General features: G+C 42.4%; 1 protein-coding gene and 1 long non-coding RNA gene across 2 annotated transcripts; both read right to left on the bottom strand.

The window, feature by feature from the left end:
* Window positions 1–27,426: 27,426 nt before the first annotated feature.
* On the bottom strand, window positions 27,427–31,060 carry VMA21 (vacuolar ATPase assembly factor VMA21). The gene is made up of 3 exons (XM_079319320.1): window positions 30,939–31,060; window positions 29,219–29,328; window positions 27,427–27,718 (listed from the first exon to the last, which is right to left on the bottom strand). The coding sequence occupies exons 1-3, from the start codon at window positions 31,046–31,048 to the stop codon at window positions 27,576–27,578; spliced, it is 363 nt and encodes a 120-aa protein (XP_079175446.1). The 5' UTR covers window positions 31,049–31,060; the 3' UTR covers window positions 27,427–27,575.
* A 1,142-nt stretch (window positions 31,061–32,202) lies between these two features.
* Window positions 32,203–46,408, bottom strand: LOC306808628. Its single transcript, XR_013776082.1, has 4 exons — window positions 46,257–46,408; window positions 40,439–40,751; window positions 33,451–33,496; window positions 32,203–32,479 (listed from the first exon to the last, which is right to left on the bottom strand). It is a non-coding gene; the product is annotated as an uncharacterized lncRNA (long non-coding RNA).
* Window positions 46,409–72,089: the final 25,681 nt, after the last annotated feature.

Consider the following 72,089-nt stretch of genomic DNA (forward strand, 5'->3'; position numbering starts at 1 on the left):
TGTAAAAAAAAATAATTGCCTAATTATGGCAAGGTCCTGATGATAAAGACATCCTCATGAAAACATCTGGACTGCCAGCCCCCCACAATAAATGAAATTTAAATAGGCAGAGCAAAATCGGAGGCAGATGAAAGAAGAGTTTTAAAGAGGTCCAGAGAAAAAAAAACTATCACCAACTGCAATTTCTCTATCAAAGTGCAGGGGATAGCTGCAAAACAAACCCACCAGTAACAACCTAGTCACAGTGCAGAGCAATAAAGCTGTATGGGGTGATGAGGAACAATTAACAAACACTGTGCCTATTATTGCACAACCTTGGAAAATATACTTCTACTCTGGTCTTCTACAATGTCAACCTGGAAAAACAGTCATTGCCTCACGGTTTTACAAACTTCTTTATCAATCTGATGCCTTAGAATAATAGAGTGGACAAATCAATAGTGCTTCTATAGAATTTAACTTGCATCAAACATCATTTAAATTATATTTGAAGAACAAAAAAGGAAGAGGAATAGGAGTGAAGGAAGGGGAAAGGTCAGTTACACACTAATAGAAGTACTGAGAAAAGTAAGAGAAGTTTGATAGTTGCATTCAGTTCACCCAAACAGGGCTGACCATGAACAAGAAATCTGTCCCTTGTTGTCAAGGTTATTGTAAATGTTATGTTAATAGTGAAGTTAGTGCCTATGCATATTTTAGCCTCTTATGAAATGGTGAAAGTTGTCTTGGAAAAGGAAATTATGAAAGTTGCCTTGGAAAAATGGGAGTTCAAAGACATCATTATTCCAGATGTGAGGTGTTCCATCAAAAGGACTGGAAGAAGCATGAGAACATCTCCAGTAGACGGGGGATTGTCTTGACTTGCAAAACAGGATGTAACCAAAAGTATGTATTCTGTCACCATCTGTTAAAACCAGGTGGGGCAGGGTTCTTCATCTTTTCTATAACCCATCCTTCCTCCAGGGGAGATATCTTCTGTTAATGGGCCATGCGTCCTACTGCATGACTGATAAAATTACATCATCCTGTTGTGACATGCCCAACCCAGGGGGTGGAGCCAAGCATTTCCTACCTAGATAAAATCTGAGATGTGGAACATCAGAGCAGCCTTTTTCCACTGGATTCCAGAGGAAAACCAGACCTTTTCACATCATCACTGGACCTTTGGAACATTCTACAGGACCACTGCTTCAACAGAACCACATCTGTCACTTCAGGAGGACTGCAGCCACCATTTAATCAGACTGATACCAACACCCTGACTGATACGGTGTCAAGTTGTATTCTGACTCTATCAGTGTTTTAGGGTTTTTTGGGTTTTTTGGTTTTTTGGGGGGTTTTTTGTTTTGTTTTGTTTTGGGGTTTTTGTTTTGGTTTTTTGTTTTGGGGTTTTTTTGGGTTCTTTTTGTATTACTGTATTTTTATTTTAATTTTTCCTAGTAAAGAACTGTTATTCCTGTTCCCATATCTTTGTCTAAGAGCTCCTTAGTTTCAAAATTATAATAATTTGGAGGGAGGGGGTTTGCACTGTCTATTTTCAAGAGAGGCTCCTGCCTTTCTTAACAAACACCTTTCAAATCAAGACAGGGATGCAGTCTAGTAAGAAGGGATCTTGTCCGTGATTCCAGGATATGATCATGCTTTCCCAGGACAGGACTTTTCTCCTTTCCAGCTGAGTCCAAGTCCTGAAGACATGTACACCTATAACTGGCCCTAAAAATGCAGGCAGTTCCAGGGAGTTTAATGAAGGTTCCTTGGTCAGATAGCTAAAAGTTTGCAGGGCAGCATTCACAGGGCCGACAGTTTCAGGAAGGTGTGATTTCTTACCTCTAAGTCGAGCTCCCATTGGTGGCAGCAAATTTTCACCACTGATCAGCCTGTACTTTGGAATCCCCAATGGAAACCTCACATGTAAATAATCTGCAAGGCCCCAGAACCAGACAATGGATGAGACATTAGAGGATGATGTGTCACTTAGAGGATACAACACAATGCTTATGGGGGCAATTACAAGGCAGGCAGCATCAAAAGCACAGTAACCTTCCCACATGGTTGCCCTCTGTGGTTCTCTGCTAAAGGTTATATCAGGACTCTATAGTAAAATGTTGCTGGCTGGGATTTATAATTCAGTGGACAGCCAAATTCTCAGTCAAAAGTCCTTCCAAATGAAAACAGCTCAGTTATGGGGATGCTGCTCACGTTGGATATTTTTGATCACTAAGATGATAAAATCCACAAAGTAAAATCAGCCAGTGTATCTGATATGTTTTCCATAAACAGTTCTGCATAACAGCCAAATCGATGGAGTTGATCATCTTCTTCAGTCTCAGGCCTCACTGCTTGTTTTCATGGTGTTCACATAGTAGGATAAAACTCATTCCCCGTGCAAAGGCTCACTGTGAGATCTGTACAGCACTTTAGTCTCCCCCAAGCCTGACATACAGGAGATTTAAGAAGTCTGTGCACTGAGGAATGGCCTGCATGGTACCAGTGAACAGAGGTGCATGCACTAGGAAAAGCTTTCATATCTTTCTCTAAAGCATTACTCTTCTGCCAAGTAAATGCACCTGTTATTTACTTTCCAGTACATATTGCAAAGCTCACGTTAATTAAACTTCTAAAACACACAACAGAATAAATCTTTATTGACGTAATGCCAATAAATTGTATACGAACTCTCTCCCCTACTGTTTACTTAGTAAATATGTGTTTGGAAAGAATAACTTGCACTATCCTAGACAAAGGATAAGCTAGTTAGGAAGCTGGAATCAAGAGCATCCTTTCTGGTCTCCTGGACTCCAGAGCTGAAACTCCAGGATCCTCTGAGTCAACTTGCAGAGCTCAAACATCAGGCAGGAAGGAAACACAAAAAACACACCAGGAAGGAGACAGCTGGAATAAAATCCACAAGTCTGATGCCAGGTTCTGTGGCACTAGAGCTCTATGGCACCAAAGAAATTTGGTACAACATCAAAGATCTCATGCTTTTCCCTGTGTTATTTATACGTTGTAGTATAGGGGTATGTCAGCGTTTGAAAGGATGGTCCAAATACAAAACCATCTCCAAAACTCAATGCACACAATCCTCTTTTCTTTGGAGTTGCCACCCTTTAAAAGACTGCAGCTCTCAAAATCTGGGCACTGAAAATTTAGGAATATCAGGTCTGTTATCATTTAGCTTTAGGTCAATTTCGAAAGTATTCCACATATGAATAGATTTCTAAAATCTAATTTCCAAACCCGAGTAACTCATCAATGCACAAGGAACCCCAGTGAAATATTGTTTGACATTTACAGAATGCCTTTACATAATACTAGTCTATAAAGGCAATTGCACTGTTAGACTATGCAGTGACCAAACACACTTGTTAATGGCAGAGCTGCCTCTGACTTCAGGAGACAGAGGTTCAAAGCTAAAATCCCATTAAATGTCAATCTGTTAGTATCCCTCTCATTATTAATATTCATATATTTATCTTTAAAGCAGATGGACTGATTGCACAAGGCTGAAAGTTGTCCAAAAGAGAAGTGTGTTCTATTGAGGAACAGTCTATGAAGCACAAACACTCCCAAAATACATGACTCATGCTGGCAGGCTGTCACAGCACTTTTCTGCATTTGAACCAACACAATCTGAGATCCTTCTCTCACTGGCAAGTTCAGACACATTTCAAGAAAATTGCAACTATACTAGCAAAGCCTCTTAACCTTCACATCATCTCCCTACTGAAGCACATGCAGAAAACACCAGGGAAAAAAAAAAGATCATCTTAAACTGGCAGGTTATTCACACTCTGTCTTTCAAATACAGACTTGCTAGCATTACCATCCTGTTTTAAAGGGTTTGGGACTTCGTTAAAGTTTCCAAGTAACAGTCATGGGGGAGTTGCTTTTAGTTGGTTAATTTTCTTCCATGATCCACAGGGATAATGGACATGTAATGCTAGTTATCTATACCTACATCTGAAAGATGGAGGCATTACCATTGCTTCCTCTATAGGAATAAGATTAATACCATTTATAAGAAGGCATATTTACATAAATTTCGATTACTCATGCAATAGATAAAGAAGACTTAATGCACATTTTTCTTCTCCTACACACTGCTATGTGCTCAGTGCCTTGTCTGGAGCTATTTCACAGAAGAATGTCTTAATAGTCTTTTTTTTTTCTTTCATACAAGAGCTGTTTCCAAACACCAATGGCAGCTTCTGTTCCAAGAGCACTACCACCCAGTGCATTGTTACTGCAAAGCAGATCCATTGCAACCACAAAATTTCAGCTTTGGTGAATGCAAAGTGAAATTTTCCTCTTGGCATTGCAGTGCAACAGGCTTGTGTGTTTGAGAAATATACCTTGTATTTCCTAAATAGATGAAGGCAGTTCTGGCACCAGCTGTTACTTGATGTTATTAACTTAGACCCTTATTCAGCAAGTGCTGTAGTGAAGCTAAACTCATGCTTAGGTTAATCCCTGTTCAACAAAGTGCTGCTGCACAACTGAAAAATTCAATCACAGTTTTTGTGTTCCAGCAGTTATCCCTCATCAGGAGCAAGATTGCAAATGGTACCTGTGTTATTTCTAACAAGGCTCAGTTTCCTTGGTTAGCACCTTTAGGAAGAAGCCTTAACCCCAATGTCTAGCTCAAAAAGATCAAACCTGCTGCAGATCTCCTCCCCAAAACCAACCAAACGAAGCCACTCCAAATAAAATTAACAGCTTTAGCCTGACATGGAGAATGTCAGGTTGTCAGAACTGCAGAAATACCCTCTGGTAGAGCCCAATGAAAAATACAGGTAAGCGAGCAATATGAGGCAGGCTGCAGAATTGTGCCCCATAACGTGCCAGTGGGAGCAATGCCGACCTTTCCACCTTCTAGGAAAAAATCCTGACTTGTGTGAAACAGCCATGCCTGTGAGAGCCAGCAATAACTCATATACAGAGTGAGATCCCTTCTAACAATGATAAAGTCCTAGATGAGGGAAATGTTATTTAAAATTAAATTTCTTAAAAAAAATCTCAACACCCATGGCCAGATGAACTTTAGATAAATACTATTAAACTTCTGACAAGTGGCTCAGGACATCCAAACTGAAATGCTTGAAAAGGGTCCAGTTTCCAAGAAATCACTTGTTTGGGGTGCTCTCCAGCACTTTTCCTAGATTCCCCAGCAATGCCTTCAAGGTGGAGCCCCTCTCTGGTAGGCAAGATACTTTGGGGGTGATTTTTTTTCAGGCATAAATGCCTCATTGGATCTCTCCAGTGGCAGTACAGCATTCTCATCCCCATAGACTTCATACCAAAGCATCATCTAAAGAGTGTTCAAAACCTTAGACTGTCCATCACCTTCTAAGTAATTGTTAAAACAATCTGAAACTCCTCCCCCAATTCTATGATGGTGAAGACTGCAGAGAACACACAAACCAAATGTCTAACCCTACCAGAAAACATTTTTCTATCCTTGAAAAAAGTTACATGTATTCATGGATACCATTTGGTAGAAACATCATCATATTTGGGAACAACTTAATTTTTTTTTTCAACAAATACTTCCTACTGTAGGTAAAATTATATAAACATACTGGGATGGTAAAAGAGCTGTGCTTTTCAACAGCTTCTACATCATTATATATCTGGTTAAGGCTCCAGTGATGTGCTCTCCAAAAAGACACAACAAACTTTTTGCCATTCAGTAGAATGATAATGCAGCTTCAGCTTTGCTATGTTTAGCAGTTGGTAACCAAAACATATCCCCAGGAAAGCACCAGAGGAGCCAGGCATGCCCTTTCCCAGGGCTCTGCTCTGTGACTCTGCTTCCCTGATGCTATCACTCTATCCTCATTATAGCACTTCAAGAGGGAACATAAATATCTTGTACATCAAAATACTCTTGACTTTTACAAGCAACCTAATTCAGAAGCCCTCAGGGTGCAGTTTCATGACCAGCTCAAATAAATCTCACCCTTGAAAAGGCACTTCTGCCACTCCCAACCTCTGCGTGAAAAAACAGGTTCTAAGCTAATGCTTGGAGAGACATTTTATAAAATTCAGCTTTCAACTACTTTGCCACTATTGTGCCAACGCAGCAGAGATTGCAGGGAGCAGAAGACAGAACTGCCTTCTTTAGTCTTGTGAACCAGCTACTTGTGAATTTGTCTCGGTTTGAGACAAGTTAGGAGGAAACGTCCCGAAATGAACGCCTCTAAAAAAGGGCGGGTTTCGGCACTCCCGCCCCTCCCCAAACAAAAGGAATTTATTGGAGGAAAGTGAAAAGACCTGTTTATTTAACACAGAGAGTTCATGGAGGAACGGGGAAACGAATGAATAATGTTAGATATTAAAGCCTTCTCGCCGCGGGGAAAGCTGGTGGATGTTAGAGTCCTGCTCGGCTTCTCTCGGGGTCCGGAGCCCCCGGTGGAGTTCTGCTGTTTCGGACCGGAGCTAAACTGGACAGTTCCAGAAGAAGCCACAGAAATTACCGAAGAAGCTGTATGCAGTCCTAGGAAACTTCTTGCCTCAGCTAACAAACAAGTAGCTAGCTAAAAGCTATACTCCCTCCCCGCAGAGCTGAGTACGGGCAGAGGTGTGTGAAATCGCGCTGAAAGAATTCATTCCTCCGGCTCCCTCCCGCCTTCCGCCGGGGCCGAGCTTAAAGTTATAGGAGTCATGTAGGGGAACACAGTATCATACAGTCACCCCAAGACAATTGTTATCCTTGGTGGCACAATCTACTGCCTATGACGACCATCAGTGAGTCTCACATGCTCCCTGGTATCTGCAGGAAATGGAGGGACCTCAGCTCTGTATCTTAGAATCTTGTGATTGTTGTAAGAATTGGTGGGCTGACAGCCAGGAATTCTACACTGAACAGAGAGCACTGCCACTGAATGATTTTAATAAGCCATTTCGTTTATCTCTCACCTCCTTTTTCTGATAGCATTTAAACCTACTTTTCTGTCTTGTTTTCCTAAGCTGTAATTTCTTAAGCTGTAAATCATGTAGGCATCTCTACCTCTGACTGTTGTGGATGCCCCTGTGGGGAGCCACAAAGTTGGGGATCTTCTGAAGCTCACCGCGAGCATATTTTGTACAGTTTCATCATTGCAAAATGCATATTGTAATTGACAGCCTTCAAATCCTATATATGATACACTGTCCCAGCTTAATACAGTATTCCAATCTAATGTGGAACTTCTCATGCAACCATAGGAAAGACAGTAATACCAGCAAACACCTTCTGCCTGTGGAGCACTGCAAAGGTGAGAGGACAATTTTAGGGGAACTAAATGCCATGGAGGAACAGTTGTTATAAGCGGATATAAAGGCCTGTGAAGAGGAAACGATTTTTAATGTTCAGCATTGAGCTTTATTGCCCCATAAAATTCAGCCTTGTGCCCCATATGCTGCAGTGTTATCTGAAGAAACTGCATCTACAATTTAATGTTTACACGTATAAATACTTTTGTAGCACAAAGGTTGCCAAAGATCAAGGACCTGATTCAGCAACAGACTTAGTTTAATATTAAGCAGCACCTCCATCAACATTATTTATCTACTCAAGTTCAGGGAACTCCTAGCACTTTGGCCAAATGAGGCCAAAATGGGGGATTGTTTCTGAAAACATGTTGTGCATGGGTGAAGTCTCACTTGTAAAAAGAGAGAGAAACCTAGGAGAAATACACTGCTTTCCTACCATTGGAGCATGAAGAGACAGTCATGCCTAATACAGCAAGAGGGAAGAACAACCTAGGGCTGAACATCATCAGGAGGTGGTGCAGGAAGGTGTCAGCAGAAGTGGGCACCCACACCTCCTTCTCACCTTTCCAAACCCATCACAGAGCCATTCAAGAACCTGTGGACTGCATTTACACTGCTGCAGATGAGGTCCCAGTGGGGTGTCTAGGTTAGGAATTGGCATCTGGCTGCACTGGAAACAGAAAGGGATAACCAAGAGCCTCTTAATCTGCTACTTCCACAGCTCCCACCCCTGAAAGCTTTGCAGAGAGTCCAGTAGTGCTGACCAGGTCTCATTCCCCTTTTCTTTATAAGAAAATCCTCAGATTTGCTCCAAATCTGTGCTGTATTTTTAAGCAATGTGCAAGGACATGTTTTCTGACAAATTCCATTACACTTCTGTTCCTCAGAAGTCCTATTTTATCATTGCTCAGGAATGAGGGTCTAGAAGACCTGGAGCAGACACACAGATGGAATTTATTCAGCTAAACTGATGTCCATTCAGGTTCTTAGCTTTCTCTGTGCTTCTGAGACAGTTTCCAATGGATAACTGTGTTCTTGAAAAAAAGCAGACTACAAATTTCACTTTGGGTAGAGCCCTAAGGTGGATTAGCCTGTCTTTTGGCCCACCTTCACTGCATGTTGTAAGCAGATTACACGCAATATGACCGATTTAGCAAAAGTGACAGTTGCTCACTGTCCAATATCATTAGCCTGCCTGCCATGAGAGCTCAGACATGGTGCTCCATTCTCTAACAAAATCAGCTTATTAATAACCAAACAGCCTGGCACAGTATTTTCTGCTCAACTGAAACAGAGCTTTGAGTAGGGGAGTTCCCAATTACCACACCTACAGAGATTCAAAATTGAATTCTAAATGAGGACCAAACAGCAAACAGGTTCAATGGACTGACATGTCAGAGGGACTAGGATAGATAAGCATCTGTTCTTGCCTTTATTACTTGTCCTTCATTACCTTTATTACTCTGGTCCCTGAGTCTATGAAGGGAATGGTAATCTAATAAAAAGGTTATCTGAGTCAATGAAAACAAAACAATTCATTGGTCTGTCTTGGGCTCAGCTCCCCAAGGAATCAGTATCTCCTTTTCCTTGACAGGGCTCAGCACCTTCCCCACAGTGCTCTCTGGCAGCAGGTAAGTGCCAGACTGCTCTTCCAGGTAGAGAGAGAAGGATGCAGACAGAGGAAGACCTCCACTTCCTAAGTACAGGTGTTTGTGTTACAATGTTAAAACAAGTTTGGAAGTATTTCTCTGTTGATTCCTGAAAAAAAATACTTCAGCTAGAAAAAAGAATTGGCAGAGTCCATAAGGCTGTTGCAAACAATCCTATTTGTAGTAAGGCCTCCCTTTTTATGCTAAAAAGTTAAAGAACAGAACCAATTTCATTGCTGAAAAAGAACCCCTACAATTTCCCATTTAAAGCCAGGCAGACACAATCATGTTCTGAATTTCTGCCTCCCCTGCTATACAAAACATGGACCTGCATGGCAGCAGCACTTCCCACATAATGCAGCCCAGGTGAGTGATTTCCCAAAGCTCTTCACAGTAATTCCAAGACCAGGTAATTCTGTAATAACTCCAAGTGAAATGTTTTTGTTTTAACATACACCTGTGGGAAAAGAAAATCCCACTATTTTACAATGAGCTCTTTAAGGACATCCTGGAAAATTTTCCAAGAGCTACACTGAAGTGGAAGAACATTTAGTTATTTACTTTAGGGGCTTATTAGAATGTTTGAAATAATTCTTGTCCTCTCCTCCCCACAGAATAAAAGCCTGTATTTTCTTTGAGAAACATGGCTCTGATTCTGCTGCTGAGGTTTGCATGTGGAGGCTGTCACTGGCTGCAGCTTGGAGCTAGACTCTCAGGGCTCAGCCTGCACCAAAGGCAGCAGGGGGACAGGACTGGGAGAAGGCAGGGATCCATCATCCAATCCCAAGGAACTTAAACTGAAAGCAGTGGCTGCATTGCCAGTCAAACTCAGCTCTGGGCCAGCTCCAAGCTAAAGCAAGAAACACAATAGGGTTTAAGGCCATTTTAATATCCTGAAAGGTTTATAAGTAGCAGTCATTTTATTGCAAAGTGTATTGAATGGCTTTACATTGGTAAGGTGGGATCAACATCCATTCTCAGAATAGGTACCAACATCAGGGAGTCAGTGTAGTCTTACTGACCCTTGTCTACACCAAAATAACTCTCCTTCAAGAAGGAAGTTTTACTCCTTGGGCAAAGTGTGCCTAGCACTGCTCTTGCTGAGGCATCCAACTGGTAGGAGTTTTAACCAGGCTGAATTTCCACCGTAGGAAAAATTTAGGAGAGGTGCTGACAAAAACATATCCTGGCAAGTCAGTGACAAACAAAACAAGACACATCAGCCTGCTCAGAGGGTAGCTGATAGGGGACAACAACTGTCCAGGAGTAGAGTTCACACAAGCATGGAGTGGTTTTGCTATTGGGAGGCTTGCAGTTAAGATTGCAAATCCCAGCTCCATACCACGTTGTAATGACATTTTAGATTTTGTTATTACTATTTCATAATGGTAATTAACCACAGGTGTGTGCACAGAGAAGTCTGCTTGATATATATAGGGCAAGGCTTACCATCTGTAAGCAGCAACGGGGACCTTGCAGGCTCAGGTATGGAGCTGCAAAAGTTACAAAACCACCAGCACCTCAGTGCCCATGTACGAAAAACTACACAGCTATGTGACATTTCTCTACCTATGGTCACTTATGGCAATCTGTCTATCTTCACTGATGTACACAATGCTTGGGAGCTTGCAGCATTGGATGGCCTAACACCATTGCTGTCCTTGCTGTGCTGGGGGAACTATTGATCTTCTCCCAAGTGACAGGGTACTTCTGCAGCACAGAGAAGTCACCTCCCCCAGTACAAAAGATGGTTATATGCCACACCTACCACCAAAATGAGATTTCATCAGCTCATTTTCCCTCCTGGACAATATGGCCAACAGCCCCGGCTGCCCCTGCCACACCCTTCCCAGGTGCCTGGGCGGGGGTACAAAACATCAGGTTGCTCCTCCCTGCAAAACTTTAGCAACACACCAGAAGCCCTAGAAATGGGTAGATGCAAAAGAAGTAGCCCCCACACATCTGACTACCCAAGTCCTCAGAGATCCAGTGTGGCAACCAGTCCTTGTGCAGCTCCTTGAGTCTGGAGGAGAGACTGTCCTCAGGTTAACATCCATCTCCTCACACAAAGGCCACACAACCAGTCAGGGACCAGCCAGATCTATGGAACCACTGAACTCAAGCACAGCAAGAGAAAGAGAAAAAGATGAAATAGGATATAGAATGTGGGCCCTGGCAGGCTGCTATTCCAGCTGAATATCAGAAGAAACAAATGCAAAAACCAAAGTGACAGGAATTGTGACATTTTCTTTTAAGAAAAAAAAAAAAAAAAAAGGTCTAAAAATTGGGTACAAGAGATTCTCAGTCCCAGAGTAATGCAAGCCTGTGTATAATACCAACTGATTTTTCTGTTGCACAGTTCATTTCAGGACAATGCTCACCCTCACAATGCCGGTCCCATGGCCTGAAGCTGCTCTGAATTCAGACACCTGACTGTTCAGAAACAAGCACTTCTGTTTGTGAATAATTCAGATCCCTTGCTTATTTAGGTTCATTTGGGCTCAGTTTCTTGCTGTTGGAATCTTTTGAGCTCACAGCTGCCTGTGCTGTGGATGCACAACCCCTCAGAACCAGTTTCCCCAGTAGCTCTCAGGTACTTGAAGCACGTACAGTACAAACACAGCTTCCGCAATATAACCCTGAAAAGCTCAGATATTCTTGTTGTTCATCTTGTTGCAAACCAAGATTACTTTCTGCTCTGAGGCACACATTTGACAGTAGCTCCCTGAGAGTGCTAAGCATATGAGTAACTCTTCCATGACAGTGGCAAGCACATCCAGACCTACAGTCCCAGTCTCTTTAAACAGACACGGACATCCAGCACTCATGGACACAATCATCCAGCATGCACTTATCAGTCAGCATGTACATTTGCACTTGGACAAGCAAACACAGCAACTGTGCTGCAATCAGGTACAAGTCTGCAAGTGCAAGAAACAAAAGCAAGTGCACAGAACAACAGCAAAGCCTCAGCAAGTTGTATTCTGAATAGTATCAGCATCCTGGATCATTTGATATAAAGCATTTCACTGCCTGAGCACAAAATATTACTACCACTATTAAAGGAAAGCTATTGTGGATAAGCACAGCTTATTTTTAATTGTGTTTGGGACATGGTAGACAAAAACAGACAACACAGACAAATTATGGAGCTGTTTCACAAAGTAGGAAATACCCTAAAATTATCTATTTCAGGTAAGGTGCTGAGTGGCAGTGTTTGCTTGAGGTACCATTGCCTGCACTGACATCTCAGCCATTAATGCTGCAGCCTCATTTCAGCACTGTACACACTGACACCTGCATGTACACCCCAACACACAGCCCCTCCCCCCCGCCCCAAGGAACATGCCCCTGACTTACCCTTCAGCCAGCCAGCAGACCCAAAACCTCTGAAAGCTCCTGCAGAAGAGTTGAGTGTTTCACCTCGTTACCCAGCAAGGGCGTTATATAACCAGCACCATTTCTGCAGGCAGTGAGGATCCACCCCGCGCACATCCCTCTCCTTCCCATTCCACACAGACACATCTCCTAATAACAGCCACGCCATAGAGAGCTGGGGGGGCAAGATGGACCAAGGGGTACTTATGGAAAGAAAAACTAACAGTTTCAAAGAAAGTTCAAAAGGTGCCTGACGTTTATTAAAGAGGCATTGCTACTAGGAAAGGAAACGGTGCAATGGTATAATGTTCCTTAGCCCACTGAAAGCAGCTTGGCCTAGATTTTCCTGTACTGTTTGATGTGACCATTCATGCAAACAGGGTAAAACTTCCTCTTTGCTTTTAATTAAGCAACAACAACAAACAAAATGAATGAAAAAGTGACACATACAAAAGACATTTTTGCTGTCATCTGGGTCTTCTGGGCTACTGTCAGATGGAGAATATGCAGGAATCAGCCCCATTGATTAAACTATTATTAGCAGCAAACAAACAGATGTGTTCAGCCAAAGACAGGGCAAACCCCATGCTCTGTACTTTGGGACTACATACAGAAAAAATTCCATTATTTTACCAAAGGCTTATTTGTTTTTTCTTAGCAAAGAATTCTCCAGCACAATATGCAGAAACAAAGTATTTAGTATTTTAAGATGCAGTAATTAATATTAAAAAAAAAATAACATTATTGCCTCTGCTCTCTTCCCACAGACTAAACCTCATCAGCTTTCATAAGACGGGGACTAAATACTGTATCTATAATAGTCCTAAACAAAATGTGGCTCATAATAATTTAGGACATTCCTGTGTCAATGAATCACTGGCAGACACCCGATGTCGTGTACAAACGCATAGGGGCTGTAGCTTTAGGACAGACATGAAACTCTTATATAAGCCATAATCCTCTCACAGGCTCCTTATTCAGTGATTTTAAGAACGGCACTGTCGAAACCTGCTGGCATTCCAGTGGCTTTTAAGCAATTTGAAAACTGGGAGACTCCCATCCCCACGCAGACCCCTCCCTGACACCAATGCTACTGTTGGTATCCAGACCTACCTTGCAGGGTTTGGGGACACAGAGCATTGCTGCTTACTGACATTTTGGTCCTCCACAGAGCTGCTGCTGTTGCTGTCTGAATCACCAGGATTAATCTCCTGCAGAGTTCACTGAGGCTAATGATAATCAAGTTAAATTTACACTATATGATCAGAGTTTAATTAGGTACTGTTACACAAGTCTTATTAATTACAGCAGTAATACCCTTACAAAATGCAGATGAGAGGGTGGGGCTGTAGTCAGAGGGTGCTTGGCTTCAGATGAATTCAGAAAAAGTCCCATTAAAATGCTCTGTGTGTACCTTCAGTTACCTGCTTGCCTCTGTCAGCGTTCAATATGAAACAAAACGCTTTACCAAATCATAATCCTACAAAATGTAATAAATCTAGATGATTAAAGACTTCCTACATGCTACACTATCACTTCCTATTTACATGAAGAAGCAAGAATTCGATTCTAAATCCCAATGACACTCAGTCAATGTTCTGGGTTGATGCTATGACTAGCACCTCTCCCTGCTCCTGCCACGGAGCTGCCGTGGCAGCCCCTCTCCCCCGGGCTGCTTTAGCTAGGCTGCTTGCTTCTGCTTGCCCCCAGCTGCTTCTGCTTGCCCCTGACTCGCTTCTGCTTGCCCCCCAGCTGCTTCTGCTTGCCCCCAGCTGCTTCTGCTTGCCCCTGACTCGCTTCTGCTTGCCCCCCGGCTGCTTCTGCTTGCCCCCGGTTTGCTACCCTGCTGGATACCCCGGCTGCCCCTCTCCCTCTCTCCCTTCTTCTCCTCATCCTGAAAATTTGCACCGGCTCCAGAGGAGACGGATCTGAACCTCAGAGACTGCCTCTGGAAGTCTGCCAAAGAAGCTCTGCCACCCTTCCCAGCAAAGATCAACCGAATGCGTCCCTCTCACGGTGAAATTTTTTGGTCATCTGAGTCTGTGTTGGGAAGTATTTATCTTGTGTTTTGTTAATAAATAAGTTTTTTCCACTTTCCCCTGAAAAAAATTCTTTCCAAGCCCGGTAAAGGAAGGAATTGTAGGGGGGGCTCCTTTGGAAGTCTTTGCCCAAATTTGTCTTAAACTCGGACAGTCATTATTAGCTTACTCTGCACAAAATCCAACACAGAGAAGTTTCAGGTGATAGAAGTAATCTATTTTGCATGGAGATAAAGATAGGCAGATCTTCCTAATATTAAAATAAGTAAATTTCACTTTTCCTTTCCTAATTTCCTCCTCTAGATTCACCTGTTGGGTCAGGGCAGATGCCAGTTTGTGCTTGGCATTTGCTTTGTACCATCACAGCTTCTCTGGAACACAGATGCAGCACATATGGCCAGGTGCCTCCTCTCCATGCCCCTGCAGCACTTGCAGGGCATCAGAAGGGTGTGAGGAGAGACAGTTGATCTGAAGCCCTCTGTGAGCTACATCACCTGGAAACTGGGATGTCTCTGCCAACAAGGTGCAGCCAAGGAAACTCTGGATCTCAAGTGCAGGTTACAGCAGGCAGTAGTAGCTCCGTTAGGAGACATTGCACAGCATGACATTCCAAGCCTCAGAACAAGTCTTTGCATCTGCTATATCTTCTCTGAGATATTCCACCAAAGAGCAAAACTTGTGTCATGTGGTTTCCATTAGCATTTGATACATATGCTGCTGGATGGCTTTAGTAAAACCTGCCAGAGACCATGTGCTGTTACTGCTACTCATGTGGAAACACCAAATTGTTGCACCCACATGGTCAGAGACACAGGTGAAGGCTGCTTTATTAGTAAATCAGCAACACCAAACGAAACTCTCAAGAACAGATACTGTTCTTGAACACAGACGTGTATGAGCCTCCTGTGCCCAGGTTCCCTCTCTGCAAAGTGCTTGCTCAGTTGCAGGAGAAGCCCTGGAACTTTGCCATTTCTGCCACTGCAGTTTAATTAAAACCCCAAAAGATGGGAAGCACATTTCCTTCTTTCTGCAGGATTTGTCACTCTCTCCCCATCAGACAGCAGCAAACAAGCGTGCCTCAACACTCCCACTTTGCACAAAACACACATAAAAATAGCAGTATGTCACAGTAGGTTGTACTAGACATTAATTACCAAGCCCTGCCAGCTATAATTATCTCGTTAAGTTTTGACTATAGACACTATACTGGCCCTTTATAAAAAAGCCTGGAGGATACAGGCACACAAGATCCAGGAGGAGAGTCCTTTTTCTCAGTGTACTCTAAGTCCCACCCACCCACTTCAGAAGCCAAACTGTACATGAAGTTATTTTGACAAAATGGCAATTTCAAAGCAGCCTGCATGGCCCTGTGTACATATTCAAATCCCCCTCTCTGTCCCTTGATGGACAGCTCTTCTGGGGATATACAGGAACTGAGGTAGGAGATGGAGATGATGAGTTCTTGACAGTTCCTTGCTCTGAAGGCAGACTGAGATTAGGCTTCTGGCCCATACATTTCCCTCAGTCCAGATGCATATCCTTTAGAAGACCCTTGGTCTTTCCCACACCTGGGAGTTTGGCAAAGACTTTGAAAGGACCTCTGGAAGGACAGGGCTGGCAGAACACCTCAGATTCCTTGCTGGGATTTTTGCTTGATTTAGGAACAAAGGATTTACTACCCCTCCTCGTTCCTTGTGCATTCCTGGCCACAAACTATAGCTGGGACCAGGACATCCTCCAAAAGGGATACCTTGAGGACCTCCACATCCTCATTTCAGCATAGCAGTGCTCTGAGGAGATAGGCACTACACTTTGGCCAAAGCCTTCAGCCTTTTTTCTGCAGTTGTGACACTTTTTGTTCCCTCACTGCTGAGAATGGCACTTGTGACACACTAATGGGAGCTCAGCAGTGCTCCTACAGCAAGGCTTTGATTCAGGAAGCAGAGCAACTCAGCCCACTCTGCTCTTGCTGATGTAGTGACCCAGTTTTGTCAAGACTGTTTTTCTCCTTTTGTCTTTGATGTCATTTTGGAAGGCAAGTCATGAGAATTTCACAGAAGCATTGATTCAAAACTTGGACTAAAACAAAGCCAATCACAATACCATTATAAATGAATGAGGTGCAATTTCCCCTTAGAGGATTATTACACTATTTAGGATTCTAACACATTTATTTCCACAGTTTAGTAATCACTTTCATGCTTCTCATCAGAATATAATCTATTTATATTTTAATGTAACGAGTTACAAGGATTATCAACTTGTAATAAATATACTCATCCCCTAAAGCATTTAAACAGCCCCTACACTTTGCAAAGAAGATCTTACTTAATGAGCAGACACCTACAAGTGAACAAGGAAACTGTGTTGCATGGAATACCATCAAACTACAAAATACATGCTGCTTAAATTACTTGTCTGTGAAATTAAATATTTTTCAGCATACAGATTTTTACTTTGAAATTACTTTTATCATGAGGCTTTGTAAGTCTCTGAGACTGCATTTTACATTGGGAATTTGTTTACCTTGCAGTCTTCAATTTACATTCAGCTCATGCATAGGACTATGGCAAATCAACACATTAGTCATGAAAATCAGATTAAGGAAAGCTGTCAATAACAGCCAAGAGAAATCCACCCAAAAGAAAACCCTGCCTGACATGCACATAGGTCAGTCCTAGTGCTGAAGTGCCCATGAAACCATGTCTACCAAAGCCAACTGGAATCCACTGTCAGAGAAATTTAAAAATCTCTCTTGGACTACTGGCCTGCAGTGAATCACAGTATTTTTCTCTTGCAGTTGTCTGGAGGTGGGGTGGGAGAAAGTAAATATTACCTGTCAAAGACATTCCTTGCCTATTCATAGGGCTGCCCAACATATTTCTGGCAGAATCCACATGTAAGTTTTCAGTGCTCACTGCACTTGCAACCATAATTCTGACTGAGTTTTAAGACAGGAGTATGAATTACACTTTGGAGCCTTCAATCTCTGAGCTTCAACACATAGTTCAGCTTCCCAATTCTGCCCCTGGTAGTGTTTTTCTTCTTCCTTCCACATGCTGTATCTGCTCAAAGTGTTTTTCTGCATAAGAACATGTGAAATTAATGTTCTAGGCTACTTTCATCTTTCAGTTTTGCAGATGTATGTTCTCTTAACCCTTTGCTGCACAGATCAGTCACTTGCACTTCTGCAGGTTCACCTTTCAAGAACTCCATTCACAGAAGCACACTTGCTTTGGAGAGTTCCAGGAAAACAGAAGTGCTACAAAATCTCAAAAACCCTTTTATCAGAAATCAATAGATAGTCTGGCCTTAGACTTATACAGAAAGAGGCTTTTGGCTCTGGCTGTCAGAGATAGACCTGTCTATTGTGCAGCCTCTGCAAATACAGACCCTTCCTAGGGAAAGATGAAGGGAGGAGATAAAAATGTGTGAAGTTTTTGTTGTTCCTAGGAAATCAATCTCATGAGTCTTTTCTTAGTTAAGTACCAATTATCCCAACATCTGCAAGGCAGTGTTTTGTGCGCAGTGTCCAAACAGGAACAAGTTGATGTACAAGATACAAATTCCTTTCTGGAAAGCTTCTTTAGTAATCCTCTCATCTTTTTATTTCACCAAAAAGTAAGTACTTGGATGTGCAGAAAACTTTGCTCAGTTAAAAAAGCCCATTGCAAAATCTATTGCTTTTCAGAGAAATTGGCTATTTTTCATGCAGTACTGCTAATGTACTGATAAGGGTCTATTTCCTTCCAGCTAAATCCCATGGTCCATCTACACCATGGAGTTGCAAGCCCATATCTCATTTTAGATTAAACAATCTTCTCTGCATTAACGTGGAGCCAGCTCCAGGTGAGGGTGTCTGCTCACCACACAGGGCTTCAGTAGGTACACTGACTACAAATAGCTGCACCCATCCTTCACACTCCCTTCTTAGCTAGACCAGCACTATAACAACGATGGTGAGTAATGATGGGCGAAGCACTTCAAAGTTTCAGCAGCAAAAACCTTACTTTAATGTTACAGCCTATTTTTATAGCTTTCCAAGTTATCATGTTTAATTCTAATTGGTCAGTAATTTTCTTCATGCTCAAGGAATTGGTTAAAGGTGCTTGTGTGTGTATTTGCTAAGACTCTCTTTTTACACATATGTTTACATATTTTCGTCACAGATTCTCATGGGATAGACTTTATTTCTCACAAATTTTCTCTGGTTTTTTTCACAAGAATAAATTGTTATGCAAACTGATTCTCATTCTTAGAATTCTTTCTCACGGGAACTTACCAGGCTAGCTGTTAATTTAGCTGAACCTGATTTCATAAGGACTTTATTTTATAAGGTTTTACTTGTTTGCAACATAGCACAACCATTTGCAGGACTGTTTCAGAATGAAAATAGAGGGTGTTTTTATCCTAGATCAGTGTAGAATCCTATACATCCTGATGCTCTCCATCTGCAGGACTAACAGGCCCAAAGACAAAACATTACAAGTCTCTGCCTTCTGCAGTTATCTTCATGTATTGGAACCACAAACCTTGAATGAAGTGAAGTGCACACCAGACTAGGATCACTGTAAGTGTGAACAATGAATTAAATCTAATGCTGTTTTCTTCACTTAAGGAACAAACTTTGCAAAGCTTCTTAATGCCCAAAGAAGCAGCTTTACTGTGGAAACTCCATGTTCAGACAATCTCCCTGGTGAGGTATGCACAGCCTGTCTTTTAATACAAATGCAAAACTCACATTTAAGTTATTAGTTGGGGGAGGAATACAGATGAGGGTTGGATGAATCTCATGAGTCATTGTTTATGTAGGATAAAAAGCAAGCTTGTCTCAAAAAAAGAAATTTGTTTCTATTGTGTATTGCAGATAGAAGTGCTTAAATAATAGAAAGATTAATAGAAACACTTCAGCCAATTGTTCTAGAAAAATGAAAAATAGCTTTTGCATGATGAAATAATATTCTTTAAATACAGAGAAATAAAACATTTCAAATGGAGAGGGAGACAAACGCAGATTAGTCATGCTTAAATGTACTTTCCAAACAATGCACTGCTTAGAGCTAAGACTAAGACATGCACATTCCCCAAGGCATACATGATAAAATAGGGACCGTATATTAGCTTAATTCCTTTATCATTTGCTCACTGCTGTATCTTTCCCATCTCATGCCAAGCCTTACCCTGGATAGCATCATATGCATATTCTGCATCCTGCCCACTGAACTCATTCCTAGCTGAACCTTGTGGCCAAATGAAGGAATGTGCTCTTGAAATGTGAAGCAGGACAAAAGCCCAGCACCAACATAATTGAACAGATACTGGCACCGTTCAAGTGCAGCGCCATTCTCCAGTTGTGTGCAAATTTCAACGAGCCTTTATTACTTTAAGTTTTCAGATGTGGAGGAAATGATAAGGCAGACTAAAGGTATACCTGAAAGAAACCCAAAAAAGTCTAAAGCCAGCTGAACAATGGGGGAAAAATGCTGAAATGGGGAGTTAATGGAATTAAATTGCTGCAAGAAGAGCAGGCAGCACATACAAGGCAAATCGTATCTGGATACTGTACAATGCTGCCACATACAGTGTTCTGTGAAATCTACCCCTGTTTCTGGCACAAAAGGAATATGCAGTGTATTCTGGAGAGGAAAATCCATCAACAACACCACCAGTTTCATCCGAAAGCTCTTTTTTTTGGCTTAAGCAGCTTAAATTTTTATCAAGTCTCAAAACCCATTTTTTTCCCCTGGAAATATTAAAGGAAATATTACATCAGATTGTGTTTTTCAAAGACTGTTAAGAGTAAATGATGGCTTTATTTCTCAGTGCTAAGAATGCAAATGAGAAAAAGAAGAGCCAGTTGACATTCTGTTACTGATGGATAAGTCTTCTTACCCATGCAAACCACAGCAGTCCTGGCACAGTTACCTCCAATACCTCATTTACTGCATTACAATTATCATCTGATTCAGGATGACAGCTTGAAGGAGACAACACAAAATAAATTACTCTTGACTGTTTTACTGATCAATCAGTTCACGTATTATATCCACACACAGATATGATCAACTGAACTCATGCTTATGTAATCAGACACATTACTCCATCTGTAACTGAATAGAACTGTAGCAAATTAGTTCTGGTGCTCTGCAGAATTATCTGCTGAGATGAATTACCTGTTCACTTTTTGAAGAAGGTCCATAAAAAGCACATTAAAATAATTTATCCCATCAAATAGCAATTTGGACCATGCAGTTAGAGCACAGCTGACCTCAGGTATAAAGTTCACAAGCCACTCAGCTCTCTTTTCAAATTAATCCCTTGCATAAGCTTGATATAAAGCAAGCACAGCATTTTGGCATGGGTAGGCATCTTAAAAGCTGCATCCATCACATATTCCCGAGGGAGTCTCTAAGATTTCCTTACCAAAAGGCTCCATGTATTTTTCTTTTAGGGCTGGAGAAATGAAAGCAACTTGGATCCCATTGCCAATACTACTCAATGTACTTACATGTTCTTGAGTCTTGCAATATGCTAAAATAAAACTACATTTGACCACAGAGTTTGACTGTCCTAAATCTAGTAAGTATCTGACAACCTAGAAACATGCTGTTATTTTGGTGTTGTTAATTACTCCTCCCAAAGACCCATGACAAACAGATAACTGATACAGGTATTGTCTATAAAACTGGAAAATTTTTCCTCTGAAATCACTCTTTTCATGTCTTAAGGACCAGAGCTGATATACAAACAATTCTGAAAACACATGGGTATGGAAAGCAAAATACCTACCAAGTGTTATAAAAGCCTCATATTGTCCTACAAAGTTCAACATAATCTTAACTAGAGACCACAAGAGATATCACACTACAGGGAATATTTGCTTCTATGGAAAGCACTTAATAAGGGAAAGTAAAGAGTGAGAGGTACTAAAAGGAGTAAGCAACTTGCTGCTGTTTGCAGAACTGTAACAGATTAGAAATAAATGCTAGCTAGGAATAAAAGAACTGGTGTAATGTTAGCTAGGTATAAAATAACTGGCTTAATGATCAGTCAGTCATTATCATATAGAAAGAGGCCATTATAATATAAACCCCAAAGTCTAGTTTTCACTAAGTAAAACTGGGAGCTGGGTTGAAGTCCCTAAGCATTAAGGCCAGCAGAGGAATCTATTAACACAGGATTTAGTGTCTAACCAATCTCAGGTACACTGGGCAAAACTTGCAAATGATGAGCTCCAATCACTCCACATTTAAACAGGTATCTGCACCTAACACAAACAGCTATCAAAACAGTTCCAACACCCAGATCATCAGAATTACCTGTGGTTTGAATTTTTGGTGAGGGCAAACTTTACTCAGAAGAAAAAAAGCCATTGTATTGCAGATATAACACAAGTTTGTAAATGAAACTCTATGCTCTATCATTATGCTTCACACTAAGGATCACCCAACATTTGCTAATTCTGCAGGAATTATTCTAGGAAAGGCCTCAAAGTGTGGCTTGAAAGCAAAGTGGGTTCTTCTGTGTTCTCTGTCAGACACAAAACCATCTGCACATCAAAGACTCGTTCCCTGAAATGCGCAGCATTCCAGCTGTGAAGCCAAACTTCCAGCTGATCTCTGACATTAGCAGAACCACATTAATGACTCAAGCATGCTAAGAAAAAACTGCATCTTGAGGATGAACTGCAAAGGTAAAATGTCTCCTCCATAGTGCCTGCAGTATGGCCCACAACCACAGCAGTGTTTGTTCTTAATCTCTGACTGCTATAAATCATTCTTCAATTATGAACAATTTTAATTAATAACATATCCCGTGCCTATGCCCTGAGCCATTTCCACTAAAACTATTAAACCACAGTGTCTCATGTGCCAACTACAAGCAGCAACACCTTTTTTTGCAGGCCTGTGAGCAGTTTGTACTGTTTTAAAAGCACAGCTGCAGGTAAGCACCTGATGACCCCTCCAAAGAATAGGCCCACAGGGGAATTATCTCAGCCAGAACATCCCATTCAAAGCTGGTAGGACAAAAGAGCTTTGAAGCATGACAGCAAACTAGAACTAAAAAGTCCCAGGAATTCAGCCAGCCAGTCACCAAATTAACTCAACTTTCCTAACTCTTCACCATGGGCATCCCTCCCCACAAAAGCTTTCCAGTCTGTAATCCCTGCCTTTAGAAACAGAACCTCAATTGGCTCTCTGGTTTGAGAACTGGGAGACCAGCACCTAAAAAAGCTGCTTTCTACAGGAATCCATATGCATTTTCTTAATTCCTTTTCTTACTGCCTTAGTTTCAAACAGAGCTCAAGTCCCAAGAGTTTACTTTCATTTCCTCTTGTACAACTACAGCTCAGCATTGTTACACATCACTGTTTCTCTTAACAAACAGAATCAAGCTCTATGCTAACAGCTCAGAAACTCAGACACTGGTGTTATCTCCAGATAAGAAAATGACTGTGGGAGTCCTGAATCACACAGCAATTTCTTCTTGCAAGTCCCATTCAAGCACCCGAGGCTTCCTCTTGCAAGGACACAACAAGCTCTGCTCTCTGTCATCTTCAAACAAGCAGCTTCTGTATTACTCTTAAACTGACAGTTGATTGGAGCTAATGAAACATTAAGAGTGGCAGTTGCTCTTTGGTATTTTTAAAGAAATATTTACACTCCAAGGGCTTAACCATCTTGAGATGACTCAGAGACAGTAACAATGCTGGTTTGTACAAGACAAAGTGAATAAATGTGTCCAAGATCTCACACAGCAAAGCTGTCAACCGATGAACAACTTTAGCTGGAAGGTTAAAATGGAATTAGCTTACTATTTTGTATTATTACATTCAATATTTCAGACCAATGGTTTTGCATAATCCCTTGAGAAACAGTGGAATAAACACTTCCAAACAAAACATATGGTGTTTCTGCCATCATATACCAAGGTATGGTAGCACATTCCAGCCCTCATCCCATCTCCCCAAGTCACTCCTTTGCTTCACAGAACCCTTCTGCTGCTGTCCCATGGGCTGCACCCTGCTTACAATTGTCATAACCAAAATATGGTATTCTGTAATATGAGTGGCTCAGTTGGTTATTTAAGGATCCTTTGCTATCCCATCTCTTATTCACCTGAACTAATGCACCCTGTCTAATGTACTAACCACACCCTGTCCAGCTGTGAGGGCTGTCAGAAACCTAAGTACATTTTGTTCAACTACAGTAGTCACAGCAGGCTAAAACCCACCAAAATTGCAGTAACATCAAACATTTTATTGTTCACCAATCACTAGGTGAGCACATAGTTTCTATGAGCACCACACTTTCCCCTGGCACATCAGAGTGATCATGTAGCACAGCCTGCCCTCTAGTTTATCATGCTGCTCTAGCAGAATAGCAAAACCACAGTCGCCTGGAATCAGCCTGAGAATGATAATAACACAGGAACTTGGGCCTTCTGGAGGGTAGTTTTTTGTGTTTGATTTTTTTTTTTGTGTCTGGTTGTTTCCTTGGGGTTTTGTTTTTTTAATATTGAGTGTTATTACTAGGCCTTTCTTACAATGCAAGAAACAGGGAGGCAATGCTTTGTCTCAAATGTACTATAAAGACTGTTTCAAATTCATATACCTTAATCAATGATAATTCCTCTTAATAGCATGATCACCATTTGCTCTGGAGACAACTTACTCAGTGCTGGCAGTTAATAATGAGCTTAGTCAGGCATCCCTAAGCACAAACCAAAGCTGCTCACTCACCTGCACACTCTCACTGACTGGGTACTCACCACCACAGCGTCCTGCAGGCATTTGAAAAAACAGAGACGTTAAGTATAGAAGACAAAAACTAATGAAAAGTCACTCATTTCCCATTTCCCAGTTCCCCCACTGTCTATTCACTCTTGCAAAATATTCTGGAAAATTTCTGCTACATTCTGTCTCAAGGTATTTGCTTACTCTAAGACACAATTACTTGCTTTAGCTAAACTGTCAACCTATGCAAACACATGACAGACTACTAAGTGAGGGGCAACTGTGAAGTACTGAAGGACTTATGTAGTATTCCCAGTTGTCTTTTTAAGAGTTGTCTCAAATCCATTCCTAGTAGTAAAATTAACAGGTTTACAGTACCACTTTAGAATACCACACACAAATAAAATTTTTACATCACCATTCTATAGAAAGTAAAAAGATCAAACCAACAAGAATTCTGCTCTCTCCCCCACTTTTATCAGTTTAAATGTGTTGTGTTTGACCTTGGCTGGACACCAAATGCCCATCAAAATACTAACACTCCCCTTATTAGCTGGACGGGGAGAGAAAATGTAAAAAAATGCTCCTGGGTTGAGACAAGCACAAGGAGTTCATTCACTAATTACCATCATGGGAAAAATAGACCCAGTTTGGGGAAATTAATTTATTAACCATCAAATCAGAGTAGGTGATGTGAAATAAAACACCTTCCCTGCAGCGGTCCCTTCTTCCCAGGCTGAACTTTACTCCCAAGTTTTCTACCTCCCCTGCAGTGGCACGGGGAGACAGGGAATGGGTGTTGTGTTCAGGTCTTCACACATTGTTCCTGCCCTCCTTCGACCCCAGAGGGGACCCTCACAAACTGCTGCAGTGTGGGTACCTTCCACAGAGTTAAGTTCTTCAGTAAGAGTGCTCCAGTGCAGCTCCCCACTGTTTGCAAGGAGGAGGGAAGAGAATGCTCCCCTTCGACCTCCCTGGGCTACAGGGGGAAAACCCTTCAGAGGCTGTTTTCATTGTACCCTTTACTTGAGTGATCATTCCCACTCAGAAGCACAGGCAATATCAAACAAGCACCTGGCTCTGGCTGTGCAGACTCAAGCAGTGCCTCTTTTCTCACCATGAATGTTATTGTGGATCAAAGCACTACCTTCAAAGATCTTCCAATGGATGGATTCATGCTCAGCTCATCACCCCCAACTGATGAGCCATTACAGCGCCTGCATGTACAGCAGAGGCCAAACTTGACAGACTTTTTAAACTAAACAGTTATAACAAGGAATTATTTTCCTGTTATTCCTAGGAAATTAACTTTGTGTTTAGGGATTCTGCTACATGAAACATAAAATAGACATAGCACAGGACCCAGCTAATAGAACATAGCAGGTGTGCTCTCCTTAAAGTCCATATCTTACACTTCTGTAACATTCATTTTTTCTGCTGCTGTCTTCTAGTACCAAATAAACTTCAAAATAAACTTTATTTTGTAAGTGTAACTCATCCTTTATTCTCCACTGTGAATAAAAAAAAACAACAAAAAAACTATGCTATTGAGCAGGGCTATATAGTTGCTTTAAGCTGTACTCTATGTGTGAAATATTAAAGACATTCAAAAAGTGTTCAGCACATGTTGTTTACTGGAGCTTGTATTGCAGGGTAGGTCTTTATTAAAAGGCAGTATTTGTTCCACTTTATATACTGGAGAACAGGAAGCCAATATGCCCATGTACAAACTAACTTTGCACTTCAAGTACTCTGAGAAGACTCTCCAGTTTGCCAGCAGCAACCTGACAAAAGGGCTCTGGATAAGAAAAGGTAACACGGCAGAGACGAAGGGTAAAAACTGATTTGTGTTAATGTGCCCATGGTGCATATGCTTGTGCACCTGGGACTGGGGTGAACAAGGAGGGAATGAAGCTTGGGGACATAATTCTCAAGCCACCAGGTAGAGATAACCAATTTTTCACTCATTAATATGTAAGTTTTACCACAGACACATGCAGCACCAAAACCGTGCCAAACTCCATATTAAGCAATATACTTCCAAGAAAGGCTAAACTAATATAATAAACTGGAAAATTCAAATTAACAGAATGACCTCAAGCAATGTAATGATGACAGCTTAACAGCTATCATCAGGGTTAAGAAAGTTTGCCTTGCTTGAACTTTTGGAAAAATGTTCTAGACAGAGATTAAAAAGCTTGCTAACAACAGCACAACAGTGGAATGAAATTCATGTTATCTTACACAATAATCACAAAACACAAAAATCTCTCTAAGGTTTGACTACAGGAAGTTCTATGCACAACCAAGGAAAAAAGAAAACGATCAACATATTTTATAATTTCAAAGTATACAAGTAAGTAGTTCTGAAGAGAAGCCAATTTTCTATGTGGTCATTTTTGTGTCCTCTGCTTCATAAAGGACACCATTTGCAGACAACTGCAGCTTGTTTTCTCTTGCTCCTTTCCCTACCACCCACTACAGCAGCTTATGACTGTTACTGACACTGCTTTACCATAGGAATTCCAATTGCACACTTTAGCTAGTATCAAAGAGATACAAACCTGTCTAAGGACATACAAAAAATATGCTATGTCTTTCCTTTGCATTATCAGGATAAACCATAGAAGAGGAGAAAGATGAGCAATGCGTAATACCAGTCCTCCCAAAAAGAAAATAAAGATTGAATTTTACACTGCAATAAAAAATGTATTTGAAAAAAAATTACATTTACATCTTTCACATTAGAAAGATATCACCTGAGTTTCTACACAATTCTGGTTTTGAAATTACTTCTAAACACAGAAATAGATTATTCCACTGTGTTGGTTTGGGCAGGGATAGAGGTAGTTTTCTTCCTAATAGCTACCATGGGGCTATAGTTTGAATTTGTAGAGAAAATCAACACACTTATGCATGCAGCTTTTGCTTTACATATTAAACTGTCTTTATCTTGACCCCTGAGTTCTCATTTTGCTTTCCTGATTTCCCCCACTCATCCCATCGAGGGGTTAAGCAGCTGCATGGTGCTCAATTGCAGGCTGGGGTTAAACCACAACACATATAAATCAGGAAACTATTCACAGTAGTGAAATTCCATATTTTCCACTGTAGCTGGATAGTTAGTAATGTAGCTTTTTAAAACAGCAATTTAATTCCTAGAAAATGCAATGTTTGCTTCATGTCAATATTATTTTCAGAGCAACCCAGAAAAATACTAGGCATGGCAAAAGTACCTACAGGAGTTTTCAAAAGTACATAATTATTCCACTTTAATTGAAGTGAAGGCCTCCTCAGCTCAACATAGTAGAAGCTGGCTAAAGAACAACTTTGACCACCATTACAGAAAACACCAGTACACAGTCAAGATGAGCACAAGTCTTTTTTTAAACCACAACTGAGGCATTAGCCTCCTCTCTGTGCACGTGTATTACACATTTGGAAGAATGCTTTTCCTTCAGCTCACAAAAAATCTGATTTACAGTCAGTGGCCATCAGACAGTGACGATCTTCACTTCAGTCCTGTTTGCCTTCGCGCCACTGCCGCGAGCCCTCATTCCAGGCTACATAAACAAAGAGAGCAAGTACCACGTGGACTGTGACTACAGCAACTATGGCAGCATAAAAATAGCTGTCTCTGTCAGACATTCCCAAGGAACCTGAGGAAACAAAGAAAGTAAAGAGTATTAGTTATGAGCTAGGAACTCTGACATGGTAAGTCACAGTTCTCCCTACAGACCAAAGACCAACGCTACATTTACTCTTCAGGTTAAAAATCTTAGCTCAAAACGATTCACAGTAAAGAATTCACCGTGATAGCTAGAGGCCTTTCAACTATTTCTGGAACAAAGCAATACTGCAGTATTCAATATTTATGATAAAATATCCCAGATTTGCTGTCAACAGCTTAGAGTTCTACAAACATTCACTTTTTCTGTTATTACCTTCCAGCACAAAAAATAAACCTCAACATCTTTTTTTCCTAAATGTAACTCTCTTTGTGGGGCAATAAAATGAGGGAGGAAGGTGGGAGTAAGAAGAGGGAGAGTTCTGTAATAATTTGCCACTAAAACAGGAGAAAACAGTAGAACAACAATTAAATTTAGAAGACTGTTACCTTCTGTATTTAGATTGTGAAATAATAATGCCCCATCGGTTAAGATGCATGAATGCATCTCATATAAAATAAGCCTTCAAATATCAAAACACCAAACACTGAAATATGTTTCCTTTAATTTTAAAAACCCAACAAAGTCTCCCCAAAAGCACACAAAACCTACACATTACAGCACTCCAAAACCACAACCCTGCAAAGACAATCCTTTCAGTGCTGACAGATCTTGCCACTAACTGACACAGAAAAGTTGAAGCTCAGTTTGCTACACCTCAAATTGAAAAAAAAGGTAAAAAGGATCTTGAAAGCTGCTTAATAAGCTTTGAGCCTTCTATGTCCTACATACAGCAGTACACACAAAAGGAGAATCGTCTCAGAAAAACTCAGTTACATACTCATAAACTGCTCTTAAAAGCAGCTGTTTTCTCCCTTCCTCCTCCCTACTTCTGAAGGAGATAACTTCCTAGAACCACAGAAGATAAGTATTAAAGTCTTGCAGAATCAGGACTACAACATGGCTGCTTGTTCAAACAAACAACCATAATCTCTCTTTATTTTTTAATAATTAAATGATTATTTTAAGAATTAATTTTAATAGTTAAAAGAAAGCTCCATAAGCAACCACATTAAATTGCATAAAACACGTTTAAATGCACATATGTTTCAAAAAGCAAAATATAAACCTCATAAACAACATTATTCTGTCTTGAACACATGGTTAGTTTGCAATACCTGCAGGAAACATATCTCTGATGATTCCAGCAAAAGTCTCCTGCAGGGTGGTAAATATTCTTTAGGTAAGGGGAACAATGCACCTCTATACAATATGAACCTGCATAATAAACAGCAAATTTTGGATTGCAGACCACAATGCAGGGAAGGACACATTGACCATTTATATAATTTTCTGTTCTAATTATTACAGGACCTTTTGTCTACATACAGCAACAAACATTCAAAACAGGAAGAACAAAGATATTTTTAGAGGACTGTGCTTTTCCTCTATTTTTTAAATAATAATGCTAATTGGCAGAAACAAAATTACCTTCAAATACATAAGCCTTTGATGAAAAATATAGCCCAACAGGTAATGTAATCATTAGAGCTGAGAAGAACAGAAGTGTTCTTAAAGTTGATGTTAATGAACCCTCATTTCTGAAATAAATAAGAGAGGTTACACACAAAAGAAAGTCACAACATATATGACTGAAACAGGACAAGAACGTGTTCCAAACAGAAGCTGATTCCTTTTCAAAAACTAGATTAGTGTATTGTTGGGAAGCAATAAAGACTTGAAGTATGCATTTTTTGGCTGCAATAAAAATGACAGTATTCAAAACAATGTAATGATTCTGCCAGTTAAAGTTCACAAACAAAATTTAAAACAATCTTTAGATTTTTCCCTGTTACTGCGCTGGAAGCATTATAACTTAGGGGGTTATGTTAATATTTTATCAGTGTATATTACTGCCTGATTATTAATTATCTAATATTACACATACACACATATTATATGACAGTATCCTGCATTAAAACTTACCAATTTCCCTTTTTTTTTAACTAACTACAAGTCCAGAAAAATGACAAATCCTACAGCGATAAAAAGGGAAGTACACAGGTTGAATTTAACAGCTTGCTACTCCAAGTTCCTTTTCATTAGGTCTTCTTCCTCTATTTAAAAATAATTTCTCAGTTTTTAACTAAGAAAGCTGGAATAAGTGTAGTAACAATCAGAACATAGAGCCACTACACCAAAACTTTGCCTTCAGAGACCTAAACCTAGAAGACCTTTAACAAGAGAGGGCATATGAAGGTTTATGCACTTGGTAGGGTCTCCCTGAACTTGGTCTGCCAGAACAGGCGTTGTGTTTACAAAACACCACACACAGCTTGGTTCTGTCTGTGCTTCCACCAGTTCTCCCTCACTCTGCCTGGCTGACTACATTATTTAAGCCAGGCAATACCCTCCTGACTTTCAAAGATTGCCTGATTCAAAGCCATGAGCCCTTAGGGTGTTGAAACACAAATATATGCATTTTTCTTTGCAAAAAAAAAAAAAAAAAAAAAAAGTGGAAATGGGGAGAAAATGATCTCATCCCCTGACAGTTATGTGCAGCCATGCACAGCTTCTACACTGCAGTCAACAGCACTTAGGGCTGCTCATGTACTGCCATATATTTCGGCAGCACATTAGGTGTTTAAAAAAAAAAAAAAAAGCTTAAAAAGAGAAAAAAATCTGAATTTTTTTCCTTTACTAGTGTTTGCCTGAAGGACTATCAGGGTGAAGGACATAACTGCATTCAAAATTTCCTTACGGAAATTAGAAACCATTCTATCAACACTTACCCACAGAAGAGTAAGATGACCTCCAGCTTATTAGCAAAGTTAAAAACTCCTCTGCTGACAAATATTTTTCTTACACTGACATACTTTCATCGCCTCCCTACGCAGTAAAAACAAATATTCGTGTATAAGCTCAGCCTAGCTAGGCACGTTTCCCAGACGGCCGGCAGCCTCCACGCTGGGGATTCGGGATGTCCCAGGGATACGCAGCGTGACCAAGCCAAACAAGGGGCTCCTTCTCCACCCGCTCAGGCTGCTGCTGGCCCGAGCTGCCGCTCCCCTCCCGCTCTTCCTCGGGCATCCCGCGGCTGATGGTGCCAGACACGCTCCCCGCGCGCCGCGGCCCAACGAACAGCCTTCCCCGCTCCCCACCGCCGGGCCCTCTGCCCCCGAGCCCTTCTCCTGCCCGCCCTGCGACTCACGGCCTGAACTCGGCCACAGGCACGGCGCTCACGGACCCCGGCCCCAACCGCTCCATCACGACGCCGCCGCCTCCCCGGGTCCGCCGGAAGCCGCCGCAATGGCCGCGCATGCGCGGGGAGCAGCGCCGCCATCGCCATAGCAACCCTGGGGCCGGCGCGGCCTAGCGGTGGGCGCTGAGCACTGCAGCGGGCGCGCCCCGCCCGGCTGGGGGACGGGGACGGAGGAGGGATGAGGAATGATGAGACAGAGGGATAGGAGGGAAAAAGGGATAAGACGGATGGAGGGATAGAGAGAAGGAGAGATGGAGACACTGAGAAATGGAGGAAATGAGGAATGGAAGGATGCAGGGATGAAGGGACAGAGGGATGGGGGGATGTAGGAATGGAAAGATGGAGGGATGAAGGGACTGAGGGATGGAGGGTACAGAGAGATGGAGCGCTGGATTCCCAGAGAGATGTGGGAATGGAGAGCAGCATGGGACTTAGACCACACCAGCAGCTTTGGCTGGGCTTGAGCAAAGTTATCATCTCTACAGGTAAAACTACCCTGAGCAGGCTCACTGGCAGCTTGGAACAGTGGTGCCATCACTGCTGCTTACAGGTGCTTTCCTTGAGGGATACGGAGAGTGTTTGTGTACAGCAAAACTGCTGTCACATGTCTTGGAGGAAGGTTGAGGCTTTCCAGGAGATTGGCGTGGTCTCAGAGCAAATAAAACTTATGGTATTGAAATGTTTTGAATAACTCATCAGTACAAAACACTACAAATGAAGTAACACAGGGCCAAGGGCATTCTCTAAAGGGAGACTGCAAATTGTCTGTATGTCATCCTGTTGGGAGGGAGGCTTGTTCACTTAAGGGTTTTCTGCTCTCCTGCCACTAAATGGAAATTCCTTCTCCAGCCAAAGAAAAAAATTCTGGTCAAAATCTGAAAGAAACCATCTCTATCATAACTAATAGCTGCTGCAAATGAGAATCCAAAGACTCCTGCAGAGTCCACTCTCCTCCTGCCTCATGAGCACTAAGCATTTCCAAGATTATGCTCTGTTCAAGCTATTCATTTACATTCCTGATGAAGCTACTCTGCTTAAATATTCACCAAAGGATGGAGTTGAACCCAGCTTTTCAACAGAAGCTTAGAGTGTTACAGTCTCTGCTGTGCAGTCTCATTTGCACATTCCTCATTGTTGATACTCAAAGAACAGCTTTTGCTGTTTTGCAGAAAAAAAAGCCTTGCAAGTTTCCAAACAAAAGCTCTGGAAGCTGTTTAATTGATGTTGCCATTTACGTGAATTTCATATACCACAGTAATAACATATTTGGCCTGTTTATGGTAAAATCATGTTGTTATCTTGCCACTCAGCCAAGCCAAACCTTAATTGTGTGAGTCACTCCACACGACCCCTTCCTCATCTTTTGCTGCAGTGTGCAGCCATTCAGCATTCCTGCAACCTCTGCCCTGCTCCTTGCTGCAGTGCCATCCATCACATAGCATGGCACAGTGGCTTCTTTCCCTCCTGAGCCACCATGGCATCCTGCTACCCTGGAAGAGAGGAAACATGAGATGGTTGCTTTCCTTGCAATCAGTTAGATGAAATAAGCACTGGTTTTGGTAGTTACTGCTGTGATCTTGCCTCTCAGAGCTTACTCAGAGTGAGTTTCCCTCACCTGAGTTGGATGCAGTGGACACTAAATGGACACCAGCAGCTGTAGTGTGTAAAGGTGAAAGGCAAGGAGCAGCATTGTCTGCAGCATTGATTTTCTACCCTCTGATTACAAATACTGAGGCATTTTATTTTGTTTTCTCCAATATGGGTGAGAAAGAGAGTGAATTTTGTTAAAAGCACTTTTTTCCCCAGCAATGGACATAGCTCAGCTGGCAGCTCCCTCATGTTTGTTAAGATGCAGCACAGTTCAAGCTGTTCTGCACTTATGGGGTCAAATCTGGCTCTTGGGGTCATGCTTGCACTGTAAACAAACCAATTTTATGCTCTTTTAAAATAGAAGAGCCCACCTTGTCATTGAATTCACTGCTACCTGAGTTATCTTCAGTTATCTGTTCTGTGAACCTCTACACCCAGAAAAGATGTTTCATGAAAGGTAAAATTATGCACTGGCTAACTCTGGAATTCTCCATGATAGTCCAAGCTGAAAGCCCATCAACCACAGAGTATGTTACATAGTTGGCCACCCATCTTCTGACACAGTGACAATAATGCTTGGGTTAGCAAAGAAAGCATTTATGGGCCTTAGAGGGCTATATTTCTGTTATTGCACGTCTCAAGAAAATTTAGAGCAAAGAGCTCAAACACCCCTACTAGCTAATGGAACTTGGAAGTCTCACAGCGTCATTTTTATCTCTCTGTAGTATTGCTGTCATTTTGAAATGAAAACATAGGGCTACTGATGGAAGTGGCTGCCTTCCACAAGCATTGTGTAATACCTGTGGCACCTGCATAAACAGAATGGGAAAGGTTTCATTCCCTCAGCTGATATAAGTCAACCAATACTTACCATTTTCAGGTGAAACTCTAGATACTGAAGGAAATTAACACCTTTTCTGTAGAGGCAAATGTAAACAAATTCTTATGAGTTATAAGCAGTTTAATCAATATGTGACATTCTATACCCTTGCCCAGACAAACAGTGCTGACTACAAAGTGGGTAGTGTCAAATTTTTTTGCAGGTTTGGGGGGTACTTTTCCAAAAATAGTGTGTTTTAGCACAAATGGAAAACATATCCCCTTCCTGCTGCTATTTGGGCTATAGCTGGCTGTATAAAATGCAGAAGTTTTTGTGAAGATGGAGAGTTATAGGGGTGGTGTTTCTGATAGCATCATCCTCAACCAGTCATGGGTTCATCTTATTGGCAGGTGACATTCATTTTGACATTGAAAGGGGAAGCTTCTGGTGTCTTCTCAACCTACAGCCTCCTCCACTTAAACCTTGCCACAAAATCCAACACAGTACAGTGTGGGAGCCTTTGTATTGGGGTGGACAGTCCCCAGGGACAAACTCAGGCACTCTGTATATGCTGGTTTAAAATTGCAGTTTACTGTAAGGGCATGGGTATACAGAGTCCTGCTAAGAGCTGCCAGCCACAGCCCAGAATAGGACAGAGAGAGAATGGGGATAAGAGAAAGAAGTAAGAGAATAAGAGGGTGAGGGGGTAAGAGAGTAAGGTAAGAGAGGGGTGGTAGCAGTAAGAGACAGATTTTCCGTTTTACAATAAATTTTCTATGTTGAATATTCTAATTTCCACTAACCAATCCAACACAAGATACAAATTCTATAGCATTTCCATACAGCCTATAAGAATCATTACCATCATGTGTTATACTTTAAAAACTACTCTTTGGACCCTGGCAGGGTCTTCTCTGACCTTTGGACCTGCTCTCCAGCAGAAGACATTGTTCTATCAAGAGGGGATTACTTTCAGCTGGCCATTATTGTCTTCTAGTTATTTAGTAACTGAGGTTTGGTATCTCAAAGATGGCTTTCCTTCCAATCTGGCTTATGGTTTCTATATTCTCAGAATCGAAACATTCATATTTATAAGGTTTTCCTGATTCATCCTTCCCAGCATCTCCCCCGTTTAGTTCAACAACTAATATATTGGACATTGCCTTGCTCATTACTTGTCGTGCACACTGGAGTATGCAGGGTACAAATGCTATAACTAGTACAAATACTATAACTACAATTATTACTACTAGAAAAAACAAACCTATTTTATAGAGTTCCTTTAGCCAAGGTGCAAAGCTCCAACCTTTGAACAAACTGTCTAGCCATGATGGGTCATCCCTTTTAATTTGGTCGGCTAAATCCCTTAGATTTTGCAGCTGTTTATGAATGGAAACAGAATGGTCAAATAAATTCATGCAGCACAATCCTTGAAAGTCTTCACAGCCATGGTGTTATTGTTTTGTTGAGAATTAAGGTGCAGAGCAGCTAGGATTTCCACGAGTTTCTGGTCTCAGGCTTCTGCCTGTGCTGCCAGTGCAGCAGCTTGTGATGTCTGAGCTGTGAGAACTCTTTCAATTTGTTCTCCCAGGGCTTTTCCAAGTTCATTTGCTTGAATAGAGGCCACTTGCTGTGGACTTCAAATTTTGTTGCAGGCATCTATCATTTCAGGCACTGTGGGCTTCTCCTTTGCCATAGCCTTGATGGCCTTTTTACATTCTGTATTGGCATTATTTTCAACAATGTCTCGTATCATTAAGGGATGAGCTATGTCGTCAGCACACTGTCTTTCAGCTGCCTGGATCACCCTACCCACAAACGTAGTAATGGTTCAGATATGTCCTGGGTAATCCGGTTATAGGCTTTTTCAAAGTTCCCTGCAGGCTGAATCTGCAAGAAGCCATCTTCTTGATGTCATCTAAGGCTGCTCTGGGGAGATTCATTTGATCTTCATTTCTGTCATCGGGATGGTAACCTGTTATTTTAGATATGGTCAGGGCATGCAAATCTACATTTGTACTATGTATGTTGCTAGTGTTTCAGTGAGCATTCGTTTCCACTTCAATTCCCATAGACGATATTGTGAGTCTATAAGCATTACCTAAGATAGATTCTTACAGTCATTGGGTGTAAGTGTATGTCTGTCTGCTTTTTAGCAGCTGTTTGAAATAGGGCGAGGAGATGCCATTATCCCTCAAGTCTTTTCTTAATTCTTTAATTTCATGAGATGGAATGAGAGACCATCTCCTAGGACCACTGGGCTGCTGACTGAATGTAACAGGAGTTGCCATCACGTTGAGGCTTTCATCTTTGCAAATGTCTCTTCTGATCTCCTGCCAATTTGTCAACAGGGAATTATCATAATATTTTGGGGGGTTTAAGTCTGGTGAGTTTTGAGGATACATTGTCCCATTTTGAAGCGGAAATGTCTTTTGCATAATAGGCAAAGCATTTGCAGGTGTAAAATAGTTCCCTGTCTGTTCTGTACTTATTAATGTGGGTGCTATGCCGTCAACTCCCCCTCTATCTTGTATAATGTGTGCGCCAGGTTGCGATAACAGCGCTGAAATGGGTAAGTCCGGTGCAGGTACGGCTGCAGTGCCGCGGGCATTCGCTGTGGCGGCCCAGGGGCCGCGAAGGCGCCGCTCAGTGATCCGGCGGAGGGATATTGGCGGAGGGACACCGCTGCAGGCAGCGCCGGCACGCAGGGAAGGCGGCTGCCGCGGAATGACGCATTGCAGGAAGCGCTGATGTGCACTGTGCCGCTGCAACGCCTGCTTCCGGTGTCACGGGACGGGCATGGCGGCTGCGAGCGTGGCGGGCTGCTGGTGGTCGGTTCCGGCGGGATGCGGGGAGGGTTGAGCGGTGCTGGGATATACGGGCAGCGGAGTTGTGTCCGGAAGGGCTAAAGTGGGAGGTGGATGCGGGGCTGCAGCGCGCGGCAGTTTGGAGGCAGGAGGCTGCGGTGAAAATGGCGCGGCCCGATCCGGGGCCATGGCGGCGACCGGCGGTGCCGCGTCTAACATAGGCGTGCCAGGCGGGGCGGGAGAGGGCGGCTGGGGCGGCGGTGCAGTGTCCAGGGTGGGCATGGCAGGCGGGCCAGTCGCGGGAAGCTGAGGCGGTGGAGCGGGCGCGGTCTGTGGGCACCGGGAGTCTGGAAGCTGAGCCAGGGTGGCGGCCGTAGCACGTTCGTGCGCCGCTGTGCTCACGCGGGGTGGTACAGGCAGCGGGGACACTCCGGACTGCGCCCCCCCGGCTCATGGCCCGGGGCCGGGCGCGCTGCTGCTGGCGGTGCTGGCGCGGGACCGGCAGGCATGCCCTGGCATTTTGGGACTGTGGCCAGCACCGTTGCCGCTTCTGTGGCGACAGGAGGGACCGAGGGGGCTACGGGCAGTGCAGCATGTTGTGTTTGTAACTCACTTGCAATAATGGCCGCCCCTGCCGTGAGGTGTGTAGCCGTGCTGGCGAGCAGCGGGGGGAGGGCAGCAGAGCCAAAGGGAACGAGGGAGGGGGGCAGGGTCGGCGTGACTAGCAGTGGGGGTTGGGTGGTGGCGATGGGGTTAGGTGGGTGTGCAGGGCGGAGCCAAGGGGCAGGCTCGCCATGGAGCCGGTGGCGGGGAAAGCACCGACTGCGAAAGGAGGAGCGGGATCTGCGGTTACCGAGGAAGCATCGGAGACAGGGACGGCTGCGGGCGCGGGGGCGGGAGGGGGCGCGCATGGCAGGATCGGGGGCGGACAGCGCGGGGGCGCGCATGGCAGGATCGGGCGCGGACAGCGCGGGGGCGCGCATGGCAGGATCGGGCGCGGACACCGCGGGGGCGCACATGGCAGGATCGGGCGCGGACGCGGGTTTGAAGGGATGGGATCCGGGGATGCGGGAGCGGGGGAAGGGGCCGCGGAGCGTGGGGGATAGTGGCCGCAAGGCCCGTGACGCTTGCAGGAGCGGGGGCTGGAATGGCTGTTTGCATGCTTGGGTCGCAGCAGGAGCAGGGCCTGGCGTCACGGCAGCCGGGGACGGCTGCTTTTCGGCAAACAGCTCAACTAGCGCCCGACAAGCTGGGACTAGTTCTGCTGCAGCCATATCTCAGCAGGAAATATGATTAAAGAGCTTCACCCCGACTTTATCCCAAAAGTCCTTGGTAAAGACTGCAGAACGGTCTGCGTTTGGGAAGTTAATTAAAGTTCATTCTAAGAGATTCATTAACTCCTGCTTAGGCAGGTTATGCTGACTGGAACTTAATAAATGCTTCAGTTGCTTACACTCTCTCGTGAGTGGAATGAGTCTGTCCCATTATTAGCTATATGTACTAACTTCGGTTTTTGCAGATACAGTGTCCGATTTCCGGGGTCTGGCTAGGCAGTCTTGCTGTGCGGAAGATGCTGTATTCCTGGTCCCCCCCTCTGAGCAGCACTGTATGCGTCCTTGGGCAATGGTTTAGCGTGCTCGGGACCTCCCTCCAAACTGTGAGCTGCAACTCAGGCGATGCAGGAAATTCCACGTGGGGGGAATTCCATGGCGGGGTCCCTGGGAGAGCTGCAGACACCACTGGCCAGCAGCAGTGTCCATGCTCAAGGGCTGTCAGGGAAGTCCGTCCAGAGCTTGGCTCCCCTCACTCGACGGCTCCCTCGACAGTTTGATTTTTAAGAGCTCCAGATCAAAATGCTGCAGAACAACACAAGGCTGTGCTCCTGAAAACTGAGAAAGTAATTAAAAGTAGCTCTAATTACCATCCATGAAGAAATGTCCCACAGCCGAAGAAGGTGAACTGGACCTTAAGACATGTGTGGACGCCAAACTGTGGGAGACTCTGTATTGGGGTGGACAGTCCTCAGGGACAAACTCAGGCACTCTGTATATGCTGGTTTAAAACTGCAGTTTACTGTAAGGGCATGGGTATACAGAGTCCTGCTAAGAGCTGCCAGCCACAGCCCAGAATAGGACAGAGAGAGAATGGGGTAAGAGAAAGAAGTAAGAGAATAAGAGGGTGAGGGGGTAAGAGAGTAAGGTAAGAGAGGGGTGGTAGCAGTAAGAGAGAGATTTTCCCTTTTACAATAAATTGTTGAATATTCTAATTTCCACTAACCAATCCAACACAAGATACAAATTCTATAGCATTTCCATACAGCCTATAAGAATCATTACCATCATGTGTTATACTTTAAAAACTACTCTTTGGACCCTGGCAGGGTCTTCTCTGACCTTTGGACCTGCTCTCCAGCAGAAGACATTGTTCTATCAAGAGGGGATTACTTTCAGCTGGCCATTATTGTCTTCTAGTTATTTAGTAACTGAGGTTGGGTATCTCAAAGATGGATTTCCTTCCAATCTCGCTTATGGTTTCCATATTCTCAGAATCTAAACATTCATATTTGTAAGGTTTTCCTGGTTCATCCTTCCCAAAAGTACAGAATTATTTAAACTCTAATACAGTAGCCATTAAACAACTTTAAAACAGCCATGACAATTAGCTTTGACCTTAACAGGAATATCTGATACATGAAAGGAAACTCACAGCCTAAGGAGACCACAACAAAGCCCTTGAAACAGAAGAAATCTTAGTATTGGTAAAGCATGACAAGAGTTTCAGTGGCGTCTTTAACTAGTGAACTTTTTACATTGTATGGCCACAGTTTCTGTTTTTGACCTCCCTAGACATGACTTCATTTCACTAATTCACAGCCTGTTTACATTGCACCCTTTACCTGAGGGATTGTTCCCACTCTCAAGTGCAGAAACATCAAATAAAAACCTGGCTTTGGCTGTGCAGAGACTCAGGTGGTGCCTCTTTTCTCACTGGGAATGTTGTTGTGGATCAAAGCACTATCTTCAAAGATAATGTCCTTTATCCAAAGATTAGCTCTTCCAATGAATGGATTAATGCTCAGCTCATTCCCTGCAGGTGCTGAGACAATATTATGGCTATATTTATCCTTTTTCCATAAGTGTAACTCTCCTTGTGGGACAGAAGAAGAGGGTAGGTTGACTGTGGATAATTCTCTAGTTTATTTGCCACTATAGAAGGATAAAGAAGTACAATGACAACTAAATTTAGATAAATTCTACCCATTCATTTGCTGAAAATCTGTTCCTTGATTGCAAGTTCATCACATGGGCAAAAAAAATCACAATCTGACTAATTTCAAACTAAATGATTAGGTAAAATTTCACATTGTTTTAGTTGAGGCAGACCACAAACACTTTCCACCTTAGCCAAAAGGGTCACAAAGGGGAGATTATTTTCTAGTTAATAACAGAAATTTCATAAGAAAAAAATATTCAACAAATACAGAACTGTAGGACTGCTCTAAGAGTCCAGGAAAATCATGAAAACCTGTAGATGCTTCTACTTTTATATGCACACAGAGAAGCACTAAACTGTTCATCTAGGGTTATGTTGGTGTCCTCTGCATTTATTCTGTGTGTAGTATTTATCTTCGTTATCTGACTCTCTAAGGAATCTACCTGAACCTATATTAGAAAACCAGTTAGGGGCTGAGGCATAGGCATGAGGTCTAGCTGCCACCATTCCCATCCCCCTTTTCCTGGCTTGCTTCTGGAATGGATTGTCCTGTGGCATCCAGTGCTCTGCACACCAGGAGAGGGGACAGCAGGGCAGCACCAGTCCCAGGAGGTAACAGAGAAAAAAAGCTGTTCTCTTTCTGAGTTCACAGCCCCCTGGAAACAAGAGAATGGCTAGAGCAAATGCAACTAGGCAATAACTTGTATCAGCAGACAGGTTTTGGGGTTGGCACATTAACCTCTAGACCAGGGCTCAGTGCACTGGGAGTAGTAGGGGAAGAGTGATCCCTTAGTCACAACAGCAGGGAATTGTGTGACAAACAATCAATGCATTCCGCAACTCCACCCATACAGAGAAACTGTGAATGCTGTTGTTCTCTGGACAGACCTAAAGACACATTTTACAGAGTACAGAAATATCCATTAATTTTATGGCTTGCATGTTGTCTGCTCATAAAAAGGATGTAGTTTAATGCAATCAGAACTATAATACTTTATGCCTAGTAGCTCTGGGCTGACCTCCCTTTTCCTTCAAGAGATGCCCTCAGCAGCAGAATTGCCCTCAGCTCTTCCATGCTTGCAGTTGAAAAGAAGCAGGAAGAAACTGGGTCTCCAGTAAGTTCATCAGTAGCAGCTGTCATGAAGCATTCCCCTGTTGTTTAGAAGGGGATGGTGTGAAGAATTCCCCTTTGTCTTTCACATCGATATTAGTGGAGAATAAGAGGCAAAGGGTCCTTTGCAGGGCCAGGGTCATAGCCATACCTATGTGGTTTCCCTTTGGTTGTAGAAGACATTCCTGGCAGTCAGGTTGACCAAGTGGTTACATTATCACCTTCCTCAGCAGTTGGGGTCAGATGAAAACAGGGTGATGTTTGCAGACAGAAAGCAGAAAGTTTTGTTTTAGAAAGAAGATTAGTGAACACATACATGCATATATACTTTAAACTAGCAATAAGAAAGACAGTGCTTGGGAGTAAATAATGCTATAGTGCAACAATTAGTGATACTACTGTATGACTGCATTGTGTGGGAGGATTTAAAAACCTGTCATTTCATTGTTGAAACAGTCCTAAAAGTAAAGAATTTCTGATGAGCTTCACAACATCAGTTACATGAATATTGCTTCCCCTTCTCACTGTTCCTGAAAAATCTCTATTTTATTTTCATTGTGGCTGACACAAAAAATAGTCCCTGTTCATCGTGTGTCCTGGAAAGCATTTCAGAGATCCAGCACATTGGGTCATCCACACAACAAGATTTACAAACTTTAGTAAAATTACTAGTTTTTCCACTGTCCTGTTACATATTAAGCCATCTACCAGTATTATAGTGATGTTATTTTCATTCTCCAGTAAAATGACTGCTAATAAGTTTATAGCAATACAGAATACCAGCACCTTAGGATGTAAGCCAGATTTAATTAATAGAATAGCCGAATTTTAACTGACACTGTGGCTTCAGTGTTACTGTGTGCTTCAGTTCTGTCCTTTGCATTCAGCATCTTAACTAACTAATAAAATTCTCCAAGGTCAGCTACAGTGACAGAAATAATTTGTTTGAATCCAGTACATACCCAAAAGACATTTGAATCCAGCCAGAAGCCTTAGTTTTCAGGTGAATGAACATTGCTCAGAGGACACCATGAATATATAGATTTAATTTACTGAGTAGCATGCTTCATGTTTTCTCCACCAAGAAGCTGCAAGTCAGGCATTTCCCTTTGCCCAGCTTTCCTGCTAGGCATAAAGAGGAGAAAGTCCCCAGGAGATTCTGCAGAGTGGATTAACAGGGTATCCTCACTCAGGGAAGGCTCTCAGTGAAGTGCTTTGCTGTATCCAAAGCACCCATTACAGCTTTGCTTGGGAAAAAGGGGAGTGCAGCATGTGCCACTGAGCAGAAGTTGCTGTACAACTGTGTAATCAAGTATCTCTGAGGATGGTTCATTCCTACACCTTAAAAATGCAAATAGAGATCTGTTTTTTCTTTAACCACAGGAAGGATATGGGATACGAAAATGTGGAGCTTTGGAGGAGAAAGTCACTAGTTCCTCAGAACTGGTGGTGCTCTTCTTAGGCATGTGGAAACCCTGCCTGAAGCTCCTCTGAGACCTCACCAGGAACACAAGTTACAGCCTCTAAAATTCACACACAAAAACAGCTGAAGCTTTCGAAGGTTTTCAAGACTTAGGCTTATTTTTTTTCTGGGTTTTTTTTTTTTACATAAACTAACAACAAAGAGACAAAAAACTCAAGCCTGCTACTGAAGACCCCTTGGTGAAACATGGGGGCAGATAGGGCTTCTTAGAGTGGCTGTCTAGCAGGCAGTGAAGGACACTACTTCACTGACCCTGGCTAGATGGGATGCAGTCACAGGCAGACACGAAGGGGGCAAAACACCCTGTGAACTGCAGAGACCAATGTTTCTCAGCCTTTCCTTTTAACAGGATGGCCCCTCCTTTCAGATGAAGACTTATTACCTCTAGTCTTTTCAGCACACAAACACGTCAGTGCTCCTCTAATTGGTCTGCATGTTGGCACTTGTATGTTTTGAGAAGCTGCTGAAGAACAGAGAGCCTTGGAGGATCTGAAGATGCAGAAGTCTAGGCAGGATTCTATTTGCTTTCCACTGTTAGAACTTTCCATTATCTCATATCTCTGCCCCATGAATATCCTCCCCACACATGCACATGTTCCTGTTCTCCGTGTGAAAATGAGAAAATATCACTTTCCCTCAGGCCTTTCATCATTACACCAGAGGATTGCATCTTCTGTCTCATCCAGAACAGAACTGGCTGCTTGAGTAGTAGTGGCAGGTCCACAGTAGTTACCCATTTGGTGCTGTGTGAAAGGTCTCTGCTCTATCATCCCTTCATGGCAAAATTTACAGACAATTACTAAAGTTGCTAATTAGGCATGTTGGACAGTATAAAACACTAAAAGCTCTGCTTCAAGGCTGCAGCACTGATTACATGGAAGACAGGACATAGGCATGGGAGCATTAGTTCCAGGCCAGGTGACAGATGTTCCTGTTTTACTGTCATCCATAATATGGCAATCACTCTGTAAATAAATAATATTCACATTTCATTGAATCTTGCTGCATCTTCCTTGGTAGAAGATGGTTTCTTTGTTGGTCTTTCCTTTGCTTGTTGCTGTTTTTGTTGACATTAGTACAAATTTGGCTTTATGAAACATCATGTTAAGACGTTGACTGCTGCATACAGAGCAGGAAAGGTCTCTTTTTGTGGCCAATTCTTCTTCGGCTTAGAAGGACCCCCTCAAAATTATGCTGGTATATTGGAAAATGGCTAAGTAGGATGTAACTGTGATTACCTGTAAACAGTTAATGATGGGGGTGTTCTTTTCACTGCTATGACAAAACTGTGACCTTTCCCCTGGGATCATTAACTAGCAAATACTTAGGAGTCTTGACTTTATGTGCTGACTGCTGCTGATGTGCTTCTGCATATGCATCAGACAGAGCCAGCAGGTTCTCTGTCAGCTAGCCTGAAGCTGGTTTTCCTCTTATTTGAAGGCAATTAGTCTTTGATTGTATATTACCACTCATCAGCTCTCCAGCAAGCCTGGAGCAGGGAACCTTCACTCACATTTTGAGTTCTCCAGCCCTTTCCCTATGTTAGGCATTCAGAATCTGCATGCTTTTAGGTTTACCTCTCCTATAAAGGATAATGCACAATGCCACTGGGCCTGCCTTTTTTTACCCCCCTTCATGCCACATGTGAAGGCTGCAATGCCCCACTCCATCCCAGAGCACAACATTGTTCATGTGTTTTCCTCCCACCTGAGAGGCTTCGTGGGACACGTGCAATGCAAAGCCTCCTTGAGGAGCTGGAAAACAATGTCCTCCTCAGAGAACCTCACTAAAGTCCTTTTGATGTAGTTCAACAAAGAAAACCATACAGGAACTTGCCCTGTCAGCATCCCAAGCCTTACTGTGATTAACTGTAGGTCACTACTGCCTGCAAAAGAAGTGCTCCTGAAGACAGGAAAGCTTCAGCTCAGCGGGAGCTCAGAGGGGCACGGTGGTGCCAGGCTGTTCCGTTCCTGCAATGTCTCCACTGAGGGGGAGCTGCAAGTGCCCTCGGGTCTGCTTCCCAGCCCAGGATTTCACAGCGCCTTCACCAGAATGAATCGCACCAAGGGAAGCTTCACTCGAGGTAAGCCTGAGTTAATTTAGAATTCCAGAATGGTTGAGGTTGAATAACCCTCTAAGATCATCAGGTCCAACCATTAACCCAACAGGGCCAGGTCCTTGAGTAAACCATGTCCCCAAGAACCACATTTTTGAAACAAACACTACCAGGCATGGTGATTCCATCACTTTCCTGGGCATCCTCTTCCAATGCTTGACCACTCTTTTACTGAATAAATTTAATCAGGTTAAGCTCAAGAAGACACCTGATGAAAAGCGGATGCTTCTAAGAGCGTTGTGTCCAGTGCCATTGCAAAGAGTCATCTCTGCCTGCCAAAAACAGCGAATCCTTTTTGTGCTTCCCAAGCTCAATCCCCGCTGGTGCCAGGACTGCCGCACACCAGATGACAAAGTCCTTCTCTCCCCGCCACTCCCGAGCAGGGCGAGGGGGAGCTCCGGAGCTCTCCCTGCTAGGAGCAGCCAATTTTTCGGAATCTTGCCTTGGAAGTGCTGTGTCCCGGCTGCTCCGGGCGGGCAGCAGCCCCTAGATGGAGCTGCGCAGCAGGGAATGAGCCTCCGCTGCCGGGAGCCCGCTCATCACCATCCCACACACCCACACCTGTTTGCGTCTTAGGTCTGTGTGTTCTCGTGTTCAGCATTACTGTGCTGAGCCCCCAGATCTGATATGGGGTGCTGGGAAAGCTCAGCCGACCCAACAGCCCTGAAGGATGGCCAGGTCTGGAGGTTTATTTAAGTCTGTTTCATAAAGTCCCTTTTCTAGAAGCTGGCTGCACTTCTCTGAACTTATTTAAGTATAAAAGGAATCATTGATGAGCCCCCATCAAAGAAATTTATTTCTAGTTGTTAAAGGAAGCTGTTAGTTTAATTGCGTAATATTTTATAACCTAGTATCTATTTCTACCTTCCAGACTGCAGCTTTGTAGTCCTTACTTGCTCTGCTCATCAGTGAGCTACCTGAACAGAGGCCCATACTACAGCAGCACCTGTGAGGACCCTGCATGAGCAGAGTCCCCAGCACATGGCTGTCCTTGCATTGGGACTGTCCTTTTGCTGGGACCACTGGTGCACATCACAACTCTTTCCACAGCAGACCTGGGGCAGGCCCAGAGGTGTAATGAAAGGCTGGACATGAGTTCAGAAAGAGCAGGAGCTGGTGATGCTCACACCAACTCAGAGTTCACTACAGGTGATACCCTGTATCTTAATTATGACTTTTATTATGTGTTTTTCTGGAACACAAATACTGTTTTTATTAAGTTAATGCTGTATAACAGAAATCAGACTGAGCTCTGAAGAATCTACATCAGTACTTTTTGTCAGGCCAGAGAGTGACTTAAAGGCTATGAAAACAGAGAAAACTGCTATTGCCTTGGGTGAACACTGGCAGGTTGCTACAAGTACACTGCAGGGGAAAATTGTGCTCTTCATTAGCTGTGTGGGAGCAGCCAGCCTGAAGGTGACAATTTCCCAAGACAGAATATCTCATCTACCCAGAGACTATGTCAGGTGTAAACACCCTTCTCCTTTGATACACAGAAGAGTAATTACAGTTCCTGGAACTGCTCTGGAAAGAACACTGACAACTGTCCCCTGCTAAGAAAATGAAACTCACAGGACTGCCTCTTTCTTCTTCCTTTTGTCCATAAAATGATGGCCAGGAACTCTCTCAGATATGTATTATTTCACTTAGCACATCACACTTCTGATCAGTTGGGCTAGATCCACCCACAAAAGATGCTGAACAATTGGTGTTTAGCCCACACAAAATCCCATCCACATCCACTAAACAAGTTTTCCTTTACTTTTCTCAGCTACAGGACTTGATTCAGCTGTTATTTTCAGAGCATACTGAAGCCAGAGAAGCAACTATTGTTTTCAGCTCATTTACCCAGTTTCAGTGGTTGTGTGGTTATCCCAGACTGAGGAGAAATGGGCTTTACTTTACTGGGATACACCATTAGAGTTTAATTCAGGTGTTCCTCCCAGGGGGCTGACCCCAACTATCCAGCAAGAAATTAGTCTGGGATGGCTACTTTCTTAGTCTGTTGACTTTACATAATGAAAAGTCCTTATTGCTTTCAAACTTTTAGCATTTCATACAACCCCCAAACGAATCTCCAACACAATCAAAGATTGTTTTTCAGAGAAATAAGATTCATCTTACTAGTGTGAATGTCTAAACATCACTCAGAATGCAGTAAAGTCTTCTCAGCTCTCTTGGGTGTCACAAGCACTCCAGCCCACTGTAGCTAGCTCCAAAATGAGAGCAAGGAGATGTAGGGAATGATTGCACATCTGGATGGAAAACAGTGGAAACCACTCCTGAAAATACAAAAAGCAGGATATGTAATCTAGGCAGAGCAGTGAGGGAAATGAAACCTTACTTCTGTCCCCCAATATAAGGTAGTTGCAAAATTTTCCATAATCACAAGTAAACATGACGTTGTCATGCCTCACTCAACACACCAACATACCCAATATGCCCCAAAATGCCTCAGCTTGCTCTTCTCACAACAGGCAAAAAAACACCATGTTCTGCAACTTGCATTTTAATTTTGCAGCCTCATATCCCTGTACAAGCCTGGGCTGGTTTTATGAATTCTGATGATGTGTTGCAGCCTAATGTGGCAGACTGATAGATGCAGAATGAAGAAAGGGGGATTTAATACCCCTGGCCTTGCCACTGAGCTGGTAATGAAGAAGGGTTGTTATTAGTCATTTGCATAATGTGAAAGGAGATCCAGATCTAGGCTTAATAAATTCTTCCTCAGATAGAATAACACAGTTATAGCCATTTCTATAAAAATGTCAAAGCCTTTATGTGAAGTAAGTGTTCCTTCAGAGCATAAAATACAGTCCTACAATGCAATAAAAAATCACTTGTATCACTACACTGATTTCTTTGAAGTGCCACTAAAAAGGACAGGGTTATGAACTGAAGCATATGTACTCTTGTTCATATCTGCAACCTGGGATGTGCAACAGCACAATGATAAGAAGAGCTTAAGTTAGGGTGCAAGAACTAAACTGGGGATGCTGAGGAACAAGCATAGAGAAGCAATGCCCTGGGTGTGCATCTGCTTTAAAATCACGCTGTCTTTTCTGTTTAGGTGATGTTTAGACCCCTGAGAAACTCTAGGTCATCACACAAAATTAGGAGATAACAACTGGCACAGAGGTGGGTCAAATGCCCAGGCAGTGGGAAGTGGATGGATTGAGCAACTGAGCAGAAACCAGCAACCCAGCACAGTGCAGTTTGTTTTGGCACCAGGCACAAAGATAACAGGTCATGCCCCATGTGGAAAAAATTATTGCAGCAGTGGGGAAGGCACAGTTGTAAGCAGCCTGACTGTGGGGAAATGGAAGTGGTGTTGTAGGAGCCTCAGCAACTCGTTCTATGTATTTTCCTGGCATTGTCTCCTTTTAGAGCTGCACATGCCCCATGTGTGTCAGCACCAGGCCTGACTAGGCCTCCCCAGTGCCAGTGAGTTGGTACACGGTGCTCTGAACCCTCCCAGCACTGCAATATGGAACATTGTTTATGGATGTGTAGAGACTTGCAGTAAAATATATATTTGCTGCTCTACATAGTCCTGAGTGTAGAACAAGCCTTTCATCCTTACAATGTAGCCACCCCTCAGGGCATTGATCCTGCCACAGAGAATGGCTCAGGGCTGTTTGCTTGAAAGCCCTAAACTTGGACTGGTCTAAGAGAGACAGGATTATTGAAAAGCAGTGGGCTATGAAAGACTTTTCACAAACTGTATGTGTTAAATTCATGTTCCAAGCAGCTTTAAAAGCATCTGTGAACTTTCATTTTAAAAATTAAATTGTGACAACTCATGCCAAACAAAGGAGTTTTTCAGGGCTCACACTGACCATGCTGCACCTCTACAACCTGAAAGCACTTTGAACTCAACATGTCTGGAGAGAAACATTTGAGGTATCTACTTTGCCCCCTCTGCTCTTCCAGTCAGCATTTTCCCCTGAGGGCATCTTCTAAAACCCATGGAGCTTCTGGGCAATAAGCATCCATATTCATTAAAACAATTTTGTTAACTTTGTTGTAAGAAAACTTTTACCAAGGGGAAAAATAGACCACCTGTAATTTAAAAGGTCATTTTCTCTAGCCCCAGTAGTTATTCCCAGAGGTAATAATACTCCAATAGCAGCAAGATTCTTGTGCACTACTACAGAGACTTTCTTCCCCAAGTGCTTTTAAACCTATTTCACCAGAATTGCAGCAGAGTTTCAGGCCACACAAGGGGAACATGGTTATCTCCTGAGCCCACAGCCAAGACCAATGGCTGAGATGTGACCAACTGGACAGCATGACTTTGTTTGGAAAGGGGCAGACTGAGCCCAGCTGTCTGCCATGCACAGAGGCCTGTTACTACATCCACAAATAGTCAGACATCATGGGGGATTTGAACTGTAGTTCTACAAGATGTGAGAATTTTTTCTTTAGGCTCAGAGCACCTGATCAAAAACATCACAGTCACACAACACAGCCTAGCAGTCAGGTATTAATCCAACCAACCAACCAACCCAGATCTGCTCAAGACTTTCCAAGGAGTCCCTTTGGGGCAGGAATTTTCACCCCAGAAGGAACACCAGATGTGCTCCTGTAGCCAGCATAAAGCACACAAACTAGCATACTCTAGCATGGCTATGCTTGTGTGCAGACATTTGATCATGGAAAATGTTTTGGCAGATGGAATCACATGGATCCAATACTTAATCAACTGAAATTATCCAAAATTTTCAGTTCTGCTCCCATGTACCACTCAGAGTATCACACATTGCTGTATGTTCATTTGGTTGAGTTTAGGCAACCTGAGGAGTAACAGTTTTCAGGTTGCCACAAATAATTTCATTCTACAAAATGCAGTGAGTCAATGTGAAGATTTTCAGTCCCAAAGCTTGGAAAAACTTCTTAGGCAAATTGCATGGCTCCACTGAGATACAAGCTCCTGATTTGACTGAAGGATGATGAACCAGTAATCCTCTCTCTTGCTTTTTTAGAAAGAGTACACTTAAAACTTCCCATACACGTATGTAACATACAGCTGTGATTAGCACCACAGATATTCTTTGCAAGAAAAGAGCAAAATACAGCCAGTTACATACACACTGACTTCCACATGCATATAAGACATTCTCCTTCAAGGGGAAATTATGACACATTGGGTAAATAAATCATTCTGGGCATATTTGGGGATGTCCCACACTCCCTCACAATTCCCTCAGGAAACAGAATGCGAAGAAGCTGAAATAAATTGGAGAGATGAGCAGTAATTTTTTTCCCCATCTGGAAAAGATAATTTAACTACTCAATTAAACATTGCCTAAAGCCATACTATTAGAGTTGCCTATTCCATCTGTAATACAGATGGATTTTGCTCTCCTATTACTGGTCTTCGTGCTATCTGGTACTTAAAAATTCTGGTTTAATTAGATGACACCTTCCACAAATGCTGAGCTATTGGCACATAATTCAAGCAGTATCCAGGAATTTTTGCAATCCAAGAAACCTTCCATAGGAATCTTATGTTTTCATATCTCTGGCACAAACAGCAGGTTGCAAGCAATACTGAATGAACTGATGATATATTATTTCTTACTTTGGGTTATTTTGAAGCACAGGGCTTCAGTCTGGGCTGTTTTCTTTCATTTTTCAGTAGCTATCATCCGAGACTATCCACAAATCAAATGGTTTTACAATCTGTTTTTTACTGATTTTTCTTAAGTGTTGATTCAATATTGAAATAGATAATTTTAATGCTGAATTAAGAAGTGGCTATCCCCACTATGAGGAGATCTCATTCGCTGCTTTGTTCTGGACACTCCTACAAGTGCATCATTTCAGGAGCCTGGAAATAACTCCAATTTCCTTGCCACCCCCTCACCCCATCTAAGCCCACAGGCAATTCCCTGCAGCAAATGCAAAACCTGCAAGTTTAAAGGGCTCAAACACACAGAGGTGTTCAGTGGTTCTGCCTGAGAGGTGGAAAAAACAATGATCCACAGACTTGTGCATGGGGAACTGAGGGACATGGTTTATTGGAGAGCAAGGCATTGCTGGGTTATCAGCTAAACTTGATCATCTTAGAGCTCTTTTTCAGCCTCAATGATTCTGTGATTCTATGACTCTGCCTTAAAAGTTCAGGAGAACTTATATGTGATTGAGAATTTTGCTCCACAAGTTCAACTGAATGAGATGGAACATTTTGCTTTTTCATGAACTCTCTGTCTCTGTCCAGATGCACTTTGTGTCTCAGACCCCTACGGCATCATTCTAGTTCAGTGGGGAACTAGATAAATATCACTTCATTACCTGATATGTGTTATTTTCCCTAATCCTTTTAGTCTAACAACTTTTTCCAGGATGGGCAATTCCCTCATGCTGGGTGCTGTATGAACACAACACAAAATCAATGCTTCATGAACTCCTTCTTGATGAAGACACTAACTTTGGAGAAAACAGAAGAATTTTCATATATGATGAACAGATCTCCTACAGTCACTAGTTCCAGTGTCTTGGATTAACTAGTCAGCTGGGTTATCAGCGACATCTTAAAGCATGAGGAGCAGTAGCCTTTGCTCCATTTCATCTGAATTATGAATACAGATTTTTTTTTCCATCTTATTTTTGTAACTATATTAAATTCTTTACCTTAACAATGTCACCATTGGAGACACAGTACATTTTGATTTCTTTATATTCTACTACTTTCATTAGTCATAGGAATCAGCTGAGGAAAAAAGGATGATGGAAGGTGCAAAAACATCTGTTTAAGTGGTTTGAATTTGAATTTACTTCACTCCTCTGCTGCTTGTTGGTAGCAGTGGTTAATGGAAGAGTTTGGGACAGCTCACTCAGCCTTCACATGTCCTCGGGGATGGCAGGAGTATTGGTAACTCTTAGACTAATAACTGTAAATACCTTCTATATTCACTGGACCCTGCAGGCTCCATGAAACCCCATAAAGAGGCAGCCAGGAGGCCTTAAAGACAGTTTAAAAACATGAATTTAAAAAAATTCCAAAAGATAATTCCTTCACTGTTAGATTTGTAACAGAAGCTTATCACATATATCAGATCTCTGGGTACATATGCAGATGTTACAGCCATATGCAACAGCATATGGCACGTTTTTTTCAATAACTAGTCTTTTTTTTCCCTGTGTAAGGCTATAAAAACAAGCATGAAGAGTCTCAGTCAGCTCAGGAGAGAGGGTATGCCTCTGATGGATTCATCTCCCCCTGTCAGGCCAACTTCCCTCCAGCCAAACACTGGTTCAACTTCCTCTTGCTGTCCAGTTTACTTTCCAGTTATCCTGGTACAAGTCAACCTCTGCAGGTCATCCCCAACCTGTACAGGTGGGTGGGGTTATTCATCCCAGGCACAGGACCTGCATTTCCCTTTGCTGAACTTTGGACAATTGTCTGCCCATCTCTCCAGCCTAAGGTCCCTCTGAAGGGATGCACAACCCTCTGGTGTATCAGCCACTCCTCCCAGCTTTGTGTTGCCAGCAAAGCTGCTGAGGAGGCATCTTCCCTTCATCCAATGTTTATCCACCAATGAACAAGTCAAACAACACCAGGGACAGTATTGAATCTTGGGAGACACCATTAGTGACAGGTCCCCAGTTGGACCCTGTGCCACTGAATACGACCCTCTGAGATCTGCCATTCAGCCAGTTCTCATTTCATCTCACAGTCCACTCATCCTGAAAATCAAGGGATTCTCCTTTGCCTTCCTCTCACATGGTGTGGGGTGGGTTTCTCCACCACAAGCTCAGCCATGTTGTTAGCAAAGGAAATTAGAAATAGGCACTTTTTATCTTGGTCCAACACCCTGGTGTTGGATCACGGTATCTGTTGCTCTTAAGTAGCAAATTAAGTGCTGCTTAAGCTCTACTGATCAATCAACTCTCTGCCCGTGATATTCCAGCAGCAGCAGAGGTTAGTTGCAAATACCATCTCATCTCCTTTCCTGGTGCCCTTTAACAGAAGTGCACATGTTGAGAGCCACCAGCTTAACGAGTCTCACCAAATGCCAGACATTTCTGCTGCCTGATTAGCGATGAGTTTTTGCACTTGTGAAAGTTATTAGTAGGGCAAAGAGGTTTTTTTTTGGGTGCTGGAGGAAAAATTGCTAACTCAAATGGAATTCAGTACAAGCACTTGAGATTGAAAAGGTCATGGCTGTTAGAGTGAACAAAATTTATTTCTTCTTGGTTATAACAGCCACAAACAGGGAAGGAGAAACTTGGCAGTTCCAGCCTGACTTGCAACAAAATAAAAATACCCGCCTGCAGGACATATTAAGCTAATAAGCAAAAAACCAGATCAGTGTGCTTGGTGATATAGGATTACAGAGAGATACTTCAAATAGTTAAAAAATCCCCAAAACAGGGAAATTCAGAGCAGCTGCTGGGATAGAGGAGGGCTTCATTCAACACAATGTAAATGGTGCACACATCCCATGTATCAGAGAGGATGGAGGACCTTACAGCCAAAAACCACTATCAGGAAGTTTCCTCCTCACTACAACAAAAAAGTGGTGACTTCAGGAAGCTGCAATTGAAGGATCTGGAACACAAGCATTATGAGGAGCAGCTAAGGGAGATGGGGGGCTCAGAGGGATATTATTTCTCTTCACAACTACCTGAAAAGAGTTTGAGCCACATGATGGTTGGCTTCTTCTCCCAAGTGACAAGCAATAGGACAAGAGGAAATGGCCTCTGGTTGTGCCATGGGAGGTTTAGATTGGATATTAGGAAAAATGTATTCACCAAAAGGGGTGGAGAGCATTGGAACAGGCTGCCCAGGGCAGTGGTGTTGTCACTGTCCTTGGAGGGATTTAGAAGATCCATAGATGTGGCATTTGGTAATGTAGGTTAGTGGTTAGCTTGGCAGTGCTGGGTCAGTGGTTGGACTCAACAATTTTAAAGGTCTTTTCTGACCTAAATGATTATATGATTCTAAGCATGTGGCTTCAATCAGGTAATAGTGGGTAGCTTTGATGGATGTGCCAATAAAAAAATAGATTCCTTTGAAACTAGAACCTTTCTGGATATTTTGCTTCCCAAACCAGGTAAGAAATTTTACACTTTTCCCACCCTACAACACATACCAAAACTCTGCCAGTTATCCTGTGGTTTAGAGTTTCATTTCCTACTTTGTCTACACAACTTGCAACATCAACATTTCTCTTGATACCAAATACAGTCTGCCAATCCCTTAAACACAGAATTATAATTTCCCATAGAAATATGAACGCTGCATAAGTACAGCAGTAAAAAAAAAAACAAAACATGAATCTTTGAGAATTTTAATTGTTGAAGTACTGTTTCTTTCACTGTGAGAAGGGGCGCTTTACTCGCAGACAATTTTGTTTCCTAGATGCCTGTCTGAAGCAGGTATTATTCAAATAATGTGACTTTCTGGAGAGACAAGGCTAATTTAGACCTCTGTTGGAAGTTTATTGAAGAAAATATGGGTGTTTACATGTAGAAGAGAATGTTTGTTTGTGAGGGAAAAGAAAATATCCAGATATGAAAAGATAAAACCTGCATATTTTCAGGTTCTGCTTCTAAGTTCCTTGTCCAAATAGAGATTCTGCAGCTCTAAAGGAATATGATTGTAAAGTCCTGGACCTCTGTTCCCTTTCTTTCTCTGACCCCTGCAGGAGAAGGAACAGTTGAGGTCACAGAACTGTGAACAGTCTTCTGCTCATTCGAGAGCTAAGGAGGAAACTTGGAAACTGGGTGTCTCCAGCTGGTTCCCAACCTACCTGGCCCCATCTACTCCCAGGATTCAGCCTGGAAGGAGCATATCCTTGGCTGAGCCTGCCATTTCCAGCCCTGTTTCCCATGACTCTTTTCAAGGGTGGATTCCTGCTCTGAGCCCTTGTGGGAGTAATGGAGCTCTGGGAGTGCCATTCCCAGGAATCATGCTGAGCTCTCAGGAGAAGCAGGGATGCAATGCCAACCCTGTGCCTTGTCTAAAAGGATCGTTTTATATTTAAACTATTTATTTTGTTTATGATCTAGAAGCTTAGCAATTTACTGGGCTAGATGAATAATGCCTTCTTCTAATAGAAAGCAGAAAAAACCCACATATTTCACTTTTCTCCTGAGTTCCTCCTGGCAGTTCTACAGCTGCTGCCTCACTCTATATATGTATTAGGGAAAATCAAGTTTATCTCCTTGTTTTCTCCTCAGGAAAAAAAACATCAACTCTAGGCCCAAGGTCTGGCCACCTAGTGGGTACTTAACTTGAGGCAGGCCACCAAACCACTACCACCCTTCAGCCTGGGAGCCAGTATGCCTTGGAAAAGAGGGTAATGTGAAGGGCAAAAGAGGCTGACTGGCATCCAGGGCAAACATCCAGTCATCCAGAAGAGGATGATGGCAAATAGAGTAACAGCTGGCAAGAACAGACCAATAAAAATGTGGTGTTAGTTGTTGAGACAGGAAAATATGGATATAAAAATCAATGTTTTCACAAGTTTGGCAGCTGAACCACATATTTTGGAAAATATAAGAATACATTCAGGCTTGAGATGACTCTCTGGGGACCTTATACCTGATGGAATGACAGCAAAGAACTCCGCTCCATGGACTCATCTGAGCACAGTGACAGGAAAATATTGAAATACAAGACAATGCAGGCAAAAAAAGTAAATGTTTTTTGTTTCTTTTTTTACTGTGAGGATAGTCAAACACAAGAATGAGGTTGCCCTGAGGAGTTATGGACTCTCTGTTATTTAAGATACTCAAAACACAAGCAGGGCTGGCACTGGCTCTGGCTGGTTCTGCTGCCAGAAGAGCTGGACTGTCTGATCTCCAGAGGTGCCTGCTACTCTTATTTATCATTATTTATTTATTATCATAATTCCCATGATGATAAATTAGACAAGAATGGGCAGCCTAAGAATGATCTCTTGCCTGGTGTGTATGTGCTGTAGCACCTTTTGTCAGACCATGGAGGGCACCCTTCATCTCAAAGAATAAGACAATGAATAAACTTAGTAAAGGACATTATTTGCATACTAAAAAGAAACCTTCCACATCTTCTGGGCATACTTTGTTCTTGTCAGTGAGAAAGACTTCAGAATAACCAGTGCAACCAGGGACCTGATTTCTTCAAACAAAACAGCTCAAATGAGTCATCCCATATTCCTGGCACAAACTGCTGCTAGTTCTTGGGTGTTAAGTGAAATGGGCAGGATATACTAGTCAGTAGCCTGACTGTACATGAATTGAGAGCTGGATTTGATCATGCCAATTACTTTCAGAGATCAGCCTTTGCATACTTTCTACATAAATCAATCCCTAGGCCTGTTCAAGCACCCTTGTTTTCTCACCTTCTCTGCCACCCACCACCCTGCAGCAAAGCAATGAGACCCTTTGCATGCTGAGCTAGTTCAGCTATTCTCTCACCTGCATTTTGTGTCTCTGTATCTCTTTGCAAAACTAGTGCACAGGTATTGCAGAGCTCCTATTTGCTTTTTCATACTGTTTGCTGTATTTCAATAAATAGAACCCAGAGTATACAAGGGTGAAATCTTCATTCCAGGCAGGACAGAGAGAACACATTTCTGTGCTCACCATCAACCTTGGCACACTGTTGGTGTAATAATTTGGCCCAGTTCGAGGTCAAAATCCTATTTCTAGACACTTGTTCTTAGACCTATACCCTTCCTATCCTACCTAACATCTGGAGGATGAGTTTTTTTCTGCTTTGTTTATCCATTTCCTTGATCTCTTTTTGCTTTACAGCAATTAAATACAATTTTTGATGAATTATAATGCCACAATTTTGCCAATACACCATTACACAGGAAAACACAAATGCTCCAAAACCAAGAAGAGATTGCACAACTGAAAAGAGCAGAGACCATGCTCATCAATAGTTGCATTCCAGTAGCAGAAAACCAGTCTGCAGGCAGAATGACAACAGAATGGCAATCTCATGTCCCACAGTCACTGTACATTACATCTCTAATCTTGTCTGTGCAAAGTTTTTCAACAGCTCAATGCATTTTCTCTTTCAAAAGAAATGCTGTAGTTTACCTGGACTATAGCAAGTAGAGTGACAAAAAACTACAACAATGCTAAAACCAACAGTGGTGGATCAACCAAAACTACTGGCACTGGCTGACTCCATGTAAAGGGGGACAGATGACTGGCTCAGGTGCTCCATCAGTAGCACTGAATCCTGGCCAAGAGGTGAGGTCCCACAAAGGAATGTGCAGGACTGCTGACTGGTTCCAAACGTTTTGCAGATATTAAACTGTTCCTAAGTAAAATTTTCCTGATGAAGTAAGAATTTTTTCTTTTTCTGATAAAGTTTAAGCTATTTAGTAGTATTACCTATCAACCACTCCATATCTTTTGCTAGGATGTCCTAGGCTAAGATGAAGGAAATCACAAAAACATTAAGAAACATGGAAAGAATGGCTAAGATGGTACTTGTCCTCAGTTTGACCTTATTTTGGAATAAGCCATAACAAATGAAAGCAAATCTTTCAAAGTAGAGATACAGGTTTAAATTGCTCCTAATTTAAAAATAGCTGTAAACAATCTATTTAAATGAAACAGCTTGAATAAAAGAGGCCAAATCAGCTTACTGCACTTCCAAGTTGTTGATATTATTCCAGAAGCAACCATGTTGCTGTCTAGCCAGGGAAGATTGATGTCTATCTGTGCTGACATACATGCTGATGCCTCTTTTCCTCAGGTTTCCAAGATTATGGTTTGATAGTCAATTAAAAAATTCTATCTTCCCTGACAAACTGTTGGGCTCCACTGAGTTCATCCTGCCCTTCCCTACTGATAAAACTCTTCACATTGTCCTCTTGACCACAGGGATTTTATGAGCACCCTCTTTGAGCAGCCCGTTTTGGGATGACTTTCTTCAAAGTCTTCTGTACCACAGAGGACAACTACAGCACCCACAACTGGGCCCCACTCACATTTCCTGCTAAGGTGACAGAGGGACACAAATGTCACTGTTGCTCTCACTTACACAAGAGTCTCAACCATGTAGTGCAGAATTGCTGGTTCCTCAGTACCAACCCTGTCAGAGAAGGATGGGTGGGGGGTCAGAGCACTGCCCTTGCCTTTCCCTGCACAGCAGAGCTGATTGCCACCATAGCAGGATCCAACAGAGCAAACCTGGACAGCACGGGACAGCCAAAGTTGCATATTCCGAGCTTCATTCTTCCACCTGTAGATGGCATGGAGATACCTTGCTATCTCCAGCAGCTCTCCACTCCTGCTCATTTGCTTAGTAGGCAGCATTCTAGAGATTTTAAACATGAAGTACTATCTAGTGGGCAAAATTACCTCCCACTAGACTGTTCAGGACACCTATATAAAGTGTCTGCGTGGAACATCAATGCTTTTAAGGGCATTGAAAATATTACTCAAGTGAGAAACAACTGTAGGAACTACTGCACTTAGCTTTGCAATAATGTCTTTATGCAGTGACTTCCCATGGTGCATGGTGCTTTCTGCGGAGTGAAAAACAAAACCCGACACACTTCCAAAGAAACAACCAGGAAAAAGCCATCTGAGCAGAATCCAAGCCATGCAACAGTGAACTTCACCCACTGAGACACTGCTCAGCAAATACTACTGCTGAGACAAGCTGTAGGAGGCTGTTCTTAGGAGAAGACACCTATCTGGCTAAATTTGTTACTATGCCTGTGTAGCTTTGGGCTGTTTATGCAAAAAGTATTTCAGTCCCTCAAGGGTCTCAGCAGTGCTTAGTAAGAATGACAGGAAAAAGTAAAAAATCCTAGCAAGTGTGACTGCCAGCAGAACGAGGTACCCTTGCATTTCTGTAACTCTCACCCTCCCTGCCTCCCTAATTTAACCAGTTAAGCACCTTTGTAAATCAAACCCACAGCATCTTCCTTTAGGCACTCTGGAATTCTTAACCTTAACTCAAAAACCTTCAGGTTTTTTTTCCCCACAACTTTTTGTCATTTTTGGCTTCTGATTAAAACAAGGTATTTAGTCCGTGCAGAAAGCAAATCTCAATCAGAACTTAATACCTTCAGATGAGAACGCCCACAAAAGTGATTCTGCATCTGCAGAGACCAGGAGGTTATCTGCAAAAACCTGCTTGCTGCAATGCCTCTTCTCTACAGAAAAATAATAATGATATTAATTTGGGGCATTTTGTTTAGCTGCAGTGTTCAGAAGCCATTCCTGAGAAGGCTTCTCACATGGTGTCATTAGAACCTACTTGAAATGCACCACATTAAGTGTGTAGGCAGGATTGTGGAGAAGTGAAGTCAAAGTAATTCATATATGCAGCTACCTAGGACACTGCTTAAAGACACAACAGAAATCATGCACATAACTTAATAGTTTTCACAATCATTTCATTATGACTCCAAATTTTTCTCCTATACTAGGAGCACCAAGCAGTTTCAGGTCCCCTCAGCTCCTGACTTGGGCAAGTAACCTCACCTTAGAGCAACAGCTGTCTGCTGAGAGTGAAATCCTATTTTGCCTCTTGCCATATTACCTGAGCCTAGCTCTGCTAGTCATTGCAGAACATGTAAATCACACACTCTTTAGGAAATGAAAGAACCTTTGAAATCTGGACTTCACAGTCTGGACATGCCAAAAGTTAGAATAATTAAGTTGGCATAAGAAACAATAAGTATTAAATCATGCCTGTGTTAGGGACAAGGATTCACCCTGAAAGAACTACTGCTCTGTTATTTGTTTTCTCATTCTTTTTAGAGTTGAGGAAGGGGTAGAATGACACATTAAAGAGAATTACATAGAGGACAATATTTTAATTGTAGTTTTTAAATTTTGAGCTTTGAAAACATGCCCATAATCTTCAATGGGTTTGAGAAACCTTTGAGAAACCTTCATTCCTAAGTGACTAAGATATCTTGTTCACATTCATAACAATCCTGATTCACTCTATAGCATGAACCACAATGGACTGTGTTTCTCCTTTAAAAAGATCAAATGAAGCAACTGGCAATGCAATTAACTTTCTTTTTAATGCATAAGAATATATAGAGTCAATTTCTCTGAGTGTGCATTGATACCACACGTATTTAGCACTCTGCACTGATATTCAATCTTGTTTAAAATAGAAAGCCACATGAAGAAATGGAACTGGAGCACAACACCCTGTTACAGACCTGAGAAATATTCAGGGCTGTTTTTTCAGCTAACATGTTGCAGTTCAAATCAGAACACTAAAGGACAGTGCCAGAAGAAAATTTTCATCTTTTGTACTCAGACTTCACATCGATTTAATAAATTGGCATTGTGTTATATTTTACTATATTTGAGGGTTCCATAAACACCTCTAGCTTGTGTTGTGCTATGCAAATTATTAAATGAAGACAGAAATTAAGACAAAGCTCTCCAAGATGTTCTAAGTACTGAAAATAATAATTAAATTTAATCTTAGCTCTATCTTTTGTTGTTTGATTTCTCAGCTTTTAATATCAAAATAATCCTCCCCTCCTTATTTATAAATCACATGCATTCTCCAATTCTGTCTCTCCTAGACATAAGTAATTGCACAGTCTGTCTGCTGCATTCATTTAGTGAGAACATATTCACAGGCTCTGAGGAAACTTGCAGAGGGGGTGACCAAGCCACTATCCATTCTATTTGTGAAGTTGTGGCACTCCACTGAAGCTGCCACTCGTTATAAAATGGGAAACCCCGCCCCCACCCCATTTTAAGAAAGGTAAAAAAAAAAAAGGCACGGGGAACTACAGGAACAGTCAGTGTCATCTCGGTGTGCCTCAAGATCATGGAGCAGATGCTCCTTTCTATACTTAGGCACATGAAAAATAAGAAGATGGTTGGTGGCAGCCAACACAGCATCACTAATGGCAAATCATGCCTGACAAATCTGGTGGCCTTCTAGGATGGGGTAACAGCACTGGTGGACAAAGGAAGAGCAGCAGACATCTACCTGGACTTGTGAAAAGTGTTTGACACTGTCCTGCACAACATCCTTGTTTCTAAATTGGAGAAATATGGATTTGGTGGGTGTGATTGGTCTGGTGGAAGGTGTCCCTGCCCATGGCAAGGAGTGTGCAACTATATGATTTTTAAGGTCCCTTCAAGCCATTCTATGATTCTATGATTACTTATGCCAAGTGTTCATTTGGATCCACTGCAACCAGAAGCAATGTGCCTTCTATCCTCCAGCACCATCCCAAAGCCCACATTTTTAAATATATTTGGTTGTGTTGTCCTATGATTCCCCTAACAGAACTGCAAAAATAAAGAGTTTTTGAATAGCTCATTAGCTGTTTTTAGTAATGTACAGAGAGTCTTTTGGGTTCAGCCATTCCCCATTGCTGCACATTCTGCACCCTCAATGCAGTTATATCAAAACAATACAAGTTGTTGTGCTAAGGGCACAGAAGGTCTAGGCTCCTTGGAGTGAGCCAAGCAATAACTCATTTGCCTCTTAGGCACACTCAGTTATTTTGTTGTTTACAGCTGTAGACATAGGACCAGCCTGGGATTCCTGAAGAACTTGACTAGTATGGCCAAGGCAGCTATATCTTTTACCAGGGGCCAGCACAAGGGAGGCAGTTTACTCTTGACCTATTAACACCTAGTTATAGTCAAGCATATTCCAGTATCTCAGCCTAAATAAATCTGTGGGCAACCAAATGGCAGTGATTATCTCCTCAACCACCACACCTGAGTCAAAGTCTTCCCTAAAAGTAATGATCTAAAAAGTCTCCTCCACTCAGCTACAGGCTGCTGTGAAAAAATAAAATTCATCCATGGAAAATAAGTGTCAAACTTGGAACACAAGCAACCTTATAAAGTTGATAAGCCAGACAAATAATAGCTTAAAAAAACTGTCTTGAGAAAGTTGACATTGGCATTGATCACTAATGCCCCAAACCATGAGAGAGCTGTGAAGTCCATGAGCCTCCAAAGATCCCTCTTTGCACAAGGGTCTGTAAAATAAAACTTTGCAAACAGCACTTTTTACTGCACTTGGTCATTTCTAGATCTCACAGCAGAATAATGTGGCTAGAGAGAGAAGCCACCAGGCAACAGTTTTTATTCCATTTCCCTGACACCCACTAGCATCACTCAGTGTTGACTTCTGACAAATGGAATGCAATGGGTGTTCCAGAGGATTGGAAGAAAATAGATGGCCCAAATAAGCAGATGGACATGAAACCATAGTCTTGCATGAACCCAAGAAAAACACAGATAGGCTAATATGCCGTGCAAACATAAAATAATTAAGATTATAACATAACTGAATGTCCCATCAAGATTACTCTGCTGTGAAACTCAGCTCTGGCTGACAGAGATTACTCTGTTGGTTCAACATGTTTCTGTATGGTTTCTTCCTCAAGTGAGTGACTTTGTGCCTGCGGGTGTTACAGGACAATATGGTCTAAAGTCAGCACTATGGATACATCAATGTAGATCAAAGTTAATTGAAAGACCATTAGCAGATAAATCACAAGAAGCAGTTGTAACATTATAAACCCACTCGCACTGCAAGGTGAGTTCAGGCAAGTCAATCTTGATTTCCCAGCAATAAGGAGATACACAGAGAGATAACAACAGCTGGCAGTTAGCAGTAGCCTCATTAGGTCTGTGAACTCCAGGCCAAAGAATCACACTAGATCTGAAATTAAGACATGTTTACAAAACCTGATACTTGATCCAATCCTTCTGCAGAAAAAGGACATTCATTTGTCTCTCCCAGCTGTGTTGCCAGTGTGGGAACCACTGTAGAGTGTTACCTGACGGGCTTCTCTTTCTAGAGCTGTGTTGGACAAAGGATGTATGGATTCTGTCCTTGCCAAGCTCACTTGGACACCCTCCTTCCTTTTACCTGAAGATACAAAGGCTCATTGGGATCAGTCACCCCTCTAATTGGTCATAATATGGCACTTCACACACTTTCTGTGTTCTCATAGTCAAACCATGCCTGAATGCTGCAAAATCAGGATAACCCTAATGCATGGACTGCTCTCTACCTTCTCCTAGCCAGCATTGTCATCTGGGTGGCTGTTGCATGCCTGGATCACTAACAATGACTTCCTTCCTTGCAAAACATGATCTTGCCCTACATGCTTCTACAGAATATGATCTGATGAATTGTTAACTTCTACACATATTTCTAGTACAGTCTCATTTCCAGGTTTATAAACTAGGGGGAAAAAAGGGGTAAAAAATTTCCCAGCCAAACCTAAATGTCTGAACTGCAACTTTCAAGTAATTTCTTGGTCCACTAGGATTGTAATAAGCCTGTCCTAATCAACACTGCTCCTTCTCATTTGCAGAAGGGCTGATGGACAAAACTAAAAATGCCTCCAGCCTGCCAGAGCTGCATGACACACCATCCTTTCAGCTTTCAGGAAAAAGAATACATTAATGATTTATTCATCCAGCAGAAGTTGTGACAAAACAGCATTCTCCAATCCTGGGGCAGCAACACCATGTATTTTACTGACTCTTATATTCCAACTAAATGCATCTCTCCTGAAGTCATGGGCGTTCTTCCCCCTGGTACTCCAGGGGGTAGGTGCACTTTCAAATTACTGAGCAAAAGTACATGACTCAATGGATCTCAAAGCCTGTAACCTACTGGAAGACTCCTCTGCTACTCACTTTCATTGAAGGAAAATATTTGGGATCAGTAAAGACTCTGCTGATCTCTCACTGCTGTTCCTCTTTACTCACATAAGCCTGGCCTACATTAAAATCCCCCTGGAAGCTGAGAGCAAATTCAAAGTAGCCCTCAAGGCAGTTTTACCAAAAGAAGAAGGTGGCCAGTTAAATCTAGTTAAAATTGTTTTAAAGTAGCAATTCTTGGCCTGGAGCAATTTAATGCCTAGCCTGGAGGCTCATGTCCTTAATCACAACAGGACTGCACAATGGTAGTTTTTTTAGAAAACACAGGAAAACATGTAATCCTGCCTCAGAAAGAAACAAAGATGAGACGTGTAAATACAGTCTCTTGGACACCAAGTGATACGTCACACACAACCTGGCCCCTCCCTTATGGCAGCATCCCCCTGTCCCCACCTTCTTCAGGCAAACAACCGTGTTGGGTTGATGTGGCCAGAAATGTGTATTCTATCACCATCTGTTGAAGCTGGGTGGGGTAGTGATTTTCTTATCTCTGTGACACATACTATCTGCTAATGGGCCATCTTTAAGACAAGGTGAGGGAATCATCTTTATCTTTTCCACAACCTTCCCTTCAGGAAGATATCATTGAGTCCCACTGTATGACTGATAAAATTACATCATCTCATTGGGAGATGCTCCAGCCAGGGGGAGGAAACTTTATTCTGCAAATAAAGGCAGAAGCTTCTCTTTGAAATGGAGAATGTAAACTCCCTCCCTCCAAATTATTATTATTATGTTTTTGAAATTAAGGGCCTCGCAGGCAAAGATACAGGAATTAGGAATAACAGTTCTTTACTAGGAAAATTAAAATAGAAATACAGTATTACAAAGAACAATCCCAAAAACACTGACTTGATCAGAATACAACCTAACTCACTGTCAGTCAGGGTGTTGGTAGCATTCTAATTAAATGGTGGCTCAGCTGAAGCAGTGCTCCTGTAGAAGGTGCAGTTTTCCTCTGAAGGTCCAGAGATGATGTGGAATGATCTGGTGTTCCTCAGGAATCCAGTGGAGAGTAGGATAACCAGCTGTTCCAAATCTCAGTTTTTTATCTAAGTAGGAAAGGTTTGGCTCCTCCCCTCACTGAAGAATTGCCCAATGGGTTGATGTAATTTTATCAGTCATACAGTGGGACTCAATGGGCCAGCAGCAGTGATATCTTCCTGGAGAGAGAGTGGGTTGTGGAAAAGATAAAGATGATTGCCTCACCTTGTCTTAAAGATGGCCCATTAGCAGATAGTATGTGCCACAGAGATAAGAAAATCACTACCCCACCCAGCTTCAACAGATGGTGATAGAATACACATTTCTGGCCACATCAACCCAACATAACAACCTTTTACAAAATGTCCTGGTGACTTTGCAGCTGCAGACCTGCAGTACACCTTCAAATCTGGGAGACAACATTTTCTTTATGCATATTCTTATTTTAGGAATAAAAAGACATTTTGCTTACCAACAGGAACCCAAGAGGCAGGATTTGGACCTACTACTGTGGAAGAAAGCAAATACAGCACACAATTACAATTACTTGAGTTAGACAACTGATTTCACTTACTGCTAATGGGATTTATGCATCCATTCAACTGAGCATGGTACTGAAAATCTGTTCCACATTCTGACCCTGGAAGTTTTTCTTCCCCATAAAGCTTTAAAAGAATAAAATGCGAATAAAATGGATGCTGTGTTAATCACTGCCTTAGCTTTGGGCAATTAGCAACATCTCTGCCTCTCTGGAGTGGCTTATTTTATTTTAAATTTTTTTTTTTTTTTTAATAAAATTAAATTTTAAATTTTTTAAATAATTTTTTTTTTCAATAAAATATTTTCTCTCCCCACTCCAGTGATGAAGACATTGTCCCAGGTAGTCTGTCTGCCCTGGGTTTATATGCTGCCTGAACTGGCAAGTTCCATTATTCCTCCTCCTAGAGGTACGAAAGCTCAACTGCTTTGAGATCCTTGGCTTTGTCAGATGTCTTCCAGAACTTGATCTTTCACTCCTGTTGAATTAACACTGCGTGGGGAATCTTTTCCCTCATGTGTTTCCTATGTGGAAGGCACGAGTCTGGAGGAACACTCACCACCAGAATTGCTTGGATGGAAGTCTGCTTAATAACACTGTGCTGTCACTAATGCTCAAAAAGCACACATCATAATTTTTCAGTTGTAAGAAACAGTTAAAACTTGAATTGCAGCACTGAAAATGAGAATGTCAACACCTCTTTGTCTCTTGGAGGATTCCTAGACTAGCTCTGTTTATTTAATAAGAAACCATGACACGGTCACCTGTTTAACACAGTCTCTGCAAGCCTCTTGTTAACCTTTGCATTTCATTTTTGTTAAACTGTTTATAGACATGGGAAGGCTCCGTCCCACCCAGAGTATAAAAAGTTCAAAGTGAGAAAGGAGTGACTGTGTGCTGAAGGAGGACATAAAACTTGCAAGAGCTGTGTCCTGCACAGGAGAAGCACGAAGTGATGATGTCAAAGAAATTCTAGACATTTTATTCTTGTTGCTGAGTTTGCTTGTGTTTCCATACCAAGGAGTCTGTGAAGCAGGTACTCCAGAAATGGAGTATAAGGGCATGTTGGGACTTACGTGTTGGGCAAAATGGTTACAGGTGAAATTGCATGGAGAAAAAGATCTCCACAAGAGTTCCCCATGAGGCTGGGCTCACATCTTTGCTGCTAAGAGGAAAATAAAAAAACATCACTTTCCCTTTCTACTTCGACTAGTCTTTCTCAGGCACAGCCTTTCTCCCTTTTCTAGGTAGTTTGGTCACTCCAAGAGCATTCTGATACTGTCAATCTCTTAAAAGCAGTAAACTGTTTTCATTTAAAAGTTACATAAATATAATCTGAATTAAATTTACATTTATGTTACTCCACACTGTACTATGTCCACTGTGGATGGAAGCTGACCCCAGTAACACAGGTTATGTAGATGGTCCTCCTGACCCCACTGAGCTGGGACATCTCTTCTGTCTTGCCCACCCTCCCATCTCCTCATGGGATCTGCCAGAGGGCATGGAGAGACTTTCCCAGTTTCTTCCAAATAACAAAATAGTGTAACCTGGCCTTAGTGCAACAATCACAGCAGGTCAATACTTAATACAACACTTTAAGGTAGATGAATGTCACATCCCAGATCAAATGAACCTGAAATAGCTACAGGCAAAGTTTTAACAGCTTAAATAACAGTTTAACAAGTGTGGAGAAATAAAATATTTCCTGTACAAGGTTGTACTTCAGGTAAAATTATATTTCCAGGGTAGCCAAAAAGCCAGAAACCACACCTTTGGACATGGCATTAAGAGGAGAGGTTCCTTGCCCATATCCCAAATGTAGGGGGGTCTGGGCTCCTTGGACAACCAACTCAGCAGCAAACACTGCAGGGCCTAAAGGAGCCCCTTCATATCCAGACTGAGCAGCTGAGCTTCCTCTGTGAAATATAAGGAATTATTTAAGCCCAAAGCTGGACAAAGAGTCACCATAGGTGGCTGAAGCAGAGGCTAAGAAAGTTCTATCTCAAATCCTGCTCCCCTTTAGGTACTTCCAGCCCAGCAGTTTTGCTAGTGCAGTGCAGACTCCTCCACACAACAGTAAGATAGCTGATGTGAGCCTTGCTTTGCTCAATTACCTTCTAGTATCCTTCAGACACAGTCTGTGGCTCTTGGTAGATTTGTGACCAAGTAAGGAAATAAAATAAATTAATTAAATAAATAAATAATAACTGTATTTAAAAAAATAATTAAAAAATTCAAAAGAGCTGGAAGACTGAAAGGCAGAAGGACTTGACTGAAATCAGGCTGGGGAACCTACCTAATGTAGAGGGGTTTGGGAATGACAGACACAACCATGAGAGCAAAGTATAACAGAGAGAGAACGAAAGAGAATGTACAAGCACAGCAAGTACAGGAATCAGATCATGATTCAAGCTTTGGGTTCATGATTAGTTTGGGGTTTTGGGGATGTGAAGGACTATTCTTAGTTTCATGCAGGTGTTAGAAACACCTTCTGCACTCCAAAACAGATTCTGTACCAAGGACTTTAAAAGTTCTTAGTCCTCCTCGCCCTCATGTCCTTTAGGTCACAGAAATCGCTTTAAAGTCAGCAAGGAAAAAAAAAAATCATCCTGCTGTCTTCCAACAACTAAATAGGGCATACCCTAGTGCTGTCAGCAAGATTGAACATAGTCTCTGTGCTCTGAGAGACCACAAATCCCTTTATTGGCACAGATTACCAACCTGATTGCTTGCATACAGATTAATGCAACAGCATGAGTCCTCTGGGTGACTGCTGAGCAGGGAAAGCAGGAGGGGGGAATTCATTTGATTGGAAGCTTGTGATATGTATCTATCAATTACCAAGGAAAAAACATTTCATTAACTTTATTCCAAAAATATCTTTGTATATGGAGAACAGAGAGCTGAGAAAATTACCCAGAATAAAAGAGGGAAGGAAACAGTTCTGTAGTTGTATACATGAAAACCCAAAGTGGTGCCACATGTCCACATGTTGTGACACCATACCTGTGACCACTTCTGAGGTCTCCCTTCCAGCTGTGGGATTTCCTAATGTACCTCATTCCAACAGTAAGCAGCAATAAAAGGAAGAACATGGCTGAAACAGAAGACCTAACACATGAAACAATAATTCATCTTCTTGAGAGCCTCAGCAAATTCTTTCCATTTCCATTTTTAATTCACAACTAAATACGGTGAATTGAAGAGACCTTGTGAAACTTTTCTCATGATAGGGAAGACGAAGGGGCAGCCCCTTCAAAATTTGATTTAAGAATTACTATAACTGATAGTTTATCACCTCTATTTCATGCTCCTTACCCAGTCCCTGCTTTGCTGATGTGACCAGCCACAGGTGGCACAGTGTAAGTCCCTCAGCCCAGGAAGGGGTTTATCCTCCCCAGCCCCCTGCCCCCCAAACCCCAGAGATGCTGCTGCCTCTGCTGCCAGACCCTTGTGCACATCTGTTTCACTGCTGAGGGGAGCTAGGTCTCAGTCTGTGACACACTGCATCTGTAACAAAGGGCCACCACCAAAAAGGCTCCAGCTACTTCAGGGACCCCTCAGAGAGCCAAGCCAGGACTCAGGCTTTTTTTTGTTCTCCAAGAGGCTTCCAGGAACTAGGGACCTACTGCTTAACCAACTCATCCAATTTAGAGACCTGTCTGATTAGTGAAATATTGCTGGTACTCAAAAGCAGGTTTGTGTTTAGCTGGCACCCAAGTCAATTTGGGGTGCCAGACCTGACCTGCCTAAGGCCAACATGTTTTTAGCAGCTGGATGTACTAGCTTGGCATTCCTGGGAAACAGTCCTCACATTTGAAAACTGGCCTCAGACACTGAAAATGTGAATTAAACATATAGACACACAAACTGTGTTAAATTAAGACAGCAGCATTTTTAATTTCTTTTTTTTTTTTTTTTTTTTTTTTTTTAAATTTTTCTGAGCATGGCTCTCCCTGAAAGTTTTTACTAATAAAATTGCTTTAGCAAATTTTTCAGGAGACAATAAAGATTACAGATTCATTCAGCAAAAGGGAATTCTTTTAACCTGAATAACTCTCATACATAAAAATTGAGATCTGCTTCTAAATGCTTTGTCTCCCCCCAAAGAGCAGAATATAAAGCCAATAATAAACATGATGATATATTTACCAAAGAACTAGAGTGGGAAAAAATTGAAATTGACTGTTCATAAATAAATTTCAGTATTGGGAAAACAGTCTGGCTCCATTTCTGAAGTAAATACTGCCACTTGCACCAGCTGTATTTTACCCAGTTCAGTGTGGATCACAGATTCAGAATGGTTTGAGTTGGAATGGAACTTTGAACCTCCCAGTCCAACACCCCTGCAATGAGCAGGGACATCTTCAGCTAGAACACCTCAGAGCCTGATCCAACCTGACCTTGAATATTTCCAGCATAACTCATTGTTGCAGCTTTCTAAACACAACAGGAGCAATAACAACAACAACAAAATCCCAGTCATCAGCACAAAAATATTTGAGCTGTCATTTGATTGTTTTTTGCAAATTATATTTTGGACTACAGACAATAATTATTTTCTGACTTGCTACAGTTACTCTGTGTGGGCCATAAAAATGTGACTATACTTGGGAGAAAAGAAAATATTATCTATGGGAAGTGCTGCTGCAAAAAAAAAATTCTTCAAAATATTTGTGTTTGGGCAACAGGCCACTGTTTTAAAGTAATTTGATTTAAAGAGAAAAAATGAAAATATCATAACAGCAGTATCTGGATACAATCCAGTAAAATGGACTTAATTCAGGACGAGTGCAAATTTGGGTGGAAAACTTGAAACAAAAAGTAAGTTTTGAGTCACAGTATTTGCAATTATTTTACTTTTTAAGGTTTTAGAAGTTACATGCTGAGGATTGGTTAGCACAACCTAATGGGGATGCACCCATCCTCCACATTGATTTGCAACACCCTTCTGAGAGAATCCAGGTCTCCACACTGGTCCCTACAAGAGAAACATATCAGGAAGTTTATAGAAAATGAAAATAAAAGGAAAGAAAGTAGGAGAAGTAACAATCACTGAGCATTTGGGCAAAATTAATGGACCCTCTTGTCCCTATTTTCCCTCATCTCCCAGGAATGCAGGGGAAGCAAACAGCATGTCAGAATGGCATCAGCTCCTCTGGTCCTGCTTAGCTCAAGGAAATGACTAGGAAGCTACTGAGGGCAAGGTTAAGCAGGCAAATCAGAGTTCATCTGGAAGTCAAACGCAGTCTGTGCAATCAGACAAGCTTTGTTCATTGCTTGCACAACCCTCAGGACTCCCTTTTCCAAGAGCTGACACTTGGTTCTGGTGTGACAGGGAGAGCCAGACCTCTGCTAAGGGTGGCCAGGGAGGGGAGAAAGGAGGAAGAAGGGGAAGCCACAGGTGTACATGCTGCATGGGTGAACTGGGACAATGCTGCCAGGAAGCTGCATGGGCCTTCTGCAGTTACAGCACACAAGACTAGGTTGGCAAAAGGAAAGAATCTGCTTGTAAGGACTCGCATGGATGTGCCATGCTTCTGAACACTGACCCCTGTGCACAGTCAGCTCCTGTGCACAGTCAGCTCCTGTGCTTTTATGGAAGCAGAACAGTTCTTTGATTTCCCAGAAAGTAACAAGTTGTTTCACACTAAGAGCAAACACAGCCTAATGCAGTATTTGTACAGCACAGGAAAGCCTGCAGAGGGTGGGAAGAATCCTCTCATGGAAGGATGAAAACCATAACCTTTGCTTTTATGACCTACACTCCCCAAACCATATGGGGATAACCCAAGTAAACAAGAGTCAGGGTGTGCTAAAAGCAAAGCAGGTTCCCTGACAGTTTTATTGAATTTGAGGGATTTAACCTTTTCTTTCTCTCACTCTAAATTGTTCTTAAAAGAAAACCATGACTCCTAGAAACTTGTGTACCCATTTCAACATGCAAGGGTGTCATGAAAAGCTATGTTCATTTTTGATGTAATTAGAGAGATGCATTTCCTCTTCTTTTTTCTGTTTTCAGCCATGAACAACAAGTTTGATGACAGCTCTCCCTGGTCCTGCTCTGCATTTACAGGCCAGTCCTCAAACCCTCCAGCGTGGGGACTTCACGTGCTGCTGTGTGCCCATGTCACAAGCAGAGCACTTGGAGATTCACACGCAGCAAGTGAATCTATTAATGCTGGATCAAAGGTTGCACTTCCAGCCCATGCACACACACTGGAGCACTAGCAGCACACCTACAAAGGCTGCCACAGGCCTCCCTAATCCTCTCAAAGGTGCCATTTCTTGCACATTTCCTTGGTGCCAGTTCTGTGCTGGCAGGCTGCAGGGCAGCTCCCATCACAGCCACGTGCATTTGCCTAAACTGTAGTTTCTTGAGTAGCCTAAGCTGACATAAAGCAGAACTTAAAGGAAAGAACTGGCTCCTCTCTACTCCTGTCCTTCTCTCCTGCACTCTGATAAAAGGAGTGCTGAAGGGTTGCTTTAGATCAAAATTGTTTTTTACTGCAGGCTGGTTTTCATTAGACTCTTAGTGCAGCCTCCCAACGTCTCTGCCAGTACCAGAGGGGCCTGAAGGTCACAGGGCAGGAATGAGCAGCATGGGCAAGGAAGAACAGACTTGGCAGGATTCCCACTTTGAGCTTTGACATTGGTTTCATCTGACCTTGACTGCCCTCACTGCTGGAAGAGGAACCCCAGTGACTTACTCTCATATCTCCACCTATGTTTCCATCACTGTCTTTGTGCCAACAACAGACTGACTGAAAAATAAATTTAGGAATAAAATGCTTTTCACTCCTTTACCTTTTGCCAACCAAGAAACAAATGTTATCTTCAACTAAAGTGGTAACTAAAACACAGCACTAGGTTCAAAATTCAAACACTTCATTTCAGCTGGAAGTCTGGAGGCTCAAAGTGCCCTAGGACACAGGTCCAGCACAAAGTTCATCTCCTGGCACCAAACCTGAGTGAGCACAATACACCATTGGGGTGGAGCATGCCTCAGCCCCCTGTCTTCACAGCTTGCTAGTTCTCTCATTTGAGTTGCTTTGCTTCATCTGAAAATAAACACATTAATGAATCCTTGGTTTCATTTGCTCTGCAAGCAGGAGTAGGCTCAGACCTTGGGTCTGAAGCAAGGCACATCTCGGGGAAGGGGTCAGTGAAAGCAGAGCAAGTGTTGTCCTTACCAGAGCTCACAGCTCAGGATCTTTCAGCATCAAAAAGGTCCCATCTGAGGTCTCAGAGAAAAAAAAGTGCTAGCCTTGGCCAACAACTTTGCTGAAGATCATTGATAAAATCTTACAAAAGGAGCCTTCTAATTCATGCTAGTTTGATGGACACCACAATGTTGTCAGCAGAGCTGCCCTCCAGGCACGCTGCCAGCAGATGGACTTGGGACAGGGAAGGGTTAAGGCCACACACCTGGCACCTCAAATGGCTGGGGACAGCCATCACACTCTTGACAGACATGGGAGCCCAGAGACCTTGTACCAGCAAACAAGAGCAGTCTGGAGACAACCTCTTCTGAAAAGCACCAAGACAGACATGATTAAGCAGCCAAAGGGTAAGTAAATTGATTAAGAAAATCAAAATAAGTACTACCAAAGCTATAGACAGCTCACACATCACAGCTAACACCACCAGAGATAAAGGTATGGAAAAAAGCAGTTGTTTGGTTTTGTCCCCCTCATCAGGTACTTCACTAAGTAGTTCAAAACACCCTCCCTCCAGTGGTTGCATAGCAAAAATGATGTGGAGGGAGCTGATGTGTGCAA

Source organism: Erithacus rubecula, assembly GCF_903797595.1.
Source record: "Erithacus rubecula genome assembly, chromosome: 15".
NCBI lineage: Eukaryota > Metazoa > Chordata > Aves > Passeriformes > Muscicapidae > Erithacus > Erithacus rubecula.

What these genes read in the sequence shown, in the direction of transcription:
- VMA21 (XM_079319320.1), bottom strand. Translation starts at nt 31,048, where the DNA reads ATGCGCGGCCATTGCGGCGGCTTCCGGCGGACCCGGGGAGGCGGCGGC. An exon ending in CCTGTGGCCGAGTTCAGGCC is followed by an intron (nt 29,329 to 30,938) that starts GTGAGTCGCAGG and finishes TATTTATTTCAG; the next exon opens with AAATGAGGGTTCATTAACAT. An exon ending in AAAGGCTTATGTATTTGAAG is followed by an intron (nt 27,719 to 29,218) that starts GTAATTTTGTTT and finishes TTGTTTCCTCAG; the next exon opens with GTTCCTTGGGAATGTCTGAC.